Raw genomic sequence first — 58,850 nt, forward strand, 5'->3', positions numbered from 1 at the left:
CAATTTTCAAATTATTTAAATGGGGTAACCTTAAATTTATGGCCCTAGACAGAACTTACTTATAGAATGTAAATTTTGCATTCCTATACTTGACAGTATGATGTAATGTATGACTTGGCAAGTGAGTTTTTTCAAAATTTGATGGTTCAACCTATGTGATCATACCAATTTTGTATTATATACCATCATATTCGATGGAAAAAGCTTTCCCATGTAAACACATGAGGTTTTCCTTGATTATCTTTTGAGCATTTTAAGATCGTGCTTGTCATGAATCATGCTGGCTGTCACATGGATCATGCATTTTTAAACCTATCTTGATTATCTTTTGAGCATGTTGAATCTATGCTCATAACAATGCATGTATGAAATTTCATTTCCTTAGAGTCGGTAATTTGTTATCATTGAAGAAAAAACAATGTCAGTTTAGGTACTTTATCAAGAAATCATTCGTTAAGTGACTGTGACTTATTATGGCATTCTATAATGATCTCACAATATTTCACAAGGGTACTTTATCAAGGAATCATTGAAAGTCTATCAATGTCAATGAAAGTTTTTTAATAAAAGCTCTATGAAAGTTTGTTACTTTTAAAAAAAGTCTTTAAAAGTCTAAATTGAGTACACCCCTCTTAGAAAGGAGTTATTTACACTTATACCCCATGAGGTTTATGTCTTTTTACATACACCCCCTTGGGTTTCAAAAATTACACATACACCCTATGAAGTTTCAAAACCGTTGCACATAACCCCCTATAGTGAGACGAAAAATGATGAGAAAGTATGTAAAAAGGCATGCTAAAGGGTGAAATGACCTAATAAGATTATTCAAGGGGTAAGGTTCAACCTCAATACAAATATCTTATTTTTTGTTTATCTATTATTTTCTCTTATAGGGGATTATATGCAATATTTTTGAAACCTCAGAGTGTGTAAGTGTAAATAACTCCTTTTAAAGTGAACAATGAGATCGTTTTAGAACAAGCAAAAATAGGATTACCTTTTATTTTTCTTTCCCTTTGGATCGTCTTTCTTTGGGCTCTTTTTGTCTTATGGCTTTGGGCTTTCTTGTTTTGGTTGGGCTCGAACCCATTTTTCAACGGAAGGTCCAAACTTCATTTTATTATGTTGTTATTTTATTGGGGAGACTATTCAGACCACCCAAAATCACTCAGTTGACCACCTCTTCATTTTTTTTCCAATTTTTTCCTATTTTGCCCCTGTATTAAAAAAAAAAAAAAACTCATTTTTCCAATTTTGGCCAGCCACCCCTCCCCGCCTTCGGCGCAACCCCACCCCTTCTCCACCGCCGGCGCGACCCCACTCCTCCCCTTCACTGATCGACCCCACCCCTCCCTACCCACCCCGATCTCCTTTCTTCCCTCTCTCTCCCCTCTCTCTGCCTCCCTCCCTCATCGGACCACCATGGGTGGCCAACACGACCTTATAAGTGAGAGAGAGGGAAGAAGGCAGAGAGAGGGAAGAGAGAGAGAAAAGGGAGATCGGGATGGGTGGGTGGGTCGCGCCGGAGATGGGGAGGGGTGGGGTCGACCGACGAAGGGGAGGGGTGGGGTCGCGCCGGCGGTGGGGAGGGGGTGGGGTTGCATCGGCGGCAGGGAAGGGTGGCCGGCCAAAATTGGAAAAATGAATTTTTTTTTTTAATGCAAGGGCAAAATAGGAAAAAATAGGCAAAAAAATGAGAGGGTGGTCAACTGAGTGGTTTTGGGTGGTCTGAATAGTCCCTCCCTATTTTATTTTTTTGTGATAGTATCTTCCAAAAATAATAAAACATATTAAAATTATTTTAAAAAAAGAAATATAAGGCAAGAACAGTACAACATTTGAACTTTGAAGTCTTCACATTCTGACGAAAAAGAAGTGTTCAGACTTCAGATCACATGTGAAGTGAAGTTGGAAACCAAAAAGAGAGTTTCTTTTTTGGCTTAATTATCGATTTACCACCTAAACTTGTAACTCATTCCCACTTTGCCACCTGAAAGATTTTTTTGTCTCAGATTACCACTTGTAACTTACATTTGTGTCCCATTTTACCTTGTTCCGTCAACAATTCCGTTAAAAATGATGACCTGGCAGTTAATGCTGACGTGGCGCGCTGGATGTGCGCCACGTGTCACATCTTTGCTTTTATTTTCAGATTTTTTTATTTTTATAAACTTTAAAAATTAATTAAAATAGCTCCGAACTCAAAAATAATATACAAAAAATTCCTACGGACTCGTCTTGACTAGCACTAATTTACTATAAGGTTAAATTACCAATTTTCCCTCTAAAAATTTCCAAAAAAATTAGAAAGTCCAAATTTATTTCTAAAAAATTAAAATAAATTTCCCTCTAATAAATAAATTCTAGAATTTTCGTAAACTCTTAGAAAAATTCTCAAAAATATTTTTGAAATTACCAAAAGCCTGTTTTAGAGAATCATTTCGAGACTTTACAGAAATTCTACAATTTTCTAGAATTTATTTTATAGGGAAATTTATTTTCCTCTAAGACCGAGAGGTCTTTTGGGTAGCAAGTGTTCACGAGAAAGGTATTGTTAGTTTTTAGAAGACTAACGGTGCAGACCTCATATTTTTTGGAGTTCGGGAGATTATCCTATGAATTTCTAAAGAGTCTAGAGTATTTTAATTTTATAGAAATAAATTTGGACTTTCCAAATTTTCTGAAAATTTTTAGAGGGAAAATTGACATTTTGACCCCATAGTAAATTAGTACTAGTCAAGACAAGTCAGTAGAAATTTTCCGTGTATTTTTCTAAGTTCGGAGCTATTTTTAATTAATTTTCAAAGTTTATAAAAATAGAAAAATAAAAAAAAATCAGAAAATACAAGAAAAGATGTAACACGTGACGCATATCAAGCGCGCCACGTCAGCATTAACGGCCAGGTCATCATTTTTAACGAAATTGTTGACGGAACAAGGTAAAATGGGACACGGATATAAGTTACATGTGGTAATTTGGGACAAAAAAATTTTCAGATGGTAAAATATGAATGAGTTACAATTTTAGGTGGTAAATTAATAATTAAGCCTTCTTTTTTTATGTTTTGGCCACGACCAAGGGTTTAAATTTCGTCTTTTAGGGTTTCCGAAATTTTAACACCTATTCGACTAAATTTCGGAAAATTTCGGCGAAATATTCGAAATTTCGCCGAAATTTCGAATGCCCTAACAGTAACTTTTTTAAAAATTTGAGCGAAATTTCGATGAAACTTCGCTCAAATACCTAGCCTCACCCGAGCTCAAAATCAGAAAATCTCAAATACCTAGCCTAACCCTCGCAGCCTCGCTCAAATACCCAGCCTAACCCTAAGTCCCTCACTGCCTCACATTCTCACAAATCACAATCTCACCTACACAGTCGTCGGCGCACACCTTCGATCTCAAACCCGATATGCAGCGCAGCGCAGCGCCTCTCTCCTCCGTCTTCTCGGCTCTCTCTCTTCTCTCTCTCTTCTCTCTCTCTCACCTCTCTCCTCCGTCTTCTCGACTTGCAACGCCGTTCTCGGACGTCTCTGTCTTCTCGGCTTGCAGCGCCGTTCTCGAAGCTTCCGGCCACCTCGAAGCTTAGCCCCCCTGACTGAAATCAGTTTGTGGCTAAGTGGCTTTGACATCTTTGTGTTTGTGCGAAGTCTCAAGTCTGTGACTGTGAGTATTTGTCTATTTGAGTAATAGATATTAACCAGTCAAAATGTCTAAATTGATCTATATATCTGAGTATATCTAAATTGATCTATATGAGTATTTACCCACTTTTAAATATTATCTAACATCAATTGATCAATATCATATTTTGGGTTTATATGTAAATTATATTGATCTTGAGTTGATTTATATAAGATAAATTATATTGATCTTGAGTTGATTTATATAGATTTGGAATTAATTGTATAATTTTGGGTTGATTTTGATTTGTATAATTATATGATTTTGGGTTAATTTTGAATCTTTAATCGTATAATTTTGGAATTGATTGTATAATTTTAGGTTGATTTTGATTTGTATGATTTGTGTAATTTGTATGATATATAAATATTGATATGGAAGTTGAAAGTGGTGATATGATATGATATGGAATTGGAATTGGTATGATTTGTTAATAATTAATATGGAATTTGTATGATTTGTTAATAGCATCTAATATGTATAATGTATCATGTATGGAATTTGCCGAATTGGTAATTTAAAATTAGTGAAATTAATATGGAGTTGGTAATAAATTAATAATTAATATGAAATTAGTAATATGGAAATGAAATTGGTGATATGATATGAAATTACAAATTAGTAATATGGAAATATGGAATTGCCAATTGGTAATATGAATATGATATGAAATTACTAATTAGTAATAAGTTAATAACTAATATGATATTAATTTCTTAGTGATATACTAATATGATATTAATATGGAATTTAATTGTTATTGTTATTGTGTTACTGTGTATGTCTTTTTGTTATTAGGAATTTATGATTCAATGGCCAGTGGAGGGAGATCACGTGATCTAGCTTGGGATCATGCCGATCCATTACCGGGTAGCAGACAAGGTTCAATATGAAAATATTGTGGCCTTGTAATGAAGGGTGCTGTAGTGACACGATTAAAATACCACCTTAGGCCTTCCACTATGGTAAAGCCATTTTTTGTGACCCAAAACCCATTTTGGGTCACAAATAGTGCTGTGACCCAATTCTCCCATTTATGGTGCTGTGACCCATTTTGGGTCACAGTGTTTTATACATATTTAAAATATGCCTAATATTGATTAAGTGATATTTAATTGATAATTTTAAATTTAAAGTATAATAAAAATGATTCTAGTGATCTTATTTTAATGAGATCTTTAAAATAAGGTCAATATTGAATATATTTAAAATAAGAAAATTTCATAAATTAGACAACATAAGCCTTACAACATCGGGACTTCAACAACCACAAACAAGAAAAACAACACGATGATTTAAAGGAAAAACAAGTACAACATGATCACTAAAAGGAAAAAAAAACAAGAACAATACGATGATTTAAAGAAAAAACAACAACAACAATCATAATGAGAACAATATTGACGAACCATGATCCAGGTCGTCAATATGTTGGGGCAAGTGGTGGGTTCCCCTCTCGGATCCAGATGTGCTCAATCAAATTAGTTTTTAGGGATTCGTTGACATTTCGGTCCCTAAGCAAATTCCGACGAACATTCATCTCAGGTAATGATGATGGAGCGGCACCGGTCGGACATGGTTCTACACCTTCGTATTCAGCTTCTGCCCTTCTAGTGCTCGCTTCTGGGTCTATTGGGTCATCCTTACCGTCATCCTCAGGGCGCTCATCCTCCACGATCATATTGTGCAATATTATGCACGCCTTCATGATATACCCAAGCTCAATCGGACGCCAATAACGAGCAGGTCGTTTTATAATCTGCCACCGGGCTTTTAAAATTCCGAACGCCCTCTCCACATCCTTCCTGTATCCCTCCTGTCGAGCGGCAAACAACTTATGGTGGGGAAGAACGGGACTGTGCAATGTAGTGATAAGAGTTGACCATTGAGGGTAGATCCCATCTGCAAGAAAGTATGGAATGGTGTAGTCTATCCCATTCACAGTGAATTTCACCCTGTGGTTTCGGCCGGAAATCATATCATCAAAGAGATGAGAACAGTCCAGCACATTGATATCATTATTCGACCCAGGTATACCAAAATTTGCATGCCATATCCACGTGTCGTACCCAGCAACGGCTTCAAGGATAACTGTTGGGACACGATAATGCCCACGGTACACAGCTTGCTCGGCCATTGGGCAATTTTGCCATACCCAATGCATGCAATCCAAGCTACCAATCATACCTGGAAATCCTCTACGGCTCCCCTTTCGCAAAAGTTTCCTCAAATCGGTCGGAGTAGGCCTCCGGAGATACTCTGGTCCGAAGACGTCAGTGATGGCTCTCACGAACTTCAAGAATGATTGTCGTATGGTGGTTTGGCTAATGGTCATTGACTCTGAGACCAAATCATATGGAATGCCATATGCCATCACCCGCAGTGCTGCAGTCACCTTTTGGTGAGGTGTGCAACCCACTCTACCGACGGCATCAACTGTTGGCCGGAAATACTCATCCTGGAGGCAGACCGCTTCGAGAATTCTATTGAATAGCGGTTGGTGCATGCGGTATCGCCTGCGGAAAGTCACGGTGTCCTCGATTGGCGAGGGGATGAAGTAGTTGTCCATGAGACGTTCGTGGGCGGCTTCTCAATTCCGGTGTGTGTACCGGCGATTTGAAGAAGTACCGCCATGCCTTGGTGTACCGGCGACGACGGTATAACCCATTGACACAATCAACTTACCCACCATCTCCCTTCCATCCTCTTCCCTATCCCATTCAGCATCAGAGTCCGAAGACGAGGAGGAGGATGAATACACATACAAAGTATTCATTTGGGTGTTTATGGAATGAGAAATGATCCTGAAATAAGATTGAGTGTAACATGGTAAATATAGTGGTATTTATACTGAAACCACTTGCATTTGAGATAAGGAATGAATGGTCCACATTCATTTGCTTTATGATGGTGTAGTCATTTCATGCATCAGTCTTATCTACTGTAAAGCATGCATCAGTCTTATCTACTGTAAAGCATGCATCAGTCTGTGGTTAATAAGGGAGAATCCAATGTTGGGTGGAAATGCAAACATTAATTGAATAAATAGCAAACCATGACTTAAAACAAGATTGACGTTCAAATTAAAGGATACAATTAAAGAGCAAACATAATTTAAAACAAGATTAACATTCAAACTAAAAAACACAATTAAAGAGCAAGGTCTAATTCTAATTATTAGGCGGGTACCCCTGGTTTGAGTGAGTGAGGTTGGAAAGATCCGGGTAGTATCCAGATGGAGTGGACTCCGAATGGTGGTTAGCACGCATTTGCCTCCTTGCAATGACTTCAGCCATCTTTTGCTCCCAATACATCCGTTGCCCATCATTCATTTTGGAGAGGTCTTGGCCCATAATATTTTGTTCTTCCCATTCTAGCTGCCTCTCGATCCTCATCCTTTCTCTTGCTTCCTTTGCGGCGTCTCTTTCACTCCTTGCACGCTCTCTGTCAACTCTCGTTTGTATGATAATCCTTGAATTTTCATTATAATGATCTACTGCCTCAACCATATGAGTTTGGACGGGCTCGGCTGCCTTGGCCCGTTTTGCATGGTTTCTCCCTGGTGGCCTTGGCCGCGAGGAACCGCATGGTTGGAATGGTGGTGGGTTTTCGTCCTCGCCAAGTGGTATGACTGGATCGGTCTCCTCGGGATCATCATCGGCGGGAGTGTCGGCATCGTCAGTGGCGGGGGTCTCTGAATCACTAACCCGAACAGGAGCATGAACGGCAGCATACTTTGCACTTTCCTTTATTTTTTCCCAAATGTGCACCCATGGAAACTTGAATCCAGTCTTGTTTCGAAAGCCTTCAAGTGCTTGCGTAAACTACAATAATAAAATAAAAATTAAAATATATAAATTTTCTTGTGGAAATGCAAACATAACTTAAATAAATAGTAAATTTGCTACATTTATAAACAAAACAAAAACCATAATCATACAAATATATAAATATGCTTGATAGATAAACAAATACTGAAAATACAATATAATAATATCATTATACAAATATGCTACATTTATAAACACAACAAAAAATAATCATACAAATATATAAATATGTTTGATACATATACAAAACAATAAAATAGTAATACCATTATATAAATATGCTTCATTTATAAACAAAACATATAATAATTATACAAATATATAAATATGCTTGATAATTTGATAAAACAAAAAATAATCATGCAAATATATAAATGCATAAAAACTTACCACATTGGCATCATTTGCACCGCTTGCACGCATTCGCTCGGCCTCCAATAAGCAAGCATAAAATTTGTTGCAATCACGCGCAATATCTTTGAATCGTGCTTTAACACCGCCAACCTTACGAATTGTTTCACCCCCCATGTTACGCTTGAAAATTTCATAAATTTGTTCCCAAAGCATGGCGGCTCTAATTTGGGCACCAAGACAACCGTCGGGAGACCTCTCTAGGTACGCCATCACTAGGGCTTCATCTTCAGCTACCAACCAAGCACTTCCTCTTGGAGCCATGACAAAGAAAAAAAAATTGTGTAAATTTGGTAAACAAAGGTTGTAAATTGTGATGAAACCATATGAGTGTTGTGTGATATATATAGACATCCTTGAAAATATAGCTGTTGGAGGGTTTGGGGAATTTTTTAAAATTTTTTCGAAATTTTTTGGTAATTTTTCGGATATTATATCTATTTTAAATGATTTATTAAATATTTGTTAAAAAAAAAAGGATATGGCCGATCTGGACCGTTGATTATCAACGGTCCATTAATCTCAGCCGTTGATCCATTTCCGGCCCATCTAAAAAAAAAAAAAAAAAGAGGCAAAACGCAGCAGCCGTTGATCACCAACGGTCGGCCGATCTGGACCGTTGGTGAGTATCCCATTCAGCCACGCGTCAGCAACAGCAGAAAGGCAGGCGCTGCAACCGAGTTTGCTTGCGTCAGCCGACACCTGCGTCAGCCAAACCAGCCGCTCGTCAGCTTTGTCAGGCGCGGGGCCCACCTCTCTCTTCAGCCCAAACCGGTTTCTCTCTCCTTCACGTGGGCTTAAATCTGATTTGGGTCACACAACATTTTGGGTCACACTGAAACACACATTTGGGTTACACTTTGGGTTACACCCTCTTTTGGGTCACACATTCCGGCCCATAGTGTTAGGGTGTGACCCATTTGTGGCCCAAAATGGGTTTTGGGTCACACAATCCGGCAGCATAGTGGAAGGCCTTAGTGGTTTGGATCCTGGACACAATGTGCAACGATGCAATAGTGTCCCACCAGAAGTGAGACAATTCATCATTGCAGGGATGCAACACAAACAACACCAAAAAAGCAAAAAAATACAAAGGATGGAAAAGCTCAGAAAAGAGCTTCGAGGACAAGGTCAGATTGAGTTGAGTGATGATGATGAAGATCATAATGATGATATAGGGCCTCAAGAGCGAAGAGAATTTTGAGCTGCACTTCGAGCCTCTAGAGCAGCAGAATGGGAGAGGGAACACTCACATAAAATCCCAAATAGGGGACAAGGTTCTGGGTCTAGTAGTGGTGCACAGATACAAAGAGCATCAAGCATGAGAGAATCACGAGATTCACGACCAACACCTCCAGTGGCACCAAGCTTGTACAAGGCAGCTCAAGCACGCCAAAAGAGTGTTAAAAATCTCTTTTCCGGAGGGTCAATCAAAGATGGGATGCAACGCTTGATCAGCAAGTTCTTCATATATGAAAATGTTCCTCCTTCAAAAGCAGCATCTCATCATTTCAAAAATTTGGTGATAGAATGTCAACAGGCAGGAGTAGGAGTGGAACCTCCAACACTCTATCAGATACGCACTAGATTTTTGGACCAGGAGTTTCAAGAAATGCAAGAGCATGTTAACAAATTGAAGACTGATTGGGCAACTTATGGTTGCACAATCATGTGCGATGGTTGGACAGGTCCAACCAAACTGTCTATCATTAACTTCATGGCCTACTCAAGAGGGAAGTCGGTATTCCTTAAGTCCGTTGATTCTTCAGATTGCATAAAGGATCATAAATATATTTATGGGCTACTGAAGGATGTAATTACGGAGGTTGGAGAGGAGAATGTTGTTCAAGTTGTGACTGACAATGGTTCCGCATTTGTCAAAGCAGGTAAGAAGTTAATAAACAAATACAATGTATACTGGACGTCGTGTGTATCACATTGCATTGATCTAATGTTTGAAGAGATGGGGAAGAAAGAGCAGGTTGCTAATGTGATTAAAAAAGCCAGAATGATCACGAATTATATTTACAACCATAACTGGTTGTTGGCAAAGATGCGAGAGATCACGAAGGGAAATATTGTTCGTCCTGGTGCCACCCGATTTGCTACAAACTATATTGCATTAGATAGTTTGTATGGTAAGATGATGGGGCTGAAGCAATTGTTCACCAGTGATGATTGGGGTCGTAGCAATTTCCGGCGTTCAGATGCAGGCATCACCATTGAAAATATAGTTCTTGATCACTCTTTTTGGCAACAGGTGCATAAGGTGTGCGGTCTGTTTGAACCTCTCTACGTAGTTTTACGTATTGTCAACACAGAAGTGTATCCTATAATGGGATCAATTTATGAGTTGATGCATGTCGTGAAGGAAGAACTAGAAAAAAAACAGGGTGCACGGTGGGTAATAAAAATCATCAACGATCGATGGTTTAAAACGTTACAACATGATTTGCACGCAGTAGGAAACCCAATAATTTATTTGTTATTTTGGTTCCGCATTTTTTTTAATTGATTTAGCTTTCAATTAATGAACTAAATTACTAATTATGTATTTCTATATTTACTTGATGCATGATTGCAGCCTATTATTTAAATCCTCGCTATCAATATAGACCCGGCGTTGGAGATGATGGTGAACTTATTCGGGCTGTGCACAACGTATTCTCCAAATTGGATCCCTATTCACCAGAAGTTGGCCAATTTGGAAATGAAGTAAAAATAATTTGCCATAAGGCCCATAAGAATCCTTACGAAAAATATTAATACTTTAATAGAATTTCATTGTCTTAAATTATATATTTGATTGATATTGTATAATTTGTATTGTATTTGTATCTAGTTAACATATTTTAAAGATGCCCGGAAAATGTTCGGAGAGCGAGCTGCAAAGGCCGCTAGATCACGAATGTCTCCTAGTGAGTATACATCGTACTTGTATTAGTTAGATTAACTTAATTCTTTATTTTTATAGTTACACTTACACAAACAAATTTTTCATTTCAGGTGAATGGTGGATCATGTATGGGAGTGATGCGTCTACTGTGAGGAAGTTAGCTATCAACGTTTTATCACAAACGGCGTCATCATCAACTTGTGAAAGAAACTGGAGCACTTTCGCACTCATACACACCAAACAACGAAACAGGCTCTCATATAGTAAGTTAGAAAAAATGGTATATTGCTACTATAATATGAGGCTTGCACTTCGAGACAAGAAAGCAGAGGAGGATCGCGTTGATGAATATGATCCGCTGGATATATATGATGCTGCTATAGGGGATGATGATGTGGAGGAAAACCAACTTTATCAGTGGATTAGGCCCCTCCATTTAGATGATGATGCAGGCAATCCAGACCCTGATATTGCAGCTCAAGCACGTCAGGAAGGTATCAATGTGGACAGAGTTCTAAATGAGGAGGTGAGCCCTACTACAAGTTTGAATGAACTTATGCAACCAAGGTCGACACATCGTACTGAGCCAATTTCCACTAATCCTTCTCGATCAGGCAACTCTAGCACAAGATCGGGCACTGCTACCAACAGTGGAGGTAGAGGTAGTGGTGGTGGTGGTGGTGGAAATGAAGATGTCACTGGACATTCTCAAGAGTATATGAGCCCATTTTCTGTCGAAGCAAACTACACACATGCAACACAAGATGAGGATCATGAGAGTAGGCGTGCCGGACCAGGAATTGGTGCCATAGGAAAAGACTATAGTCGCAGACAAAGAGGTCATGAGAGTTTGGCACAAGAAGAAGAGGATTCATTATCCACCACTTTTGGCTCTATGGGGGTAGGAAGTGACAATTACAATTATGGGCAAAACCCTCTAATATTCTACTCACCACATCTGCCTTACTTGATTGAGTCTGATAGTAACTCATCGGCACAACAAGAGACAAACTCTTCAAATGAGTATGCTTATGGGCAAATTCAACCACAACAGGTTCCTGATCCATATGGTTGGCATGTTGGCAATTACATACAAAATTATGCTGGAGAAGTATCTTGGGATGATTATTTTTCACATTACACCTACTCTGGACATGATGATACTGAAGACAGCGGAAATTTTGAACCTCCTAGAAACTCTATGTGGTATTGATTACTTTTGTAATTCATGTGGCAATATTATAGTAAAAATAAAATTGAGGTGTTATTGAAGTAATTATTAATTAGTGAAACATTTTTATAACAGTATTTGCCTCCAGCGCGCATTATATTCATCACATATCACATGAAACCTATTATATAATTTGATTTTTTTTCAATGTTTTTTATCAATATAGTAGATAATATGTTAAATAAACATATGATAAAGTTTCATTCAAAATTTCCGTATTTTGATAATAATTTCCGTCGTTTCCGTCGAATTTTTATCGAAATTTAAAAATCTTCGAAATTTCCGTCGAAATTTCCATCAAAATTTTCATTGAAATTTTCTTGAAACCCGAAATTTTATTCTTTGGCCACGACTAAGAGAGAGTTTCTTGACTAAACTAGAACCCACTAAAACGAACACCGACATCCAAACACCCCCACAGTATTAGCCCTCAAAAGTTTCAAAAGATTCCCAATGACCAAACACCCCCCCTTTCTTTCTTTCTCTTTCTCTCTCTGCGCAAAACCCTACTTCAACCCCAAACCAACACAGCGATCAGAAGCAAAACCCCTCTAAAACCCTAACAATGTATTCGATACTGCTTCGTTCCCGTTTAGTCTCATTGCTACCAAAGCGCAGTCGACGCCTATTGAGCTCCGATGTGGCTTCAACCCCTCCCAAAGAGCCCCTCATCTCGGCCCAAGCAATAGTCTCCGATCTCAATCCTCCTCCTCCTCCTCCACCACCACCACCACCAAGCACCCCGGCTTCGACCGCTTCAAGTAGCAAGGGATGGAAATTGCTTAAGTACTCGATCATTGGCGCTCTCACTGGAGCCACTGCTACAGTTGGTTATGTCTCCTATGGTATGAGCTATGCTGGTTTGCAAATTTGGTTCACTTTTTATGTGTTGTGTTTTTGTTTTTTGGTATTTGGAAGCGTAATTTGATGTGGGTTTTGACTGAAATGAATAAGAAAAGCGTAGTATTGGGTGGTTTAGATTAATTCATGATGAGGAATTTTCATTACTCGGTGAGTTTATCGAACAATGCAGAATTGTAACAGTTGGGATTGATTTTGATTGTGAAATTTTTCTTCTCTTTTGGCTTGTAGAAGCGAAATTTGATGTGGGTTTGGGCTAAACAGAAAAGCTTTGTGTTGGTAATATTGGCTTTATTGGTGATGTGGTGGGTCTTCTGTTTCTTGGTGAAAGAGGGAGAGTGAATTTTGAATTTCCATTTGTTTTGCAGCTTACCCTTTGGATGAAATAGATAAAAAGACAAAGGCTCTCCGAGAAGCGTGCTTGAGTATAAAGACCGAAGATGATGCACCTGCTTTGGATGTGAGTTTGACTTGGAACTTTGTTTTAGAAATGCATTTACTTAGCTGTGCACGATATTTTTCTTTGATTTTTTGACATAAGTTGCAAATTATTTGATAGCTGTGCATAACAATTATATTCAAGTAACTTAACTTGAAAAAAGAGAGGAGGAAGAGAGAGAACAAAGTGCAATGCTTTTTTTGTTTTGTGATCTGAAACAAATTTCAAAAAAACTAGGATTCTATCGGAAAATTTAGGTTGTATTTTAATATTCTTAATATTTGAAAACATGTTTGATATTAAATTCAAAAATTGTTTTCAAATTTAGTGAACTATGAAACATGTCTGAGACCAGTAAGAATATGGATATATATTTGGAAGCTAATATGCACCAGAGAAAGCCAGGTGCCAGAGGTAAGCTCTATGGTTCACATGTTTGGAAAAAATTTAATTGTCAATTTATATTGGTTTTAATGTACATCATGTGAGTGTTAGACACTTACAACTGGAAAATTCCTGATGTGCACACATAGCTTCAGATTCTAGCAGTATTCACGATGACATCAAGAATAAGCAGGCAACATGAGGACCTCATGAAGCCAAAATGGCGAAAAGGTTGAGGCTATCAGAGATTGTCAACCAGTTTAGATTTATGTTAGTGTGGGCCTAGTATTAGGATAACCTGGAGTGAGTCTACTGGCCTAAAGGTCAACAGGTGTGACATCACACACAGTGAGGTCCACTGGTAAGTTAGAATTTGGTGAAGCACCAGTTTTTGGCAAAATACTTCTCGTGTTTCAAGCTCTCCTAGTGGACTGCCAAAAAAGGCACCTAAGACTGTCAACTTCCATATAGGCCAGTTGACTAAAAACCCCAGCTGGCTGCCATGTGTAAATATTGGGCCGAGATATCCCTGAATTTCAAATGAATCAGTAACCTCATTGGGACTGGGGTCTGGATCAAAGGCAGTCGACCATCCACTATTGGTAGTTGACTGACTGAAGAAATTAGAACATTAGAAACCTTGCATGCAAGAGTGTAACATTCTCCACCTTTCCATCCCAGATTTTACCAAAACTAAAACGAAAACAGTGATGTTGAGAGAGCTTTCTTTGTTGTGAAAAAAGTAGCAAGCATCAACTATGATCAGTATTTTTTCATCCTCTGCATTCCTTCAATCCAAGGTAGAGATGAGAGCTTTAGTTTTACAAGAGAGAAGTGATCTTTGGTTAGAGAAAGAGATACATTAATTTGAGAGTTTTCAGATAGAAACTCATTGAAAATGATGAAAACAGACTCTTTTTATTTTAAGATATTGTCTGTTGTTTTCAAGATTGTGTCTGGAAACTCAGTTCTAAAAACGACAAAACCACGCCTTAGGATCTTTATGTGTCCTTTTAAAAAAAAAAAAACAACAATGATTGTATCTGCCTATCCGGTTTTGGTTTTGATATCAAACGCTATATAAACAACATTGCATTGCATGCACTGGTCGCTCATTAACTGTGTTCTAGTCTATCAGCTATACAAGACACACAAGTGGTAGGTTTCATTTAGTTCCCACTGTATGAAGTTGTGGGCCCTTAGTACTGGTGATGTGCTATATCATCGTCATTAACTTTGTTATTGGAAGGGGTGGAATTCGTAGATTAACATTTTGTTATCGATTTCTTCTGCAGAAATTTAAAAGTCAGGTCTACTCTTCTGCAATTACAGGTGTGGTTCCTGAACTACATTTGTGTGCCGCACTGTCCGAGCAGTTTGTTTAATCTTTCTATTAATTTTTGCTGCTATTAGTTCACTTCATTCATGAACCTTTTACTTAGAGTATGTATTGATTAACCTCAATTATCTTTTATTTTTTATTTTAATTTGTAGTAATTATAGCTTGGTAACCACCATCAAAAAATGATAGCACTAATGATTTAAGCTTTTGATCCAACTCTTTATCACAAAGAAGTAAATAGGCAGGCATGTTTACTTAAACATATTATTTGTATATAGTATGATGGTTAAGAACTGTTTTGAGAAACATCATTTTGCGTATTAGTGCCCACTCCTTGGCTATATAATTTGACAGAGCTTATTTTGTTGGAACTTGTCACTTGATGGGCTTGAGGTTTAGCAGCACATGAATTGATAACATTTGCAACTTCTTTCTTACGACCAAAAACAAACTATCTTTTTGATTATAGTATTATATTGTTACTGACAGTATGCTGATTCTTTTTGTCTCCAAAATTTCAGTGTCTGCTAAAGCAGCTGAAGTTTACCTCGATGCAAGGAGGACGATTGAAGAACAAATTCGAGTGTGTATTTTCTTTTCATTTTTGGTTATCTACTTCAACACATTATGATGTCATTATTTGGGTTTGTTTTATGCTTACCAAAAAAATTTTGGTTTGTTTGACCACGAATTTTTCTTTTTTTATCTTTTATAGGGTTATACTGAACCATACTCAGAAAAGCTTCTTCCAGATTTGCATCCCATGGAGCAACATGTTTTTACACTTGTTTTGGATCTACAGGAGACATTACTTTACTCTTATTGGACGGTAAGGCTAGGACTGGAAAATGGTTGTGGCATTTTTATTTCTCCAATTTACAAAAGTGGCATTCTTTCAGACTGGCAAGATTTGACATCTCTGAGAAGATTTATTTAGTAGTCCAATGTATTTGTATATGTAATCTTACCATTGAATTTTTCACCATCTTTGTTCATGCCATCTAAAAGTGACAATCCTTATGCCTTGACAATTCTTTTTTGTTTTTTGGTGTGGTTACTTACAATGATATTTCTTTTTTGGCATATAAAGCGAGAAAAAGGCTGGCAGACTATCAAAAGGCCTGGAGTTGATGCTTTCTTGGAACATCTTGCTCAGTTTTATGAAATTATTGTGTATTCTGACTATTCAAATATGGTATTTTAGTATCTCACTTTTACCTGGTCACTACCCTTTTTTTGGGAAATTAATAATGACTAGTAGCATCTCACTTTCTCTCGGTATATGTAGTATGTAGATCCTGTAATGGAGAGACTGGACACAAAGCATTGTGTAAGACATAGGCTAGGAAAGGCTGCCACGAAGTATCAGAATGGTATACATTATAGGGTATGTTGGTTGGTAACTTCCTGTTTCATTAAATGATGTTCAATGCCCTGTTTTCTTGGGTAATTCACATGTGTTAAGGAAGTATTTGGTTTTGACATGTGTGATTAGCAAGGTATATTAGATTTAGTTCTCTTGCAGGACCTTTCAAAACTTAACAGAGATCCAAAAAAGATCATCTATCTGAGTGCTCATGCACGAGAAAATAGCCTTCAGCCTGAAAATGGTGCCGTAATAAAGCCATATAAGTTTGAGTTGGATGACACAGCTCTTTTGGATTTCATTCCATTTCTTGAATGTAAGTCTTCTGTAATTTTCATTTGTTATCTAGCATGAGTATCTCCTCTATTACTTTTATTCATTATGTTTATGTTAAATCAACTCATGAATCTTGTGATTGGCCAAAAAAAAAAAAAAACTCATGAAGCTTGTGAGAAATGCATTACCACCTGCTTGTGCTTGGTTTATGTGCAGTTGTTGCCCGTAATCCTCCAGCAGATATCAGGCAAGTATTAGCATCATATGAAGGGCGTGATATTCCAGCAGAGTTTATTAGGCGTTCCAAGGAACATCAGAGGTGAAGTATATTCCTAATGTGTGTTTAATCTTTGTATAATATACTTGTTTGTTTTCACTTAGTTCTACATTAAAAAGTCACAAGACCAAGCTGTTAGAACATGAACCCACCCCACCCCCCTCCCCCAATTAGAAATTTTGGTAAGCGGTGTCTGAGATTCATTACTGTTTTTATTATTATGTGATGTGTGTGCATATGCACAGGTTGCCCAGGTTTGTGATTCTGATTTGTGCCAAAAAAGAATGGAATGATTTATTTATGGGCAATGTTTAAGAATCCATCTTTGTCACTTTATGATGTTAAAAGTTACCACAAATTCTTACTTCACAAAGTTCTAATGATATTGTAGGCAAATGCACGAACAGAAGCAGCAAGGTCGACTCTGGAAACGTTGAGCTCAGGAGACTGAGTCACAATAATGTAAAGACTAGGTGATGGTCGGCGATCTGATTTTGAATTCCAGAGAAATACTAGTGTTAACGATAAGTTACCAAACCAATTCCAGAGAAATTTTGAATTGATTATAATTCTTTTGCGGCATCGATGAGGTCAGACATTAGAATATGTGATTTTCAACGCAGTCTTTGGGCTGTTGGACATTGTATTTTTGGCGTCTATTTATATGAACAGCAGAATTTTGGCTCACAGCAATTAATAGTTTCTTATATCCTTGACTGGATTATAGTTTTGTTCCTCCAAAGGTATTAACCTGTTCTGCCGTTCCCTTCAACTAGTAATCAAAGAAATGGTTAGATATGGAATCATTAATCGCATGCCTATAACCGAAAGGCTCAAAGAGATACAATTATACAAACATGTTCGTTACTTATAAGTATTTGTGGGTTCATTAAACTGATTCACATTGACAGCTGGCTGAATTCCTCTTGCCTCAAGATGCATGTTTGAATGCCATTGCAAACATAGATGCTGTAATAAATCTGGAAAATGACAATAGAACAGAACCTGGACACAATGATGCGACGCATAAAACAGCTATACTACCAGATACTGCAAAAAAAAAATGGGTGCTGTTTTTTGGACTCAATTTTTTTATCAGTAATTTTAACCAAGGAGTAAAATTTCGGTTTCGAGTAAATTTTCGATGAAAATTTCGATGAAAATTTTCGCGGAAATTTCGATAAAAATTTCGATTTCGACAAAATTAGACAAAAACGACAAAAATTGCTATCAAAATACGGAAATTTTGAATGAAACTTGACCATATGTTTATTTAACATATTATTTACTACATTGATAAAAAAATATTAAAGAAACCAAATTATATAATAAATTTCATGTGATATAAGATGAATATAATGCGCGCTGGAAGTAAATATTGTTAAATGAAATTAGTATATTCTATATTATCTATGCACTAAACTTTATATACTTTATATTATTTATGATATGATATAAGATATTAGAGTTTAGACTTTTTAGGGTATTTTTAATTATTTTTTATATAAAAATATATTAGGGTTTATGATTTAAAAACAACTAAGTGAAACTCCAAAAGAGCCAAACCAAAACTCAAACAAAACCTCAAACTCTTTTTTTTTTTCTTTCCAATTGCTCAAAGGCTCCAAACCCCAATCAACCCAAAAGCCTTTTCTTTTTCCTTTCCTTTTCCTTTCTTTTTTTTTCCTTTTCTTTTTTTTTTCTTTCCTTTTTTTTCTTTTTTTTTCCTTCCTTTTCTTTTTTTTTTTCTTTCCTTTTTTTTTCCTTCCTTTTCTTTTTTTTTTCTTTCCTTTTTTTTCTTTTCTTTCTTTTCTTTCCTTCCTTTTCTTTTTTCTTCTTTCCTTCCTTTCCTTCCTTTCCTCCTTGCCCGTGACTTCTTCCTCCTTGCAGTGACTTTCTTCCTTTTCCCTCATTTCTCTCTCCCTGCGCACAGTCTTCTCTCCTCCCTCTCCCTCCATGATTTCTTCCTTCCTTCTTCCTCCTCTTCCTCCTCTCTCTCCCTGACATCCTCTCCTTCCCCGATCTTTTCTCTCTCCTCCCTCCTCACTCACCCTTCGATCTGCCGCCTCCGACGACCTTTGGCGACGAGGCCAGCTCACCTTTCCTCCCCTCTCTCCCTCTGGTGTTTGCCGCTGGAATGTTAGACTGACTTAGTGAAGATTGGGTTTGTGGCTTCGGCACTAGTTGCAGCGAAATTTCGCCAAATTTCGCCCAAATTTCGCCAAATTTCGACGAAATTTGGAGAAATTTTACAAAAAACACACTAGCTCTATAATCGAAATTTCGGGCGAAATTTAAGCAAAATTTCGGCGAAATTACCGAAATTTTTACGAAAAATAAGGGATATATGATAAAATTTCGGTATCCCAAAAAAACGAAAATTTCGGCGAAATTTCATTCCTTGATTTTAACCAAGGAATTAAATTTCAAAATTTTCGGTTAAATTTTGCCGAAAATTTCGTTTTTTTAGGATATCGAAATCAAAACACATGTTTAATAATTTTTCGGAAAGATTTCACCGAAATTTATCGAAATTTATCGAAATTTATCGAAATTATCGAAATTTTCATATTTTCTATTTTCTCCAACTTCAGAAATTCACCAAAAATAGCTCGAGACTCCAAATAATTCACTGAAAAATTATACGGACTCGTATTGATGAGCACTAATTTCCTATAACCTCAAAATAGTCAAATTGCTTTCAAAAAAATTATGAAAAATCCTACTCTTATAATTTAATTCTGAAAAAAATAATAATCGTCAAATTCTTGAATTTTCATTTTCTAAAATTCATTTCCACACAACTAAGCTCTAGAACCACAACCAAAGGTCTAAATTAGTTAAAATAAATTTAAAGAAATTTCTAATTCCTTTAAACAAACCTTAAAACAAAATTAAAAAATTTAAGTAACAAAATTAGCATAAGCCAAAATTTGGGTTGTTACACTTAGTGAAGACAAAGCTTGGCTAGATAAGAGACACGGGAAAAAAAGAAGGAAAGATAAAAAAAAAAGAAAAAAAAAAGGCTGAAGAGAGAGGCACGAGGAAAAAAAGTAAGGAAAGAAAAAAAAAATGAGGGGGGGTTTGGGGGCCTTTGGGCAATTGGAAAAAAAAAATGTTTGAGATTTCTTTTAGTTATTTTAAACCTTAAACTTTAATACATTTCTATATAAAAAAATAATTAAAAGTATCCTAAAGGGCTTAAAACCTAATATTTTAAAAAATATAGAGTATATAGGGTTTAATGTATAGATTATAGAGTATAAAGAGTATTATGGTATATAGAATATATAGAGTATTAGGGTTTAGATTTTAGATTTTAGTGTATAATTAAATTATACAGTATAAAGAATATACTAATTTTGTTTATTCATTATACTAATTTTATTTAACAGTATTTACTCCAGCGCGCATTATATTCACCTTATATCATATGAAACCTACTATATAATTTGATTTCTTCAATGTTTTTTATCAATTTAGTAGATAATATGTTAAATAAACATATGGTAAAGTTTCATTCAAAATTTTCGTATTTTGATAACAATTTCCGTCATTTCCATCTAATTTCTGTCGAAATTTAAAAATCTTCAAAATTTCGGTCGAAATTTCCATCGAAATTTCCATCAAAATTTTCTCGAAACCCGAAATTTTATTCCTTAGTTTTAGCAATTGAATGAAAGATTAATTTTTAATTTTAATCTAATGTAAATTGACTATTAAGGATAAATATTTAATTTTAAAATTTTAAAATAATTTACCCAACACCATTAATATACCCAACACCTCTATATGCCCAACATCTCCACTTCATTGGTTCTTATTTCTTTTGAAAGGGGTCGGTTAATAAAAAAAAATTAAGATATATAAACAAAACTTAAATATAAATTTCTAGCCTTAATTATTCTGAATCTTTTCAAACTACTTTAAATATTTCAAATCACGAGATTAGAATTAGTCAAATGGTATGAACAAGTTACTATTAAATTTAAGATATACGTAAAATAAATATTGAATATTGAATTGTTACTACTTTAAGATATACGTAAAATAAATACGTAATTTTTTTATTGAATATTGCATTGTTAATATTAAATTTAATTTTATCTCTCCAACAGTTTTACACACCTCTCCTCTTTAACATTTAAGAAACTGAAATTACAAAATACTCTGAGTCTTACTATTTAAGGAAGTTGGAAAAAGAACTGGGATGAATAATTTGATAAAAAGTGATTAGACAAGTTTGCATTTGTACCGTAAATTTTACTGCATAAATTTCAAGGAAGCCGACCAAGAGAAATGTTAGGATCGTGTTCATATATAATGAATGATGACCAACACTGTACAATATTGACTCTGGCCATGTATAAGAATTATATAGAGAGATGGGTTCTGTGATGCTTATGTTGTTGGTGTGCCTCTCAGTTGGGGTAATTTCGGTAGTTCAAGGGGAAGACCTTTACTTTTTCTTCACATGGAAATATGGAATCACCTACGGAACCCTCTCTCCTCTGAGAGTCCCTCACGTACTCTTCAACCCTTTGCTGACATTCTAAATTTCCACATACTATTTTGATTAATATATATAATTTTCTTCAATTATTATAAAATTATTATTCGGTGTGGAAGATGAAGAGGTTTCTGGTTCTTAAGGAAGACGTCGGCGTCGGAAACGGCAGGTTATGACGATGTGAAGGAGATGTTGGGTGTGTTTATCGGGTGTGTTTGTTGGGTATGTTTAGTAAAATTATTGGGTGTAATGTTGGATTTTAATAAAGGTAGTTTAAGAAAATATGTTGAGTATACTAATAAGTAATAAGTTTTAGCATTTTCTAAAATGAAGATGGGTATAAAAAGTATGTTAGGGCTATTGATAAAAAAAATTGGATTGAAATTGCGAAGCCAAAAAAAAATTTGTATAAGTTACGTGCAAACATTTTTGTTGACTTTTTAAGCTTCAGCAGTGGAGTGAAGAGAAACCTGATCTTCTAGTATTACATCAAATGATGGCCACGTGACCAGCACACACACATGCAGAAACAAAAAGGCACCGCAGATATGCACACAAAGCAGCATGAAGATGATAGAATATATGTCGGGGTAGGAAAGCACCATATACAGTAATAGGAAAGGTTCCTGAGAAACCAAATGACATTAAAACAAACCATGCACTAATTTTGAATGGAAGTTGTGTTAAGTGAGTCCTAGTTTTTCTAGGATTACAATTACTTGTACTTGTTGTATTAGCTTTTCTCATTGTGTTATGTTTCCTTATTGTATTTCTTGTCCCACAAGTTGATCAACACCAAACTGAGGACAGATTAATTCCCCAAAAAGAAGCACAAAGTACAAACCATATATCTTCCAACCCCATGGCTAACATCTATATCATCTAACTATGTAGTACCCATACTTGATGAAGTTCTCAAGGAATGTCTGTATTTCTAACCATGTTACTTTTAGAATACACACACCAAGACTACTAGAACCTGACACATTTCAACATTTTACTGACTTTTTTTCCTCCCTGAAAAGGATGCTTAAAACATTTTCTTTTCTCTTATGTAAACTGGTCATCATGTAAATCCTTGTTCCATCTTTCAAACAGAATTACGACTCCCTTTTGAAATTTCATGTGAAAAAAGAAACAACGGTAAAAAGAAATGAAATTGGCCACACTCCCTTTTCATGGTTGATGAACACACTCCTTTTTGTGTTTTTTGTAGCCACACACTCCCAAGTTTAAGTAAACTGCACTACACTTTTATAGATACCATGATTTCAAAGATATTATTGAAGTAGAGAGAAAGGCACACCAGAAACGGTCTCCACAAAGCATCGATTTTTGTCATGGTGTGCAGCTAGTGAACACGTTATGCCCATGGGATCACTACTACAAAATCTTAGCAAAGCCAACTAATATCATAACTAATGTTTAAGTTAGTTTGTGTTATTCTCCAAAAAGTGCACTATTTACTGTGGCTGACATGAGCCACCTAATTCCACTAAAACATAGTTACCACAGTTATAACTAAAGTGAAAAATAGTTTCTGTGAGGGTTAAAGTTGTAAATATGTTATTATTTTGGCTATTGATATGTTGGCCCAACTAATATCTATCCGTTGGTGAATTGGTAGCCTTATATTTTCTGACAACTCTTTCCTTCCTCACCATTGTTTTCAGACCGATCCCTCTTTTGTTTCCCTGTTAAACAACCAAATTTCATTCAAATACATGGTTAGTGAGAAGATAAATCCATAGCAACTTATGCTACCACCAATATGAGCCGCCGCCCACCTTGTAACTGATGAAGGAATTAACTAATTGCAGGCATCTGGCAACGTGGGTTTGATTGACAACTATTTCATGGGTAAGGTTTGTTAATAGGATCAACAGATGATTATTGGTTCCTAAACTAGTTGCTTACTGTGTGTGTAGCTCTATCATACCAGAAACTTTATCTTTTCACAACTGATGGAATTTATGGATTGTAAATTGGAATTTATGGATTGTAAATTTATGGAATTTATGGATTGTAAATTGTAAATTGGTTGTAAATTGTAAATTTATGGATTGTGAATTTGTTTTTGGCTGAAATTTGTTTGTGGTTGAAATTTGTTTTTATGTGAAAACAAATATTGTAGGAGGTTAGATTGAATTACATTTTATAAAAATTAAAAAATATTGGTGTTTGAGAAATTAAACTAGGATTGACGACCGGTCCTCCAGTAAACTCGTGTTTGTTTTTAAGGCTTAAGGACCGAACTTCACCAGTTGAGGACCGGACTCCAGTAACTCGCTTTGAAATTTCTGGGCTTAAGAACCGGTTCTCTCCTTTGAGGACTGGACCTCCAGTAAGTCGCATTGAAATTTCTGGACAAATCACTTATAATTTTTTTTGTCCTAACACTCAAACACACCTGATATTTTTTTTTTCCTACTTAAATTTTTGCTCTCTCTTGACTCTCACATTTCTCTCTTCTCGATCTAGCTCTGTCTGTGGTCTCTCTCTTCCCTCTCCCAGCACCGATCATCTTCTCCGGCGAGAACTCTCTCGTCCGACGGCCGATGGCGACATGACCACTCCCAAAATCTTCCTCTCTCCCTCCCTCTCTCTCATCATCACAGCATATATGAGTCAACTGAAAAACTCTCACTCTCAGCTCTCACTTAGTCACTCGCGAGTTGCGATCTCCCATTTCTAGAAACACCCAGCCAGTACCCAGTCGCGATTTCTCTCGATCTCACTCTCGAACTCTCGATCTCGCCTCTATCCCAGTCTCGAGGCCACCCACACCCACGAGGCTCGATCTCACTCTCGATCTCATCTCTCACTCTCATCTCTCACAAAATCAAAAGGTATGTCTCATCTCTGAAATTTCAAATTAGGGATTTTGGGTTAGGGTTTTGATTTGGGGATTCAATGACTCATGGGTTAAGGGTTTGATTTAGGGTCTTCAATTACTGATTTTAGCTTATTCATTTATCTATATTTCTGATTGGTGGCTTAGCTTACTGTCTCTGAAATTTTGGGAGTTAGGATTTTTTTTATATTTGGGAATTGGGGTTTTGTGACTTTGTCAATGATGGGTTATGGTTTGGGTAGGGGTTTTATTCTTAATTAATATCTTTTTACGAAATTGGATTATTCTACCCCTCTAAATCTTTATCTTATAGCAAACAAAATTTCGATCAAAAGCATGTTCATGAATGTGTGTGAACACAATGAGATGTTGATATATGCCCCAATCATGAATGTAAACAAATACTTATGTGGTGTGTATGCATATGGTTTCCACCAGGGTCTTATATTTGTAGTGGATAGCACTGATGGAGAGCTTTGCTCCCCGAATGCTCAGTCATGTAAGTTTTCTTGCATATTAATGCAGACCTGGCTTAGTTATTCTCTAATTAATTGCTTGCCTTAGATATTGGCAGCCACTGGCTTTAGATGTACAGGTAATTTTCTTACATTTTTTTTAGTTAATCTATTTGACAAATTTGGTTATATGATCCACTAAATATATTATGCTTACACTTCAATGCATTTATTTGCAGTACTTTGCTGTTAGGCAAGGCTAGTTACAAAGTTGTGAAAGACAACACTAATTGGACAAGACACTTGCTGAGCTTGGTTGTGGATTGATTTACTTGGCACAACTTAGCTGCTTTGTTTTACATTTTTTAAGTGTTTCTCATGTATATATTGTCTTCGTAGGTATGTATACCAGATATATTGTCTAAGTAGGGCTGTCTACACAAACATGACCAAGTATATTGCAGAGTTTGTACTCCCAAGGTATGTTAAAGTTTTACAGCCTTTTTCTTCTAGCTTTTTGTATTTCTTTAATTTTGTTGGTTATATGGTTTTTTTAGTGTTAGTTGAGTAGACTGCCCTTAATTATGACATGAGTCTTTATGGTAAATTGCAAGAATATTGTATCAGCATTTCAATATTAATTTCTCAACCATTCTTACAAGTTCAACCATGTTATGCTTATCCCTCATATATGGAGCGAGTTCGAAACATGCATGAAGAGAAGATTATGCATCTGCAGAGGTAGCAGCAGTACATGGAGATGCACTTTGAGACTCGTGTAACAAGTGCTCTTGACAATTACTTCAGGAATACTGTTTCGCCTACTGGAAGCACGCAAGGAAGCTTGGGTGCATCACTACAAGTCTTAGCAAAGTGTTCCCAACCACAGCTTCAACGACCACTTCCAGTTTGTGATGCTCATAACCCCTCTGCTGCAAATATGTCCTATCGTGGTGGTTTTCTGAATGCTTCCTCCTCTCCAAATGAAGGCACAAGTCAGCACGGAAGGCTGTCAGCTGCTAGTGGGGGGAACTTTGCCTCTCGGAAGTGAAATGGTTGGTGATACTGCCAGAGAGGTGTGTGATAGCTAGACTTCAATATATCTGCTGCAACACTTTTGTTTTTGAAACTTATTTTGGATAGTAACACTTGCTAATATATATTAGCTTGTTGGCCAAATATATAATACCAAGTGTACTTCTTTTGGGCATCCTAGCGTATGGTTGGTCAAGTCTGCTGTGTTACTTTCATCAGGGATGAAACTTGCATTTTCAGGTTGTAATTAATGGTTAGTGTATGCAAACTTTTTAAGTAGTTGTTCATATAAGAGAAATGCTTTAGAGATAGTATTTGCAGCAGCAATGTTTGTAATTCCTCTGGCACTCAGCAATATGAATATATATGTTTATCCTTATGTTTGGAAAACAAGTTTCATTTGATTAGCTTCCCATTTGGTCTTTTTGGAATGTATGTTCTATGATGATTTTATTAGCCACAAAATCAATTCAGCAAATACAATAGTTTCAATGCAGCTTATTCAAGTAATGAATCCACTGTTTGTCATTAGTGTAACCATTTAATCAACCAATAATTTCCAGATTGCCATGTTTAACCAACTCTAACAGCAATGGTGAGGATCACTGTCAAACCAATCATCTTTGGTTTAATAAGGCATGGCTAATCAGTTTTTTATTATATATTTAATTTCACTAAATCACCAACAAAAGTTCATGTTAGTTGCTTAAGCCCATGTCTACATCAATGTCCCCTTGTCTACATCAATGTCAGATTTGATCTTTGCAGCAACCGAAATTTTTGCATTGGCATGTATTGAGTATTAGCCACCTCAATCTGTACAACTAACAGTACATTAGAGGGTAGTTGGTGGCTAATAGCTTAAACAACTAAGCATTAGTTGTTTAATGGAGGGAGGATTCCCATGGAAATTGGTTGGCTTTGCTAAGAATAGTAGTAGTGGATGCAAGTTCAACAGCCGCATCAACAATTAGTCAATCAGCTCCACCTATACACTGTTGAGAGTAATGTGGAGCAATGTCCCACATCGGAAAACTAAGGCTTAGCATATGTGCTTATAAGTCTTGGGCCTCTCCACCCATTGCCAATTGGTTTTGGGTTGGATGCTCTAATTCTATCATGGTATCAGAGCTTGGTTATCCGCGTGTAAGGCCCAACGGTCACACGTGTTCCCACGTCACCCAATATAATTTGTTCACGTGTAAGGCTTAAAATATCGCCACACGTGCGGGAGCGTGTTGAGAGTAATGTGGAGCAATGTCTCACATCGGAAAACTAAGGCTTAGCATATGTGCTTATAAGTCTTGGGCCTCTCCACCCATTGCCAATTGGTTTTGGGTTGGATGCTCTAATTCTATCATACACCACATACACAATAGCATAAGGCCAAAACAACTTCTTTAGAACCTATGCACAATAGTAATAGTAAGAAGAAGGAGAAAAATTACCAGTACCCAGATCGGGATGAATAATAGCGATGTTCAACTTTGAGCTTCCTTTCTTCGCCATTTTTCAACCAATGACAGCTTCTCTGATTCTCTGCAAATTCCCATTCAAAGATAAGATTGGCCCATCTAAAGACGAACTGAGATTATTGCTAGAAAATGTCAGCACCAGGAATTGCCTAGCTATAACAGATGAGAATGATGATATTCTGGTACTTATGCCTATAAAACATACCTATGCATACTGAATTTCTTCTTAGATAACAAGCTTACTACTTTTCTGAATATCTAAGAAACTTTTGGATTTGTTCTTTTTGAATGTTTCTGCAGGGATATCACATTTAACAATGAGAAACACATATCCCTTGCCTCATTTCCAGGGATATACCCCCTGAATACTTTGACTCATTGAGAAGTGTATGTCCGAAAGGCAAATACTTGGTTTTGTGAACTTCATAGCCTGTATAATAGCTTATTTTTCTACGTGATGAAACTGATAATCAATGAATATCCATCATTGTTAATACCTCTATTGTGCTCATGATTATGAATCAAGACGAGACTACATCTTCAAAATTTGCTTGCCAAGGTTGTTTTTAAGATTCAGTTCAAGCCTCCAGGGTACGTGCATCGTTTTTATTTGCAGAGCTACCTGAAAATTATCCACTTTCTAATGTATGGTTGCATTTACTGTGTTAGTTTTAAACAATTTAGAAAAAAAGCACATCAACTAATTTGTCCAGGTTATTTGCATTTTTCCTTGCTTCTTGCAAGCTGTAATTACTCATTTTAGTGATATAGATGATGAGATTCATGCTTTTTAGAAAGGTTATAGCTACTAAGGGAGATACATCAGATTTGCTTTCTGTAAAAGTTATCATACTTTGGCTTTTGCTGCAAAAAAACTTGGAGAGCTTTTGGATGCTGCAAGCTATCTCAAGCTACATTAATGATTTGGTAATTAGTAGGAAGAATACCTTATATTTGTGTACTAAATATTGAGATGATATCAGAAGATTTTTCACTGAAAATTATATAAGTTAGCCTTAGACTGAATATGCAGTATAAGATCCTTTACTGGAAGTTATCTACCGAATGTGACAAACAGGAAATTTTGTTGTACTGCTTTCTATTTTTATTTTTATTTTCTTAAGAAAAGAAAATAGGCAGTAAAAATATTTGACAATACATATGGAAAGATGTTTATAGGAAAAGAAATTATAAATATCAGTAAAATATGTCAGGGTATCCAAGGTGATGGAGGAGGTGGTGAGGGTGAAGTCAGGGGAGGAACTGCATAGAACATGGAGTTTTTGTCAATGCCAGTAGTCCTTCTACTGGAGAGTGCCACAAGGGCTGCAACCAGACCTGCATTTCCTGCAAGTGACGGCTCTGTGTAATTGTAATTGTAACGAATATCCTGGAAGTTGTCGTACTTGTCAGGACCAGCAACCATGGCCCCAACAATTGTATTTGGATTCGGTTTCTGACTGTCTCTCCATTTCAATCCTCCTTTGCAACCATACTTGATGTTATTGTTGGGAATTGATGCACCTCTATGGTGCACATGTTGTGGAAAACGTTCACCAAATCCTACAACGTAGCTCATCCCCTGAGGATTTCTGCCGAGAATATAATCAATTTGGGAGCTGGCAAATTTGTGCAGTACTTGATTAGAATAAAATTTAGGTCCGCAATACCATCCAGGTGCGGAAATAGCATCCATATAATCACTAAATAGTTGAGCTAAAAAGGCTGCATAGACTACATAGTGAAGAGGTCTTGGCCTTCCATTGTTTAACATGATGAGCCCTCCTTTTGTTGTTTTGAAGCTTGGAAAAACAGGAAGGTATGAGCACATTATTTCTTCAATCTGCCTGTGAAATTTGCTCAACATTTCTTCTTAGGGATAGCCGTAACTCAAGAACAATCTGAGTCGTGTTAGAAGCAAGAAAGCACCAGCATGCTTGTTGTCCAAGCTAAATACCGTACGTTTGGGGTCTGTCCATAAAGCCAAGTCAGGGTTAGTCACAAGTTGGAGATAGGATATTTTCCCAGTTGCAAGATACAACCAAGATCCACCCCAGAGAAATTCATCCCAGCTTAAACCAATACTAGAGGATTTATTATAGATGGGGGAAGGGGAAAGGAGGTACTCTTTAGTAGCAAATTTGAAGAGTAAATGAGCAGCATGGAGTAGTTTTTTTGAGTAGGTAATACTGTCTTTAAAAACAATGGATGCAGATGCTAAAGCAGATGCCATTTCTGCAGCAAGGGCTGAACAGTTATAACACTCTTGTCCCGTTCTTGGATGATCAATATCTTCCGGACGAATCCAACACTGATCTTGTCCCCATGATCCCCTAACATCTGCAACTACATGGCCAATGGAATATTCAGCAGACGAATTGAAGGTGTTGAGAAGGTAATCACTGGCTCACTGCCCCACTTGATGATGTCTTTCACATGGTCTAGTTCTCCTGCTGCTGCAAATTTTGCAGTGTATTCAATTACGCTCCAACTCAACATGGTCATGGCAAAAGATGTAGGGAAGCTCAACTTGCTTGCGTCTCCAGCGTCATAATATCCACCAACCAGATTTCTAATATTGGTCTCAGACTCAGAGTTGCAGTGATCACTCAAGCATGAATCACCTCTCCACGAAACATTGTTGTCCTTTGGGAGTCTTCCAGCTACGTACTAACAAAAATGAAAGGAACATATATACAAGTTGGTAAGTTAATGTACGAATGTACATTAATTTGCTTTCAAAATGTCGTTTCCTGTTCTATTCCAAAAACAGGAAACGGCCTTTTGAAAGCAAATTAAAGACTGAATTTGGATATAGATATATGATAATATGATGAGAGCTAGCTAGAGATGAAAATTGTGGAATTGAGTACTACATACATCGTTGAGCATTGAAGAAGATGAGCGCTTGGTGAAGGGCGGTGATATAGTTGTCAGGTGGTAGTGAATGGTGGAGATGGTGGTGGCGCGGTGCAATCAGCTTAACATATATGACTGATTAAGCCCACCAAAATGCCAACCACCACTACACTCCTTATATATACTTTAGCGCTGTTTATACACAACATCTTAAGTCTCCTCATCGTCATCTTCTTTTTCTGATCACCCATCTCATGATCTGCAGCTGCTTTCTCATGATGATCAGTTGGCTTCAGCAGCCAACCTTGCTTCACCTCATCCGATGGTGCCCATATGCCCTATCAAACTCATTATAATTGTTTTCATCCGCATGATCCGCAGTCTGCAGAATCTCCAGCGGACCACCCCACATATCATCTTTCCTCATATTAATCCCTCTATCTATCTATATCTGATATATATATATATATATATATATATATATATATATATTCTCCCTCAATTCATCAGAAGCATCTTAATTGTGCCTTGTGGACGGCTTGTGCTTAATCATTTTGGTTCGTGCATGTTGTAATTAGGCATGCAATGCAATCAGATATTATATATGGCAGGTGCCAAGCACCCCAAAATGGTTTGTAAAAGCCACGCGAGAGCATTGTATTCACAAGTGTCTTCACTTTTCTTTCTTTTTAGAGAAACCATAAAATATTATGTATAAAGAACATGAAATTTCACCTCTACTTAACTATTCGATTTCTCAAAATGGCAAGGTGGCCTCCATTTTGCATGGCTTTTTGTGATTTCTGTAGGGAGCAATTTCCACAAGTAGTTGAAATGACACTTGTAATCACATCACCTTTAGAATACCTTTATAAGCTAAATTTACAAAGATTAATTCTACACATGAGGGAAGACAAGTATCTTCATGTAGAATCTACTGGTCTACAGGATATAGAATTTGATTTTGGAAGAATGTGCTAACCTGAGAAGCTGAGTCCTCTTAATGGAAATGATTATGGGGTCGTTCTTATAATAGAAGTTTGGTTTATGACTATTTACACAATTATGAATTATTGAACACCCTTTTTACAATTTTGTTTCAAATAATCATTGGTATTTGGTAATCTACATTACCTGATGTATGATGAATTTGATAAAGTTTGCAACTTACCTACAATGCCAAAACAAACAAATTCCTAAATGATAACACAAAGTCGAAATATATTCTTATATTAAATTTTGGTAGGTTATATTATGCAAATTACTGTTGCAATGAATAGAACAAATTAACAATCTAAAATTATTGTTCCAATGAATAGAACAAATTGACAATCGAAGTATATTACGTCTAATGTCCGATAAGATCATAAGACAACATTACTCACAATACATATCAAATTTGTATTTACCCACACAAGGTATGTAAATTTATTTGCCTAATAGTTCACTTGTGTGGTCAATACCCCATACACCGACCCTTTAAACACTCAAATCCGTGGCCTACAAATTATTCAAATGGCAATGATCGACTCAAATTGTGAAATTGTGATATATATATATATATATATATATATCAAAAATGGATAAGGCTTATGCGTTGAATCTAGTTCAGGAATAAATATGAACAAAGATAAATAGTTCTTTTATTACAACAAAGATGACTATTTTTATTTTGGCTACTACAAAGATGATTAGTTTGACTTGTAAGGCAAGAAGGGACTACAAAATCTGAGAAACAACACAGAAGCCACAAACAAATAAAGCCGAAAAGTTCTATTTTCAGCTGAAAGATGTTAGTCTCTTTGGGTTCTTTTCAGGCTCGTTCAAAGGTTCGTTCAAAGAAATAGTTGCATAAAGTCTGGAAAGAGGTGAATTTCTTACCCCAATTCTTTCTATTTCTGTCTCGGGCAGATATATATCTTCCGAAGACAAGATAACCAACATATATAAATGACTTAGACCAGGAAAAGGAGACAGAATAAGATCATGGACACGATGACACAAACACATGAAAGAACAAAATGTGCACTGAAGCACTTCAATTGAACCAAAATTGTGTGACCCACACAAAGATCTATCTCATGTTACAAGCATATTTTTGTGTATCAGACATTAAGGGGGAGGGAGAAGTTGGCTAATACATGATGAAATATGGATGTCACTATGTCAGATGCAAAGATTAAAAAGTCCACTCCACAAGTAATTGATGTTCACGAACCACTCAGTAATCCTCTTAAACGAGCAGAACTGCATTTACACATCCGTCATTCTCTGGATTATTAGTCACCTGAGCATATTTCCCTGCATCCACCACAAAGAAAAAAAAGATCAATCGAGTAACATGAGTTAGAATCTAAAGTATCCACATAAAAAAGACAGTTCATTAACAAAGCTAAAAGAGACAGCATCAGCCAAATGCCAACAACCACCCGAAGATTGAACTCACCCCATACAACTTTGCCTGCGGGTGTGACTAGACCAAGTTCACTGACATTCACCTAATATTCACAGAAAAGACAGCATAAGACACGATAGTATTTGCATTCTAAATGCCACAGATCATCAAAACAATAAAAGAGGTACCTCAATGATAGTTCCCTTGGTCAAGACACCAAGAGATGTATACATTTGACCATTAGGATTTTTCTTCACACCAATGATCTCAAGGTTAAAAGTGCATTTGAGTTCAGGGTGAGTCACATGAGCTTTGGTGAATCGCAAACCACTGGGCCGGATAAATCGCTCATACTTGGGAGGTTTCCTTGTAAAACCAGCTCCCACAAATGTGGCCTTTGTGACCATCCTCTTCCATTGCTTGGCTGCAAAAAAGAACCAAGTATAAGCTACCAGGTACTAAAGCAAGAGAATTGCATGACATTATGAAAATAATAGCACCAATTTTCACTTATCCTAAATGTTAGTTTATACAGGCTTATGATGAAAAAGGATAACTCAATCTTGTTATGTGGGATAATCAAAATCATAAGCCAAAATCATAACTATAAATTAGGTGGGGAAAATCAAACTGCAAAAATTTGATAGGTATGGGAAAGACAAGGACAAGTTGTAGATGACTTACTCTTGCGTTTCCCGGATCTAATCACCTTAAACATCTCATCTTCAGCCACAGGCCTTACCTGGGGAAGATAAACTCCAGTCAGAAAATTATCATTATTAGGTTACACAAGATAAATGCTCCTGCACTACAAGAACAATAATTCACAGTAAAGTACAGAGACTAAAGCAAATAAGTTGCATTTGTTCTAACCTTAGGGAGAGGGACTTCCCATTTCCCAGCTTTCTCCTTCCGTTTTTGCTTAATGGTGTTGCTAAGAACCTATTTCCAACATAAGGTCAGACACGAAAACACGAAGAAATATCTACACGTTTCTATTTAATGGCTGGAAAACCATACTTTTGCTCGTGTTGTATTGTCACGATCTAGCAAATATGCTGGAACAGCTCCTTCTTGAACATCATCATCCACCTTGCGCCTACTTGATGACTCCTCATGCATAGCCAACCTGTCAACATTCACAAACAACAATTTCTATTAATTAAGACCATCAACACAAGCATAATATTAATATATAACTGGAAAAGACAACTCAAATAATTTTCCAGCTGTATAAACACGAAGCTCCTAAAGTAACCTAGCAACATATAAAGAAGCTTCCTTGTAGGCATTTAGGTATGTAAATGAAAGTGTATATAAACTTAAGTAGAGTGCAGCTTATGCTACCTATGTGCATGTCACATCAAATAACAGTTGTTAAGTAACCCATGTGATATGATAATAAAGGAATAAAAGCACCAATTCAATGCATTTGCTGAAAGGCACATCTTACATTCAAATTATTGAGTAAAACAAAAAATTATCAACCATATTAACACCAAAAAAAATCTCACTATGATTAACTAAATCCTAAACATATAAACAAAAAAATATCATTTCTAAATTTTAAGTCACTTTAAGAGTCACTAATAAATTTTTCAGAGAAAAATTAACAGAATATGACAATGATGAAATAAACAGAGTTCAAAAACACAGAGAGAGAGAGAGAGAGAGAGAGAAATTAAATTAAAATGGATTAGAAATTGCATAGTAAAACTCACGTTTTCTTCATGAGAGCCTTCTCAGCATAACGTTTCTTAGCAAACATCTTGCCCTTAATACCCAGAGCCTGTTCCATTACAAAATTTCCAAGGAAAAAAATAAGAGTAATTTTAATTTTAATTTTTCAGGAATATAGAATAAAATAATGGAATTGACCTTCTGGGCAATCTCAGAGCGCTTGTGGACTTCACGAGCCTCCTTCTTGCGCTTGCGCTCGAAGTGGTCGGGTCGGTACCCATATCGCTTCCTGTGAAGATCTATGTAATCTCCCTGCGGCTGAATTTCACAAACAACAATAATATACAATATCAAATTGTGTCATAAAAATATATGAAAGCTAAAGAAAAAACAGAGAGAAATAAATGAAGAACGAACCATGGTTACAGAGAGTTTGTTGCTCTCGGTTTGTTGTTAGAAATTCACACAGGGAGCCTTAAGAACGCTAACCACAGCAAGAATCTATAAAACTAAATTCACAAAAACAACATAATACAAATTAAAACAGTTAAAAATATATATATAAAGAATTAGAATCTACTTCTACACAAATCCTAACTCAGTGCATTTTTTAATCCAGTACTAAATTTAGAACATAATTTCATTCATTTTCACTAACAAAATTTGTAATGCTAAAATCATCTTCTTGAAACGGGAAAAATCAGACCAAAAAAACATCACAATGATATGATAATGCAACTAGACTAAGTTTTATCTTCATATAAATTATAAATATAAATATGCAATACCCATAACACTTTCTTCTACGTTTCAACCCAAATACGCAACTACATACTGAAACAACAAGTTCACCTATTAAACAAAATATATATACAGTTATTGCCCTACGTTCTCTAACTTCTAAATTTCATACTATGGCATCCATGATCAGTAAGAAAATAATTCAACAACAAAGATAAATAGCATAGCAAAAAAAAGAAATTAACAAAAAACAAATAGATCAGTGAGTAATAACAAAAATTAACAAGAAATTCAAATGAAAAATAGCGATAAGCAAACCCACTCTCAGAGCCTGAATCCTAAGGGGATGAACAGGCGGAGGAGACGAGGGTCTGTTTCTACGTAAGCCGCGAGAGAGATGAGGAGGGGCTGAGTGTGGTGACTGGTGAGAAGCTTATGACAGAGAAAACCCCTACCTGGTGATATTTGGGGTTCTAATTTGGTGATATTCGGTGCATTTTGGATCATTTTCTGTTTGGGTTGGAGCATTCACATGGGCCACCACATGGGCTTACCATGTTAGAGTCCAATTAGCATTTTCATTCTTTTTTTTTTTTTTTTTTTTTTTTGCGAGGCTATTCCAACCACCCTAAATTAATGAGTTGACAACTCTATTTTTAAATTCCAATTTTACCCTTAAAATAAAAAATTTCAATTTTATTCTTCAACACTTGTCTTTCGAAATGTTTGTGGTTATTCGGCACCTAACTGTCGAACATTGGTGGAGTTTTCGATAAGTAACCACTAAATGGAAATGAAAAAAGCATTTGAAAGTATTCTACTAAATATTGTCATTATATTCGGCCATAAGCTGTCGAACTCCTTAGTATATTTCGGTGGTATGCTGCATAATGGATCTGGGTGATTCCATAATTTTTTGCAAGAAAGGGTAAAATAAGAAAAATTTGCCCAAAATATGTTAGGATAATCAACTCAGCAATGGAAAGTGGTCAGAATAGCCTTCGCCCTTTTTTTTTGGCTCAATTACAAAGTGCACCCATCAACTATAGGGGTATTTCAAGTTGGTACTTTAACTATAAAATATTTCAAATACATACAAAAACTATAAAAAAAAAAAAACCTACAAATTAGCATTTCTGTTAAAATTTTCATCCAAAAACTGTTAAGTGTCCACGTAGACGTGGCTTTGTTGTTGACATGTGGTATATTGTTAGAGGTATTTTTTTTTTTCACCACATGTAATAAAAATTAATATTTTTTAAAACCTTTGGAAAAAAACACAAAAACTTTTTCCTCCCTTCCATCCCCCAGTGCCGGAGTCCTGCCCGAGCTTCCTCTTTGTCGCGCCACCCTAAGCTCCACCAGTTGCCGGCGACCAAAAGCCCTGCATCATTGAGCTCCAAAAATTACCAAGTGCTCTCCTTTTTTGGTCGGGAATAGCTTCATTAACTCCCCGCCGAACAACAAAACAAAGAAACATTTTTTGTCATAAAGTCTGAGCTATCAATGAATAACATGCGATGGATTGAGCAGAAAGTATTGACACAGATCCCATGAAGCAAAATGATGGCCCCAAACAATTCGAAGTGACATTTCAGTCAAGAACAAGTTTAAAAAAAAATATATGTGAGATTTATAACATTGTTTGAGCAAGTTTCAAAGACAACTTCCATCGTCGGACATGCAGAGTTAGTCAGAGACAAGTTCCCATAACAAGCGGCACAATTGGAGCATTTACACTTAGAAAATGCAAGTATAAAAGGGGAAAAATCCAACATAAAAAGCATCCACGATCAACACAAAAAACACAAATCTTGAAAATAAGATCCAACCTCTCAGCTTCTCAAGCTCATCAACCTTTCTCCAATTTCTCAAGATCTTCATCTTCTCAACCCCACAATTTCCCAGCCTCTCAATCAAATACTCGAAAACTTTAAGTATTTGATTATTTCGAGTTCTTAAGTCTTAAACATTTCTTGTTTATAGCTAATTTTCTGAGATTTCCTTCTTAGTATTGATTTTCCTTTTAAGTTTCGACAGTTAAGTTTCATGTATTTATCATGATATTCATTTTTAGAACTACTATTGTATCTCGTTTCCAGAAAAACCAAATTGTGCATATGTTTTTCATTAAGGTCTATTATTGCATTATGCATCCAATTACCCAACAAAATATCAATCGCACTTATGAGTTTGAAGTCATAGTCACAGAAAATTATGGTGTTTAAAAAGTCCTTGAGGATCAAAACATTTTGAACCTTTGGCAAGTTGCTTGTCATACAATCACTTGATTTAAGAAGAAACATTCGGCGCAAATCACATGATTAATCAAACAAACATTTTCTGTTACGGCCATCTCTATCGAGAATAGTGGCACACCCTCACAATTATTAGGACTACAGTGCTACCTGCCAGGATTCCCGGCAGGATCTCGTCATGAGTTTTGAGGGTAACAATAATATTTCGAGGTATTATTCAAAAATACATTCCACTGTAATTTCTATACTTTAGTCTAACCCGGACGAAATTTTAAAACAGGCTTATCTCGTTTAGGAAGCTTGAGAATATAATACTTAGTGGTAGAAGTATTATATTATCGGGATTTTTAGAATAGGGTGACGCTGTGACATGGCCAGTTTCGGGGCGTCACACAACATCTCTTGAATACTTTACTGCACCAACCCAACTATTCAAATAGATATTCTGTGAAAACCCCCCTTAAAACCCTGGTCATGACAAATAATATACCCAAATATAAATTCATTACCTCTCCAAATTTTAGAATGGTAGCATATCTTTTCATACACATCAAATCATTCACCAAGACAATTTTGAATATATAGGGTTGAATCTATAATGAAGAAGAACCTCTCCTCGGAAGACTGAAGGATGGGCTGATACTACAAATTCCCAAAAGTTATACTACCAAAAAAAAAAAACTTTTCAAGAAATTGTAAAACAAGTGCAAAATAAATAGCTCCTCAATATGAAAAATGAATACAAACATAGAACAAATATTTTTCTCACCTATCTCCTAACCCATCTATTTGGAAATAAAAATCCTCTACCTCAATATTGTCCGCAACTCCGACAAGAATTGCATAACTAAGTGATTTAAAAATATCCCTAAAATTTTGAATCTAATTTCCAAATCTAGGAACATAGCGAAGGTGCACTCGTCCATAAATGACATCAAAGCTGTGGACAATCATATAGCTATAGTTTTATCCCAAAATCTTAAATTGTTCAAAAATGGAAAGATATCCCTGAAAAAAAAAACAACAAAAAAATGTTAATGGCATTTCAAAATAAAAATATTAAAAGTAAAGTGACAGCAAACCTCACAAAAAATTACATAGAAGAGTGGAGAACAAAATTAATGTTTAATAGTTTTCGTTTTTAGTAGACCTTTGGTTTACCAAAAATAATTTATTTACGTGATTTGTGATTTGTGGCCAGTGCTAGTAACAATGTTTAATGTGATTTGTGGCCAGTGCTAGTAACATGGATTGTGATTATCATAACGCTACCTGGATCGGGACTCCTACATTCAAATAGAGGATGAAGGATGACCATTAAAGTTCTAATGCAAAAATGAATGCTTGTCCTGATTGTATAAACTAAAAAGCCCCTCCTTCATTAATTGACTCCCTATAAATTCCTTCTCCACTATAACACCAATTGATACAAAATATTGTGCAATCTTCAACACCTATGTTGATATTCCCCTCACTCATAATTTCTGAAACTCATGTTGATATTCCCCTTATTAATTCATCCTCCTTTAGTTTTAGCTGCACTGCATCTCACTTATATTACTTTATGTTTATTTTATATTAAGAATAAATTTTGCTCTCTGAACTTTTGCATCCCAAACATTATTTTTCAAATTTTCACAATTTGTTTTTTGCACAGGCAAATATGAGCGATTATATGTTTCTAACTCCTACATATTATTCTCTCTTGCATTATTATTAATCTTTGTTAACCAATCACTGTTTTCAATGAGATTAGAAATTAGAACTCTCTCCTACAAAGGGAGATCAATGTCATCAATGGTTATTAATTTTTTATTTTTTATTATTTATGAACCAAATGAATGAAAATTCAATCTAATTTCTTAGAGTCGAGTAGGGTATTTGGGTTTGCTTTATGCATTTTGGCTGTAATTTTATTACGTTTGCCTACTCCATTATGTATATTTGTACTTTCAGAAAGTTTGAAGTATGTTTAATCCTCTGTACGGACCCCAAATTCCAGGTTTCATGTTGAAGTCTTCGTTATTATCCCAATTCACTGGATCCTACAGTGAAGAAAGAGTTTCCTAATTTAGGTGTTTGTATTTCTGGTTCAAAAAGTACAGTGGTTTATATCTCCAAACTCAATTACTGCTCGCCGAATAACTTCCATTTATCCTATATAACGACATTGCACTCTAGTTGAATATATCTGTGATCATCAAAAAAAAATTCATAGACATTGCTTCTCTTATAGCTGAGTTTTGAGTCATTCTTCACTGAGATTTGCTGTCACTTTACTATAATATTTTTATTTTGAAATGTCATTAATATTTTTTATTGTTTTTTTAAGGGATATACTTTCAATTTTTTTAACAATTTAAAGCTTTGGGATGAAACTATGACTATATGAATATCCATAGCTTTGATGTCATTGATGGACGAGTGCATCTCCGTTATGTTCTTAGGTTTGAAAATCATATTCAAAATTAGAGATATTTTCAGATCACTTAGTTAAGTGATTATTGGTGGAGTTGTGGACAATGTTGAGGGCGAGTATTTTTATTTCCAAATAGACAAGTTAGGTAATAGGTGAAAAAAATATTTGTACTTCGTTTTTATTTATTTTTCATATTGAGGAGCTATTTATTTTGTACTTGTTTTACTATTTCTTGATAAGTTTTTTTTTTTTTCTGGTAGTATAATTTTTGTGAATTTGTGGTATCACTTCATCCTTCAATCTTTCGAGGCCGGAGAGGTTCTTCTTCCTTAATTACACTACAAGAAAATTAGGTTTTTGCGACGAATTGACTTACGACGAATTGCATTTCTTCGCAACATTTATGACTTTGCGACGCATTCGGGCGTTGTTCCTCGCACAATCGTCGCAACTTATGGCATCACGATTGGCGGGGAATTGGAGGGTAGCGTGCAACGAACAAATATTTTGGAAATTCGTAGCAGTTTTCTAGAAGTGCAAAAGCAATTTTCTAGAAGCGCAAAATTTAGTTTGGCCCGTAAAAAATATTGGGGATTGCGACGAATTATGGTTTGATATGCGTTGCACAATTCGTTGAAAAAAATTTTAATGAGAAGAAAATAAAAGAAACCCAAATGGCAAAACCCTGATTCGACAAACTCCAATACCAATCTCACAACTCTCTAATGGCTTTCCATTGAACATCCATCACTATCACTCGATCTCCTTCTCCGTTGAGCAACCCGGCCACCCAAGTTGTCCGACCATGATCTATAATATTGTAGATTCAACCCTATATATTTAAAATTGTCTTGGTAAAAAATTTGTTATGTATGAAGAGATATACTACCATTCTGAAATTTGGAGAGGTCGTGAATTTTTATTTGAGTATATTGTTTGCCATGACCAAGGTTTTAGGGAGTTTTTTACAAAACTCACTATTTAAGGAATTCGGCTGGTGCAGTCAAGTATTCAAGAGATGTTGTTATCCATAGAGCACATGGGTACAACACCAATGGTATGCATATTATATTATTTTATTTGTTAATGTTTTTACTATGATTTTAATACAAAATTGTTTTCATACCATTTTTTTTCTCTGCAGATAAGGTGTGAGGTAGATGAAAGATTTTACAGATTCTTTCCCCAATTGCTCACGTCTATATTCACAATTTGGTCTATTTACAATTACTTGATTGCTCACGTCTTTCCTAAGATATGATGTATTGTAGATGCATGGTTGATGAGCTCTTCTAATTTCATACTTATGTCTTTTCATCTCATGATCACTATTATTGTACAAGTACGTTCAGGAATCTTTCTACTTATGCTTGTATTGGAGGAATTAGGTGGTCACTATTCTGCGGGACACGAAGCAAATCTAATTTCCATCAATGAATATGAATACAATCGAGCAAAATTGGGCGGCGAATCTATTTGTACTCTGCCAACTCATGAGCACATGGAAATTTGTGTGTTTACCGAATGATGCAATCACAAGCTATACGATCAGTCCTAATATATTTCATCCTTATCGACTCGCACACAATTGTTTGGAGAGCAGTTTGCGATACAAAACATATCAACTCCCCTAACTCCTCCTTCTTGAAGTCATATTGCATAAATGTTTGACTCCTTTTAAATATTGCCTTTATTTCAGTGTATTGCAACACTAATAATGCATGAATATTGGCCCATGATGTTTGAAAACTACAAAGACTTGTGCCAAATTATTTCTTTAGCCTTCAATGCACACTATCCACCCTATTCATAACAAACAAAATCAAAAAATTCATTAATAGTTATAAAAAGAATTATAGATGTAGTTGGTATAATGATAATAACAAAATTTACCTGTTTGTTGTTGTGTTACCAAAATGCATACAAGTATTGGTCCACGCAACCACAAACATCTCCTTATAGTCATCCAACTAAGTGTCCTTCACTTATGCAAGTGCACCATGATATACACCAAAGTTTCTATTCAACTCACTTAGACATCTTTCGTACTCATTTTTGGTATTTGATAAAACCAATATATTTCATGCCGATATAAACTTATTCTACTTGTCTTTATGATCAAACACATTTTTACAATTCTTCAACACTTTTTTGCCTATATGCCATATGCACAATAAATTTCGAGTACCACAAATATCAATGGCATTCATTAGTGCTAACTCTTTATCCGTGACAATCACATTAGGAAGACAACTCTCATTCATCACACTCTTTAATTTAGTCAAAGCCCTTGTGTAATTGTCTTCTTTTTTACTAGCAAGATACACAAATGCAGCAGAGAATGTTAAATTTGTGAATGTCACCCCCACAATCTCTAAGAGTGGCAACCGAAATTGTTTGTCGTGTATGTACAATCCATTATCAAAACATAAGGAAATGCACGCAATAGATCGAAATCAACAGGGTGAGCCCAAAACAAGTCACTAACAATATTATCGATGCCAGTCTACAAATTTGTATTCAAATAACTTACTTAGCAATAGTTGCATCTCTGATTTTCCAGCCTTCTCAATCACTTTTTGTCGTTATCTTGCATTATAGACTATTCTTATTGTACTAGCATTGAGTGAATGTTTTCTTTAATAGTAAATAATATGTTCATCGAGCGGTCATACTCTTTGACATATTAAATAATAAGGTGTTCTCATCTTTGGTTAATCGCCCTGCATAGGAATGCCCTTCAATATGTCCCAACACCACCACTGCTTTGGGTAGACGCATCTTGTTGTGGTTTAAAAAAACTGCATGACTATGTCAGTAACTCCAGTCTTCGGTAACAACGGGCCGAACATAACCAATAATGTTTGGTGCTATACAAATGAACATATTAAAGGAAATTCAGTTGACTTCGTACAACTGAACATATTCAAGGATGTTCGGTTGATTACAACAGAGCATATTTGAAGCTGTTCAGTTGCCTTCTACCGAATAAGTTCAAAGATGTTTGACATGAAACTACCGAACAAATCTTATTTGTTTATTAAAAAAAATGTTCGAGAGTATGTAGCCGAACAAATCAAGTAATGTTCAATGCCTCATTGCTGAACAATTCAAGACATGTTTGGCCCTGGTGCACCGAACATGTCGTGATTTCAATTTTTTAAAATATGAATTTTTTCAGCAAAAACCAGTGTCTTCAAAAACTTACTTGAGGCAAGATTTGATACGAGGTGCAGAGGAATCTCGCCGAACTGCTACCTGTTAGACGGAATGCCTCAAAGGCGTTCGCTTTTTGGCTAAGGCGTAAGCCCCACGACGAAGAATAGGGGATGCGTAAGGAGCGTACGCATCTTGGGCTTTTAAAAAAAAAAAAAAAAAACTTTCACAGGCCCAAAACAACGTCATTTTTGCTTGGAGTTTATTTAAAAAAAAAAAAAAAAACTCTTTTCTCCCCTCAATTTTAAGACAACTTCTTCTCTTGTGATTTCTCTAAGTAGATTTTTGTCCTCAATCTCATCTTTTAGTTGGATTTGCAACGTTTTTATAACTAAAAAGGAAAAATAGAACGAATCTTTTTATTTTATGAATACCTTTTATTTTTGTAGAGTTTCCTACTTTTGTGATTTGTGGTATTGGAGCTTGACCGGCTGTATAGTATCTTACATTGCACACTTCTCACTATCTTGAAAAGTCTGCATTTTAACTTTTTGGATATTTATAAAAATTATTAATGATTCAGTTTCCTTCTTATTTAAGGTTGTTGAATTGAGTTATTTTAGGTTACTAATCGATTTTATGTGAATTAAGTTTAGTAGTTGGTTGAATTGGGTTATTTTGGTTTATTAATTTTAAGTGAAGTGAAGTAAGTTTTGTTGAATTGGGTTGTTATGATTTATTGTTTGACATGCTACATTGTTCTTTTTTTGTAGGTTTTAAATTTCAAATGACAAGTCCAACATTGGTACCTCTGGGCAAAATGTTTGGCATTTGATTTTGTGATTTTAAATATTGAATTTTTTTGTTTTTCTTGTTATGCATGGCTGAATTTATTGGAAAGTGATAGGTTTTGAACTAAGTTGTGAATTTGTAATTAATAATCATGAGTAGAAATAATTTTTCTTGGAAATATGTTAAAGAAGTTAGTAGAGAAAAATAAATAAGGTGCAAGTATTGTGATCAACAATGTAGTGAGATTATTTCTAGGCTGAAAGAGCACTTAGCTTACACTCATAATGGAATGAGACCTTATAACAAAGTCTTAGACCTTGTGAGGTGAGAGTGATTTGAAGCATTGAGAAAGTTTAGAGATGCAAAAGTAAGGCTAATTGCTTCATGAGATTGGAGGAGGGATCGAGTATAGATTCGAATTCCCTTCATTCGGAGAATTGTTGAATTTAGGGAGTGAGAGTACTCCAACTTCTAGGATTCCTATTGTTCGACCTAGTGCTCATCAAAGGTCCAAAGGACCCATGGATAGTTTTGTCTTTACAAGAGCACGACAAACCACATTAAATTCAACATATAAGAAAGAAGAAAGAAGAGAAGTATGTCAAAAGATCAGGCGCTTTATTTTCTCAAGAGCACTTGCATTCAATGTTGTGAATAATTCTTATTGGCTACCTATGGTTGAGGGTATTATTGCTTATGGTTTTGGGTTCAAGCCTCCTAGCATTCATGAGTTGAGGACATGGGTTCTTAAGGAAGAGGTTGCAAATATCACTATTTTGATGAATGAGCATAAAGAAGTTTGGGAGCAATAGAGATGTTCCATTATGTATGATGGTTGAACTGATGGAAAAGGTAGGGTTCTAATAAACTTTTTAGTTAATAGCCCAAGTGGTACTTGGCCTTTGAGATCGATAGATGCATCCGATACAATAAAGTACTTGGATGATATTGTTGAAGAAGTTGGGGAGGAGAATGTGATTCAAGTAATCACGGATTTTGGTTCGGCTTATAAGAATGTAGGAAAAAAGCTAATGAAAAAGATAGAGAAATGATTCAAAAATCTCTTTAAGTAGACTCCAGGTGCGGCACATTGCATTGACTTGATGCTAGAAGATATTAGCCAATTGAAATTTTTTTTATGACACAATCACACTTGCCAAGCAAGTGGTCAAATTTATTTATGGACATTATTAGGTTCTTGCTTTGATGAGAACCTACACAAAGAATAAAGAGATTGTTCGTCCGACAATAACATGGTTTGCTACTTCTTATCTTACTCTTCAAAGTATGTATAAGCAAAAGCAACCTCTTATGTTTATGTATACTTTCAAAGAATGTTGTGAATGTCCATTTGAAAAACGTCTTGATAGTATTTTGGCTTGTTCAACTATGCTCTTTAAGGCAAAGTGGTGGCCTCATGTAGCATTTTGTATCAACAGTGTTGTTCCACTTGAATCTGTTTTAACGGAAGTTGACTTGGAGGATAGACCGACCATGAGATATATCTATGAGTTGATGGATGCTACAAAAGAGAATATTACAACCAATTGTGGAAAAGTGGAAAAAAAGTACAAACCGGTGTGGAAGAAAATAGATAATAGATAGACTCCACAACTTTGTCAACCCTTACTTGCGACGGGTTATTATTTGAACCCTTAATTGCGTTATTTAAACAATTTCTCAAATGTTGAAGAAGCAAGGAATGAAATGTATGCTTGTATGGATATGATGTTGGACGATGATGAACGTATTAAAGCCGATATCTAATTAGATTTGTATGATAGTGCAAATGGGGAATTTGGAAGTCAAATTGCCATTAAATCTAGGAACTTGAGATCTCCAGGTATTGCTTTTTAACATATAGCATTTTATTTTATTTTATTAATATAATGACTTTAAATAAATAGCAAATTAAATGACATGGCTTTATTAATAGCAAATTGGTGGCTACGTTTTGGGAGAGAGATACTCGAGTTGATGTCATTTGCGGTGCAGGTACTTGGTTTTACTTGTAATGCATATAGGTGTGAGAGGAATTGAAGCACCTTTGAGTTGGTAAATTTCTTTGTTTATAGTGGTGTGAAAAAGTGAGTATATCAAAAGATTTATTTGCTTCTAATATTTATATTTATTTATTTATTTTAGATTCATACAAAAACACTTGAACACCAAAGACTTAATGCATTAGTCTATGTGAAGTATAATATCTCTTTCTATTAGAAGGAGAGCAAAGATGGACTCGATACAAGTGGATGAAATAGCTTATGACATCAATGAATTTTTGAACTCCACACCTATCATTGATATCACCACTTGGGAACCTATGGTAGACTTGATTCCACTTTGTCTTTCCCTTCCATCTACCATAGAGTCCCCTAAGTTGGACTTGGACCCATTGCCTAACATCCCTAATTGTATGTCTTTAGCGTCTTATGATGCCTTACATGTGATTGTTGTTCCTGATTTAGATAAAGAAGGTAAGCATGAGAGTGCTTCTTTGGTAACTAGGCATAAGCTTCCCTTAGAAGAAAATTCTACGATTTTACATGATTTAATCACTTGTGAAAATGGATTGGTAATCTCTTTTGAAAATATGACTCAAAGTCTTCATATTTTTAACATCAAGGAGAAAGCACCTGATGTTGGGGATAATTTTGAGGTTTGCATGATTAAGGACCGAGCGATAAATGAAAATTCTTTGAGGTCCAAAGTAGAGTCTCCAAACACTCACCATTTCTATGAGGTTTCTTGGAGCAAAAGTGCAATTCATGAGTGTTTCTCACATTTTGTTCATGATCCTGGTTGATTTTGGGTATATTTAATTTATTTTTAGTGTTAGTTTTTGTTTTTTGTTTTACTTTTTTTTTCTTCTTATTTTATTTTTTAGTTATGTTTTTTTAATTTCCTAGTTTTGTTGTATGTCTTGTTTTCTCTTCGTTCTCTTAAGATTGTCATATCATTTTTATCGTGCTTCATTGTTGATAATTTATGAGACATGAGGGAATTGTCATTCATGTAGCTTTCCTTACTTTTCTTCCATCTTACTTCTTGTCATTGTCTTATTCTTTATTTTGAAACATGGAGGACAATGTTTGATTTAGGTTTGAGGGTAAGGTTTTTGAAAATTTACTTGAAATTTTTAGTGTTTTCTTAGCTTTTTAACTAGCGTCCAAAAAAAAAAAAGTTAAAAAAAAATTTAATGTTTTGTTTTTTGTGTTGATTGTTTCACTATGATGAAATTGATTTTCTTGAATTCAATGGTTAGCCTTAGGAAATACATAATATTTTACTTTAAGACTTTGACATGCAAAATAAGAATATCTCTCATTAGGTTTCATATTATCTTCATGATAGAATCATTTTTCAAAATTCTTGAACTTGAAATATATTTGCACTTGAGCCAATAAATGCATTTTAAAATTGAAAGAGTGAAATTTGAATTAGATTACCCAAGGAAAAATAGTGGAGAACTGACCCTAGTGAGTTTAGAGTCATTTTATGTTTGTGAGTGATATACATTTATCTCTAAATTTTTTTTGGATCCACACTTTGTCATTGATGACCTCATTATTCTTTCTTGTTTAGTCAAATTACTTGAAAATAACATTGAATTTTAAATCATTGCACTTTAAGATCCTTTAGTTCAATTGAAGCAATATAGCCATTTTTTGACTTAGGAAATGATTTTAGGCCATATTTGAATAAGTTTGAGCCTTTCTAGATATCTTTTTTCATTAAATAAATTTTATCACTAGTACCCTTTTTTGAGCCTTCATTTAGTCTAGTCTTTTGTTCCAATCCCATCACCCCCTTTTTTAAGAAGTCATAAAAAAAAGTGGGCATTAAATTACTTCTCTTGTTGTTATTTCTCTTTAAATAAATGAGTTTTTTTTTTTAAGGCCAGATCTAGACCCTATTGAACCACCTGGCCCGCTTGAAAAACACTGGTACCAAGCCGATCTAGTTGAACACGTCCATGCAACAACGTGAGCGATCGCCCTAACCTACTGCTTGCAAACCCAGCAAAGACGACTTCGACTTCTGCCTTGCCGAGGCTGAAGCCGAGATCGGTGGCAGAGGAGGTCGCCGAGAGAGATCTCACCCCCAATTTGGATTTGTTTGATTCATTTTACTCAATGTCATCCCACCACCAATTGCAAGAAATGTGTTTTGTTTCACTTGATTGAAGATTTGGGTAAGGGTGTAATACCCTTTGTTATTGATACAGAGAGAGAGAGAGAGAGAGAGAGAGAGAGAGAGAGAGAAAAGAAGAGTTCACCAGCATAATTATCCTTGTGTTGATTACTCTCTTTATTTCCCTTAATTGTCCTGTAATTACTCTAGTAACTCTTGTAACTCCTAAACTCCTGTAACTTTCCCTTGATGTAATTTTGTAACTCATGTAACTACGCTACACTTTATATACAACCTATACAACAAGTCCTCTATTATCTGAGGCATTATAATTCTATTTTATTTTCAAACACTCTTGATGGTATCAAAGCAACAAGTTTAACGACACTGTCTTTTTTTTTTTTTTTCTTTCCTTTGTTCCCTCAAACAGTTGTCCTTTCCCTAAACACTATCTCTTCATCATGGGAACATAATCCTCTTTCTCTACTCTTTCCATTGGGTCTGTTGTATCACAACCAGCAGCTTCTACTGTTACGCACTCCTTGAATGTTCATCTTGATAAGAATAACTACGTATTGTGGCTTGCCCAAATTGTGCCACTTTTTCGCAGTCGTAATCTTCAAGGTTTTGTAAATGGAGACCTTTCATGTCCTGCTCCTTTTCAATATGAAGAATGGATCGTCCATGATTAAACTATTTTATCACGGATTAATGGTTCTCTGTCTCAACCGATTCTCGACACCGTCGCTTATTGTACATCTGCTCGAGAGTCCTAGCTCAAACTTGAAGATCATTTCGCCTCCCAAAATCAACAGTATATTGTTGAACTTCGTTCCGAGTTGATGAATAATCATCGAGGTGATCTTAGTATTTCTGATTTTTTGGATCGTTTAAACTCTATTGCTGATCGTTTATTTCTCTCTAGAAGTCTGGTTCAAGATTCTGATCTTGTAGCTATTGTGATGAGCAATGTTGGGCCGTTATATGAGAACACAGTGGTCTCTGCTCAAGCAAGAGAGACGTCTATTACATACACAGGCCTGGAAGTATTTCTCAAAAGCGTAGAGCGTCGATATATTGATGGCGTTTCAAGTCCCTGCCAGTCGCTATGGTTGTAGCAGAAGGTGGCCGGCGTGGAGGTGGTCGTGGTTCCTCTGGTAATCAGCCCGGGGGTTGTGGTGCTGGTCGTGGCTGTGGCAATTACTCTGGTCCTAGTCATTCCTCTGGACAACAGTCGTTCTCTAGTGGTGGAGGACGTTCTAGTGGGCGTGGGTATGGACACGGCCCAAATGGTTGTTCTGCAACTGGGCTGTCTCATTATGGCCCAAGCCATTTAGCAGGTGTTTATTCTTCTCCTGCTCCTAATTCTTTTGGTACTAATGTGTTTCATGTGCACTGTCAGATCTATAACCTTCTAGGCCATTCAACAATTGATTGCTATAATCGCATGAATCATTCATTTCAGGGGGCACGTTCCTACTCAACTATATTTATCCGTCATGGTTGCTTCTAATTAATGCATCTTTTGGGTCTGAACCTTAGTTAACTGATATCGGTGTCAATGCTCACATTACTAGTAATACAGGGAACTTGGTGAATGCTCGGGAATATCAAGGTTCGGATTCTATTGGTGAAGTCCTTGGTGGTACAGGTTTTCCTATTCAATCTATTGGTCATTCTACTATTTTTCATAAATCTAATTCTTTTGATTTAAAAAATGTGCTTTATTTTCCAAAGGCGTCTAGTAATATTATTCCCATATTGATGGAGGACGTTTGGTCACTAATATAGAGGTTGGACTTTTGGGTTTATGTTTTGTTACTTTAAATTTTTTTAATTTGTAAATGATTTTTAAGAAAATTAATTTAATTCATAATTACTACTGTTTGGCAGTGGCAATCATTATTACTGTGAGACAGTAACTATTTAAATTGCTAAAATACTCTATTAATTGTTACTGTTTGGCAGTAGCAATCATTGTTACTGTTTGGCAGTAGCAATCATTGTTACTGGGGGACAGTAACTATTTAAATTGCAAAAATACTCTATTAATCGTTACTGTTTGGCAGTAACAATGGTTGTTACTGAGTCCATTTGCTTATTCTTTTAAAAAAAATCTATGGAAAAGAACATAACGTGGACTTATTTGTACAAAAGTGTAGACTTTATTTGTACAAAATGGACTTATTTATCATTCCAACTTTTTAGGTGTTTTTTTTTTTTTTTTGTACAAAGGGCTCTAAAATGGACTTTTTAGTAATTATCTTTAAATAAATTCCTTTGTCAAACAAAAAAAAAAGAGAAAAAGAAAATAAAGAAAAGAAGAAAGAAAGAAAAAGAAACGAAAAAGAATGCCCTAATTTTGTTTTAGTTTCAAATAAACGTTCTCAAAAAAGTCTTGAATTCTCACCTTAGCCTTACATTACAAGCCAATAAAAGCCCTAATTGATCTTAGAAAGAGTTTGGTTAGAATGTGGAGAAAGAATGAGTAGTAATTAAAGTGTTTGATTCAATATTTTCATATATTTGATTTCCTTTCATGAGATCTTATCTTTCTCTAAAAATCTATTCTTCATGATACATATATGTGAGTTATTTTTGCAAATTGTTCACATTTACTTATACTCACATACAACTTGAGATAACATAATCAATCCATCTCCATTTGCTTTATTTGTGAGTGATTTATCTTGTGAGAGTTGAAGTCAAAGAAAAATTTCCAAAGGTGATATAATTTTTATTTTACTTGGAGATTGAAATTTGCATTTTTGTTGGCTTTGTGCATGTACACTCAGAGTTTGAAATCTTTAAAATGATTTTACCACTTAGAATAATATTTGATCTCTTGTTCATATTCTTGAGAGCATGCTTAAGTGTTGGGGCAGACGAATTGAGTTTTCAAAGTTTGTGCATTTGAATAAAAGATTTCTCTTAGAAAATTTGAAGGAATAAATTTTTGTTTATCTTAGTTTTGCTTGAGGACTAGCAAAATGTAGGTTAATACTTATTTAACCTTTAAATCTTATATAATAGTCTTTGTCTTTTAGCATTTTTAGCATTTTATTTCTCATTTTAATTAACTAGTCAATTATTTGGTTTTATTAGTTTTCGTTTTTATTTTCTAGATTTTGTTAGGTTTTTTTTAATTTTATTTATATTAGATTTAATTTGATAATTTAGTATTATTTTATTTTGTAGGTTAATTAAAATGAGAAGAGAAGAAAAGGCCTAAGTTAAGAAATAGAGGGGGAAAAGCCCAAAAGAAATAGATGAAACCTAGCCCAAAAGGAAAAGAAGAAAGAAGAAATAAAGAGGAAAGAGAGAGCCTGGCCCAGAAGCCAAGACACAACAACCAAGTAGCCAACCCGATCCAAGCCCAAATGTATGGTAGGGGAACAGTCACACAAAAGCTTATGGGAAGCTTCCGTCTATAGATTTCTCCCTCACCTTCTGACGCAACACATGTCCCAAAGCCGAGCCGCACATCTCCTTGCCGAGCTGTCTCTCTTCTCTTTTCACGCTTCCCTATTCACAAGCCACACACAGCTAGCCACCGCTTCTTTTTCTCCTCTTGATGTGCGCTAGGTGTCCCTACAAGGTTGTTTCCAGCCTTTTGCCAGCTGCTTTTTGCTCTCCCTCTCAGCCACTCATTATGCGACACATGTCCCTCCTTTCAGATATTGACAAAACCGCCCCCGGATTCTACCCTGAAACCCGGAGAGGTCCTGGATCCAAAATCAAGGAAAATCCTACCGAAAATTCGGCAGAACCTCCCCTGAAAATGGACTAACCCAAAAATTTCAAAACCTGTAAAAGCACTTCTAAAACATCAACCACCTCTACCACAACCAAAATAATATCTCAGACCCACAACAAATAATACAATTCTAATCAGAGCATATCTAATCGACTATACAATTATATCTCATTTTAATAATCTCAAGGGAAAACCTGATCCTATTATACCAATAAGCTAGAGAAGAGAAACTCGAATGCCTCAACGTGGTACGGTCCGACCTCGATGATCGCTACTACCTGGGGAGAACGTCAAAAACAATGTGAGAAAAACTCTCAGTGAGTGGACAAAATATAGAAACAAAGTATTTAAGTTATTTATCCTTCCAAATTCCTTTAAAATCAAAACTCCTCTAAAACCTCGCATTACTCTTTGAAATCCCCCAATTTTAAGAACGCTTTCAGAAACACGTTCAAAGTTTTTTTTCATAATTTAATAAACAAAACAAAAGCATAAACCATTTATCAAATAAAATTCAAACCTTTAAAATTCTGAATAGTTTATAAATTTAAAATAAACGATCGCAATATATCCCCCAGTTTTAAAAACCATTTCACAAGTCTATTTCAAAATCTCCTTGTAAACCACGATCATGCTTAGAGTATGAGAAAAACATATGAACATGAAAATATTTCAAATCCTCATAATGCCCAATGCATAAGAAAACTCGTAGAATAATAAAAATGTATGAGAACCTTAAAAGAAAGTCATGCAGTAGCCAAAAGAAACTCATCATATGCAAATCTTTTAAGTAAATCAATTAACTGAAAATCAATCTTTGAAAATAACAAGTTCTCAAACTGAAATCAATACTGTCAAATTATAAATAAATAACTTAAGCTGAAAACTTTCTTCTCAAACACTCTCAATATATTGAAAATTAATAAAACTGCTCAACTGAAACCGTCATACTTAAAAACCTTTGCTACCATAAACTCATCACTTAAAATACTTAACAACTGAAAACACACACCAGTCAGTTACCCATAAAATCTGTCATACACACGCAGAGCCAAGAATCTGTCGTACGCATGCAGAGCCCCTATTCTGTCTTACATGCACGCAAAGCCACCCCCAAAGGGTCAAACATCACAACACACGGCCCAAAGCCTATGTGTGTGCCGCAATGGATCCCAAAGACCTATCTAATCCGATAACTTGGAAGGTACTACAAAGGTGGTTTGAAAACCATTTTTTCATAACCCAAATATATCCTTTTTCCACCAAGAATAAATACCATTGAAATCCTTTTACAAATTTTAATCCATAAGCCCAAAATATATTGTTCAAATTAAATTTAAACTACATGAACCAAATATAACCAAACTTTTCGATAATACCCAAAATATTAAACAAACCATATGTATAAAATAAGGAACTAGATTTCCTTTCCAAGATCCAACAACTCAGAAAAACCAACTTGTAAATCCATGTTTTAAACTTATTTATGAAAGCTTTTGAAAACTGAAATCCGTCGCTATATATTAAATCCAAAATCAATTTAAGATATTAAGCATGATAGAATTAATGGAATTTTCATAGATTCTTTAGGAAACTAAAAATCCACTCGAATTTACTATTTCTCAATTAAAACTCAAGATAATCAAATAAATAAATTCATAAAGTTTAAAAATGCTTTTAAAAACAAAAGTTCACTCACAGAGATAGCCCTATCTTCGATCCTCCGCCGGATCGTCACGAGCCACGATCGTCTCGCCTATAAAATAAACAATAAAACACAATTAGTCTCGCCTCGATAACATTAAAGGTGTGTGTTTACGAGACCTAACGACACTCCTATCTCTCGTCCGACACAATGATTTACAACACACAACTTATACCCATGCATAAACACCTCCTTAATCACCCCAAGCTTCCTGGCTCAAACCAACCTCAACCACAACACCAAAACACATCTTAAACTTAAGGAAGTCAGCACAATGTCTTACCTCGATCAGAAAATTCTTCCTAAGATGAGTTTAGTATCGGCAAAGTCACAAATTTCTGTCCAACACTTCTCGGCTTCTCCAACAACTTCGGACCTAGCCAAAACAACAACCTATCCACTTACACAAATATTCAACCAACAATCCAAAATCGGTTCAATAATTGAGAGAATTTGCATTACCAGCTCACAAATCAACCCACGATTAACGACTGGTCCGATTAAATTCACCCAATTCCCATTCAGCAGCCATGTGGCCTCGGAGTGGCCGGAATTCGACACTGCCGTCAATTCCGATGGCTGCCCAAACTTGATTTCCAACCCAAACACAATTTTATAATCTTAATTCCAACTCCAATAGGCTCATTAAACTTAAAAGAGACAGGAAACATTGAAGGGAATCTGAGCTGGTCACCACGCACGGCGAAGCTCGCGGTGGCTCTGGGTGGCTGTTCGTATGACTAATCATCTCGGCATAACGACAAGTGACATAAGGCTTAACATCATGTCGTTTGGGCCTAGACCCAAAGACTAAGCCCCTTCTAGGCTCCGGCCCCCTAGGCTCTGGCCTTCTAGGCTCCGGCCCCATAGGCTCCGGTCTCCTAGGCTCCGGCCCCATAGGCTCCGGCCTTCTAAGCTCCAGCCTCCTAGGCCCCGACCCGTGTCAACTCACTCGGATCCTCAAGACCGGTGACACGTGGCGCTCCTGCAGTGTAAATCATCACAAGGGACACGTGTCATCACCGGATTGATTGACACTCTTCCAAAGGTACTATAAAAGAGGTACCTTCTTGTCACAAAGGGACAACTGAAATCATTATTATACTATTCACTCACTCTGCTCTCAGATCTCTCTGAACACTGACTTGAGCGTCGGAGGACCTTTGGCCGGCACCACACCGGTGCCCTTCCCGCTCACTTTTGTGTACCTGTGCAGGGTGCTCTGGATATCATTCTCTCTCATTGCTCACCAGTCGGACCCCAGCTACCCGTTCCTGCCCCACTTTGACGTGTCATCCGCTCAGTGGTGGGTCAACGGGCCTACGTGGTTCGACTCGACGTTGACTGCTCTACCATTTTTGGGCATCAACAGTTTGGCGCCGTCTGTGGGAAAGTTACAACTTTTCCCCATCGAATTCTCTACCCTCAGTTGAGGTGCAAAAGGCTTCCGAGCTTCCTAGTTTCCGAGCTTCCAAGCTCCCCAGCTTCCGAGCTTCCGAGCTTCCCAGCTTCCGAGCTTCCGAGCTTCCGAGCTTCCTAGCTTCCGAGCTTCCGAGTTTCCTAGCTTCCAACCTTCCGACCCCTGCAATGTCTGAAGGAGGCCCTATCCTCGAACAAGTCGACAACACCCCGCTGGTTGACAAGCGGGGCAAGAAGACTGCCGAATCTGATCAGGAGGAGTACATCCAACGATTGGAGGCTCAGCTCCAACGAACCCAGGAACAACTCGACCTCCAAAAAGGTGCAACACAGCTGTATGAGCGGCTCCTCCGCGACAGGGAAGAACATACCACTCCCCGGAGTGGTGAGAGGAGGAACCCCCATGACAGGGACGAACACACCACTCTCCGGAGTGGTGAGAGGAGGGATCCCCCCCGAAGGGACCAAAATGTTCCGCGCCAATTGGATGTAGGGCAAGGTAGCCATCCGCCCCCAGGTTTCCAAAAGAGACTTATCCACCCGGTCAGCCGGGCTCGATCTGGCGAGCATCCTACCCGCTCTGAAGAGCTCCACATTTATCAGGACTGTCGTCATCTGCTCGACGACAACCGCTCTGGCGAGAAGAGCAGCGGACGAACCGGGGCGAATCCAACCCGCATCCCCGAGACTTGGAGGAGGAACAGGCCCCCCGTCCCAAGCGACGACGGGGAGAAGAGCAGGTCCTCTCGGCTGGGCGCCGCGCAGAAAGTAACACTTTCATAAGTGAACAAGTCGCTGACTCCGGTAACAGCGGCTCTCTTCCACCAGACCAGCTCCAGCAACTTCTCATGGACATCAGTGAGCGCCTGAAAAGAGTGGAGGGAGGAAGTCGGGGTGGGCACCCATCTTTAGAAACAAGGGAGCTGCCTGGACCTTTCACAGCTCGCATCCTATCCACTCCTCCGGTTGGCGACGTCCGACCTCCCAAAATCACTCCATACACAGGGAAGGAAGACCCATATGACCACCTCATGAGTTTCAGATCCGCTCTGGAATCTAAAGGTGCTGATGACATTACGAAGTGTCGAATCTTCCCTTCCACCCTCTCTGGCAGTGCAAGGGACTGGTTCTACCAACTTCCTCCGGGCTCGGTTGATTGCTTCAACGAGCTCCGAGAGCTCTTCCTAGGCCAGTATATCATCCAGACCGATAGAATCTACACCACAGATGACCTGACTCGAGTCCGACAGGGCAGCAGGGAATCCCTCCGGGAATACATCACTCGATTTCAGCTAGAACGATCTCGGTGTCGCGATTGTGATGAGAAGGTAGCCTTCGCTGCTTTCAAGGGTGGTCTCCTAGAGGGGGACTTCCTGTTTGAAATCAACCGCCGCAATCCGCGCACATACAAGGAACTCATGCACGAGGCCATTGCCTATGCCACGGCCGAATTCAAAACATATGGGAAGAAGCCGCCTACCATGGATCACCCAAGTACCGACCAGGCCATCATAGTGCCACCCCAGCCCAAGCCCTACTCGGGTAACCAGCATGGGGGGTCCGGGAAAGAGTTCAATAAGTTCACCAAGAAACAATTTGGTGATGGTAGAGGTGGAGGACAACGAAGGGAGGAAACCTATCAGACATCCTATGCCTCCAGGTTCAAAGTCTATACAATTCTCACTGTTACTTATACAGAGTTGTATCCCCAGATCAAGGACATACTTCCTAAGCTCCCACCCCGCCCACCACAAACACGATACCGGGCTCACAAGAATTTCTTTTGCCTTTACCATGACGACCATGGGCATGACACCGAAGCATGCAGAGCTTTTAAGGAGGCAATAGAAACTTTGGTACAGGAAGGAAAGTTGGATGGTTTTATAGACAAAGAGGCCACCGAGAAGGCCAAGACCGAAGGACAACGACGGGGGCGGGTCAATACCATCTGTGGGGGCCCGACCCTCGCTGGCAACTCCAACAGGGCTAGGAAGGAATACGCCCGAAGTGCTCAGCAATGCTCCGGCGTTATGACTGTAGACTTCCACCGTGGCAAAAAGACTCCTAAGCTCGGGTGGTCGCCCATTTCCTTTGCTGAGGAAGAGGAACGTGATTTGATCTTCCCACACGATGACCCTTTGGTCATCGAGGCCACCATAGCTAATTTTGATGTGGCTCGGATCCTTGTCGACTGTGGTAGCTCCGTTAACATTCTCTTCGCTCCAGCCTTCACCGCTCTTGGAATCGACCAGGAGAGGCTTGACCGGTCGATCGCTCCTTTGCTCAGCTTTTCGGGCGACATGGTCACCCCTCTTGGTGGGATCTACCTTCCCCTCACCCTCGGGAGGTATCCTTCGTCCGCTACCACAACTACTCAGTTTTTGGTGGTCGACTGCCCCACAGCTTCTAATGTCATCCTGGGACGACCGGCCCTTAACCAATTGAGGGTTATGATCTCCACTCACTTACTTTTGATCAAGTTCCCGACCCCATGTGGAACGGGGGTAGTCAAAGGCAATCAAGTGTCAGCCAGGTCCTGCTATATAACTTCAGTCAAGAAGAAAAAAGAGGTCAAGCCCTCTATGGCTGTTTGTGTCTCCAACACCTGCCCTACCCCAGACGCCCTACAAAATCATTGAGGTCGTCCGTCCAGGCACATACAGGCTCCGCGCCACAACCGGCAAGGAACTCGGCCACCCTTGGCGCGCCGAGCACCTCCGCTACTTTTACAAGTAGACACATATTGTACCCCCCGGGGACTTTTTTCAATTTCATCTATGTTATCGCTTTAGTAAATGAGAGTCCTACCATGGACACATTTTTCTTCATTTTTATTCAAAGTGTTAATTGGCTGTATGGACCCCCGGGCCATCAGACATCCGACCCTACCCATATCCGCCCCATGCATTCAAGGGAAGCCAAGTACCATGCATTCAGGGCGCGGCTATGGCAAATGCATTCAAGGGAAACTAAGTACCATGCATTCACGGAAGTCCTACCACGGACACTTTTTTCTCAAAGTCTTAATTGGCTGTATGGACCCCCGGGCCATCAGACATCCGACCCTGCCCATATCCGCCCATGCATTCAAGGGAAGCTAAGTACCATGCATTCAGGGCGCGGCTGTGGCACATGCATTCAAGGGAACTTAAGTACCATGCATTCAAGGGAAAATCAATCTCATGCATTCAAGGGAAACTAAGTACCATGCATTCAGAGAAAAATCAATTTCATGCATCCAAGGGAAACTAAGTACCATGCATTCGATAACATTCTGCAATACCATGTATTCAAAAGAAGGGCATCCTACCCCATAACGGGTTGGACACCCTCCAAATCATCCAAATATCATAAAGTACAAAGGGAATAATCAAAAGAGTTTGTAATTTGGTACGGACTACATCCGACCCGCCATATAACTCAAACAAAAATAGGACGATGGTCCGCCCACCCCTGCCCCCGGGCCATGTTTGCTTCAAACATTTATTTGGGATCCTCTCCCATGTCATACTCCCCACCTGTGGATGCTCCATCCTCGGGCTCTTCCCCCTGGGCACCTCCCTCTGGAACGTTGGCATGTCCATCATACTGCCAGCCCCTAACAGACCACCTGCTTGGCTTGACTCAGCTCCTCCTCGCACTGCTCCAACTCTTGCCTAGCCTAGTCTGCCTCCTTCCTGGCCTGCAGTAGCTCGGCCTGCAATGCATTGATTAGGGCTTCCTGCCCCGGCTCGAGCCCAGGCTTCCGCCCTGCTCACCACCCAGGCTTCCGCGCCGCGCACCCACCCAGGTTTCCGCGCCCCTGACGCCAGCTCTCTCCGAGCTTCCGCCCAGTGCACCACCAGCCCCGGCCCGAGCCCAGGCTTCCGCCCCGCACACCTGCCCATCAAAAAAAAAAAAAAAAACAAAAATCAAGATGGGGAAGTACTCGGAATACCAAGACAACACCACGGACATATCAAGATCGCTACTGGTTTCCCACCCCCCGTATGTGCTCGGATACCCCCAATTTGACAACATTCACCCTATCACCCTTTCACATGCTCAGCCACCAACCATTTATCAAAGCCAATATTCACAATATCAATTCAAAGGGAAGAGCAATGACAACCCAATCCTTACCAGTATTCCGCGGCTTCAACGGCTCAGACGGGTTCCGACCCACTAATCTTGTTTCCTATGTACCTGGCCCAAAAACACAACAAC

At 37.1% G+C, this 58,850-nt stretch overlaps 3 protein-coding genes and 2 pseudogenes across 3 annotated transcripts; 3 read left to right on the forward strand and 2 right to left on the reverse strand.

The window, feature by feature from the left end:
* Nucleotides 1-9,354: 9,354 nt before the first annotated feature.
* Nucleotides 9,355-12,037, forward strand: LOC147299688 (uncharacterized). Its single transcript, XM_086229715.1, has 4 exons — nt 9,355-10,388; nt 10,508-10,643; nt 10,771-10,846; nt 10,935-12,037. The coding sequence occupies exons 1-4, from the start codon at nt 9,370-9,372 to the stop codon at nt 12,035-12,037; spliced, it is 2,334 nt and encodes a 777-aa protein (XP_086085841.1). The 5' UTR covers nt 9,355-9,369.
* A 498-nt stretch (nt 12,038-12,535) lies between these two features.
* TIM50 (Haloacid dehalogenase-like hydrolase (HAD) superfamily protein) lies at nt 12,536-17,693 on the forward strand. Its single transcript, XM_086228725.1, has 10 exons — nt 12,536-12,900; nt 13,285-13,376; nt 15,035-15,071; nt 15,603-15,664; nt 15,797-15,910; nt 16,172-16,276; nt 16,370-16,468; nt 16,607-16,763; nt 16,940-17,042; nt 17,392-17,693. Exons 1-10 carry the CDS (start codon nt 12,621-12,623, stop codon nt 17,435-17,437), a joined length of 1,095 nt encoding a protein of 364 aa, XP_086084851.1. The 5' UTR covers nt 12,536-12,620; the 3' UTR covers nt 17,438-17,693.
* Nucleotides 17,694-28,539: 10,846 nt separating this feature from the next.
* LOC147299690 (endoglucanase 25-like) lies at nt 28,540-30,615 on the reverse strand (annotated as a pseudogene).
* A 1,582-nt stretch (nt 30,616-32,197) lies between these two features.
* LOC147299691 (uncharacterized) lies at nt 32,198-35,477 on the reverse strand. The gene is made up of 10 exons (XM_086247041.1): nt 35,327-35,477; nt 34,681-34,772; nt 34,462-34,581; nt 34,305-34,372; nt 33,604-33,712; nt 33,457-33,525; nt 33,268-33,325; nt 32,772-33,007; nt 32,635-32,686; nt 32,198-32,489 (listed from the first exon to the last, which is right to left on the reverse strand). Exons 2-10 carry the CDS (start codon nt 34,681-34,683, stop codon nt 32,422-32,424), a joined length of 783 nt encoding a protein of 260 aa, XP_086103167.1. The 5' UTR covers nt 34,684-34,772; nt 35,327-35,477; the 3' UTR covers nt 32,198-32,421.
* An 8,673-nt stretch (nt 35,478-44,150) lies between these two features.
* Nucleotides 44,151-46,435, forward strand: LOC147299692 (uncharacterized; annotated as a pseudogene).
* The last annotated feature ends 12,415 nt before the right edge of the window (nt 46,436-58,850 follow it).

This window comes from Dryas octopetala, chromosome 1 (assembly GCF_963921425.1).
Source record: "Dryas octopetala chromosome 1, drDryOcto1.1, whole genome shotgun sequence".
Classification (NCBI taxonomy): domain Eukaryota; kingdom Viridiplantae; phylum Streptophyta; class Magnoliopsida; order Rosales; family Rosaceae; genus Dryas; species Dryas octopetala.

Bases quoted from the DNA above. Each gene is read 5' to 3' on its own strand.
- LOC147299688 (XM_086229715.1), top strand. From the start codon at position 9,370: ATGCAACGCTTGATCAGCAAGTTCTTCATATATGAAAATGTTCCTCCT. The intron at 10,644-10,770 runs GTAAAAATAATT...ATTTGTATCTAG, and splicing joins TTGGCCAATTTGGAAATGAA to TTAACATATTTTAAAGATGC. The intron at 10,847-10,934 runs GTGAGTATACAT...TTTTCATTTCAG, and splicing joins TAGATCACGAATGTCTCCTA to GTGAATGGTGGATCATGTAT.
- TIM50 (XM_086228725.1), top strand. From the start codon at position 12,621: ATGTATTCGATACTGCTTCGTTCCCGTTTAGTCTCATTGCTACCAAAG. The intron at 15,665-15,796 runs GTGTGTATTTTC...TATCTTTTATAG, and splicing joins CGATTGAAGAACAAATTCGA to GGTTATACTGAACCATACTC. The intron at 16,469-16,606 runs GTATGTTGGTTG...GTTCTCTTGCAG, and splicing joins AGAATGGTATACATTATAGG to GACCTTTCAAAACTTAACAG.
- LOC147299691 (XM_086247041.1), bottom strand. The intron at 33,713-34,304 runs GTGAGTTTTACT...GAATGTTGACAG, and splicing joins AAGGCTCTCATGAAGAAAAC to GTTGGCTATGCATGAGGAGT. The intron at 33,526-33,603 runs GTATGGTTTTCC...TGTTGGAAATAG, and splicing joins ACAATACAACACGAGCAAAA to GTTCTTAGCAACACCATTAA.